The sequence below is a fragment of the Coptis chinensis genome, chromosome 8 (assembly GCF_015680905.1).
Source record: "Coptis chinensis isolate HL-2020 chromosome 8, ASM1568090v1, whole genome shotgun sequence".
NCBI classification, from domain to species: domain Eukaryota; kingdom Viridiplantae; phylum Streptophyta; class Magnoliopsida; order Ranunculales; family Ranunculaceae; genus Coptis; species Coptis chinensis.
This window is the reverse complement of record NC_141463.1, coordinates 88346637-88418725: the sequence shown is the minus strand read 5'-3', so window position 1 is coordinate 88418725 and position 72089 is coordinate 88346637. Positions and strand designations below refer to the sequence as shown.

Sequence of the window (72089 nt, the reverse complement as noted above, 5' to 3'; positions counted from 1 at the left end):
ATCCTACAGCCAAATGATCCAGAAAAAGCCTCGATGTTAGGATTTGGTGGATCAATTACTTATAGTTAGGATCTTTGGACAGCTACTTAAGTGGGATCACACCATAGTGCAACCGTCGCCCATACCCAGGCTAGGCGCCTTTCCATCATACCCTTCCTCGGGCCACGCCCAGGGGTATCACATATGTGTTATTACTGATCATGCATTATGTTGATATATGAACAGTGATTGTTCATACCCCAAATAAGTATAAACAATGAGTGTTCACAGCTCATATTAAGGTTTGAACAACCCAAATAGGTATGTATGAACAATAATTGTTCATAACTTATGTTGAGGTATAAACAGTGATTGTTTATATTATATACATCGGGTTGTTTCGGTTGGACCAGGCCGTTTATTATTTCGTGTCAAGAGTATACTTGACTTTTCATCTACCCGAGTTGTTCTTAATTTCGTGTCAAGGGTATACTTGACCTTTCATCTATCCGGTCGTTGTGAGTGATTACAAAAAAAGTTGGTTCATAGAGTTACTTTTTCCCTCGATATGTTCTGGAGAGTCACTCTTTGTATTAAAAATGTCTTGTCATGATTTTGATAAGGGTGAAAAGGTTGGTACCTGATAAGCACCCAAAAGTATAGTTTAAACCCCTTAATAGTATTATATTTAGGCCAATTATGTTTATAATAAATAAGAATTAGTATTGTTTACGTGTTTTTGTGTATTTCAAGTCTTGAAGCTGTTTATGTACTTAAAGATGCCATTTTGCGTGGAAAACGAGTCAAGATGATTGCTAGAAAAGTTCTATGTTTAAAGCCCAAGAATCAAGAAGAAAAATCATTTTCAAGCCCAATCAAAGCTGGAAAGTTAAAGTCAATTCAGGTAGAAAAAGAACATAAAAGTCAACAGAACTTCAAATTGGCGTATCTTTGGACTTAGGCCTACTTTATGTCAAGACGACCAGATCGTAATAAGCTTTCCAATGAACCCAGCTTTGCCCCAATCAAAGCTATAAAAGTAGATGAAACGAGCATTAAAGTAATTTCCAACAGAATTGGCCCTTTTAGACTTAACCATTTCAGAGGCCCAAATTCCCCCTTTTTGGCCCATGCATGAAAATGTAACCCTAACCCTCTCATATATAAAGAGGGTTAAGGCTAAAAAAAACTTTGCTACTCCCCTCTTTAGTTTAGTTGTAATTTAGGGTTCTCTCTATCTCCCTCTTTAGTTTAGTTAGGTTTAGGTTTAGTTAGAATAATTTAGTTTGTAGCCACCATTAATTCCCATCAATAAAAAGCTTAGTTCTTTAATTTTAATTATTGTTTTTTCAATTATGTCTCTATTTAATTGTTTAGTTAGTATGATTCCAATGATACAAAGTTAAACCTCCATTAGAGGAGGTTTATGAAACCATGTGAGGATGATTAACCACTAGTTTAGTATTATTTGCAATAAGAACGTCAAGTTCTTTGTTATGAGTGTCTAGAGATAGAGCTCATAACAGAGAACAAGAGTTTAGAGCCACCACCAAAGAGATTTGTGGTGGAGCTGAACTCTCATGCTAGTGAAACCTCGATCCGAGAGGACTTGGTGTTCACTAGGGATTAAAACAAGCGATTCGATACTAACTAATAGTCAATCGAATTATGTGGCGGATTAAACCCCTTCTAATATCTTTCCTCATAATTTAATTCACTGTTTATCTACTATTTTCACATCATATTACTCTCACTAGTAAAAGCACAAGTCCAATCTAAATTTGCATTCAAGTAGTGTACGTACGGCTAGAGTGCTACGAACACGACTACTCCTCCCTCTATCACATGATTTAGAGAGTTTCATATCTTGATAAGTATTGTTTCTAGATCTTCATATCAAATGTTCATCTATCTATCATAATTATTTACCATATCAATGGCGCCACTTGCCATCTAGTTCGTTTACATTATGCATGTTTAGGCAGAAAACTGTTTTTACTATTTAAGAAAAAACACTGTAATTCACTGTTCGCAATTTCTCCAAATTTTTCTGCTACTGTTCTAGAGCATACGAGTTGTGTACCAATTTATGTATATCGTTGGTGTGTAATCCAATATACATAACATCTCTCTGTATGCATCATTGGAGTTTGATCCAGTGTATACATGTACACCGTTGGAGTGTGATCCAGTGTGCATACCACACATCGTTGGTGTTTTATCCTATGTGATGGTAGAGAGCTTGTATACAACATTAGTGTGTGAACCAGTGTATACTTGCATATTGTTGGTGTGTGAGCCAGTGTGCATGCCTCACATTGTAGGTGTTTGATCTTATGTGATGGTGGACATAGTGTAGGTCGTTGATGATATGAATCAGCCTATACATTTTATATATTCATTTTCGAACATGTGGTGTTCGTGAGACACTGAGAGAAATGTTGATATATTTTTAAACACCAAGATGGTGGATGAAACATATGAGTTTTTAAACGAATAGTTTTGACAGGGAAGATCGTTGAAAAGGAAATTATTATATGTATATTTATTGTTAAATGCCTTGGATTAGTTGGGAAATACTAAGAGTGGAACTAACTGCCTCGGTGTGAGAGGAACTACCGTGCCTTCTTAGTATGATTTAACTCGAAGAATATGAGTTTTGCTAAATTGAGAAATAATGAGTTTACTTAAGTGTTGGCAATTGAAGAAACTAATTACGTTTATTCTTCTGAGTTGTGTATGCTAGCGTATACACGTATTTATTGGGTTCTATACGTATATGGACACACTTTCAAAGTATGTGATTTGCATATTAGTATGCCTATCTATATGATATTGTATATGTGTATTCCTTTTAAGGTGTGTATACTTGCGTATACACGTATGTCTCATTTCTGATATTGGTTTACTATGATCATTGGGTGCAAGCTGTAAATGATGTGTTTAATTTAATCTCCCTGCTGACATGCTCTACATTATTACTTAAAGTTTAGTTGTTGGGATATAATATGTTAACTTTATACTCTATAAAGATTTATTGTTTGACGTATTGTTTGTTTGGTTAATTTACACTCTACCTTGAATCTCGGGACGAGGTCCTTTTAAGGTGTGTATATTATAACACCTCGTGTTTTTCTTTTACTTTTCCTAGTACCATAATAATAATAATAGATAAAACAAAAATAGGATAGATATTAGTTAAGGATAGGAAACCCCGTAGGTAAAAAGATAAATCTTCATCCTTGTTTTCGGGGGGTTTTCAAAACAAAAAGGAGTTCACACGTAGAGTTTATTTTTTTTCACAGAGAAGAAAAAATATAAAGAGTTTTTCAAATAGAGGAGAGGAGAGGAGAGATTTCTTGTTGGAGATTTACTGATAGCTGATATCAGCGGATAGCAGGAGCGTATCACGAGTGAGTAGATGTTTTATGGATTTTCATAAAAAATTTCTTTTTACTGTTGATTTCACGATGCTGACAATGGTCTGTGCTCATACTGTGTTTTGTTTCAGTTTTAGTACTGTATTCAATTTAATGTTAAGTGTGTGTATATCTCGTTTATGGATTGAAGAGTAAACTTTGTCTCCAGAAAACCTGCCCCGATCCATTGAAACAAAACGAGTAAATAAATTGATTAATGGTTACTGTAAATGTCGTGGTCGAAATAGGTAATTATATGTGCATTTTTTTATTTGAATTGATTGTGATTGTTTGGTTTATGGGTGATGTCGGGTGTAGAATCGGTGGTTGGGTGAACTGTGATGGTTGAATGTTGGTTTGGTTGTGTAATGGAGGTTGGCAGAGGGGTTGTTGAAGCTTTGAAACAGGTTGTTAATGGCGGCGCAAGGAAATCACCCAGTAGATTATGTGAACTTTTGTTGATTTGGTTTTTGATTGCTGCTTGAATGATGATTGATGTCTGGGGAGTAAAGGTTTGATGGTTGGGTTGATGTATATGGTTTGGGGTGCTATTGGGAGCTTTGGAAGGGCATTAATGGCGGTCAAGATCTAGATTTGGGAGTGATCTCGACAGTGGATAAAAGGGAGTGGCGTGTGTATTAAAGATGGTTGGTTTTTTATGGGGAGTCAAACCGATGTGATGAGGAAGGGAGGAGAGGTGGTTGGAAATCGAGCTGATGTGGTGGAGGCGATGACTGCGATTTGGATCCAGTGCTCCCCATCTCACCAGTGAAATTATATTTCGGTTGGGTTTGGGGCTTGGGCCTTAGATTGTTTTGTTTGGGCCAATTCATTTCTTTAGTTCTTTGGGCCGGTTTCAGTTTATTTCTTTGGCCCGGTTTTCATTTTTGTGGGCTGGTTTTATAAATCCAAGTGGGTCAGGTTATAAATCTATGGGCTTAAGTTTAGATTGGGCTTGGGAAAGGCTAAAGGCTTTGGGCCTTAGTCTTTGGGTTTTGGTTAGAGGGAGTTTAGGACTGGTTGACTTTGACTGTTGACTAGGGTTGACTTTGACCAGTTGACCAAGTTTGACCTTTGACTTGGCTAAGATTAGGTCTATTATAATAGGTCTAGGGCTATTAGCGTGTTTGGCTTTAGGTTAAGACTTTATATATATACGTGTGTAGGTGTATTAACTACTATGTGATATTTCAGTCTTTTATGATATACGACGCTATGACACTTAGACATCGATATATTAATAACGCGTAAACAATAATACAAAAAACAAGATACTCCTCCGTTCTCTGAAATAATATATGCAATAAAGTTCAATAATGTGTAAACAAATTTACCACACCCTTTTAGAACTCTCCACGCCTCAAGTTTTGGAAATGAGATTTTATTACTGCAGATGTCATGTGATAAGTGGGCATTTATTAAATGTGTCATAAATAGCACGTTAGCGTTATAACTGGATGGGTATTCATTAACTGTGCCATGAATGACCCGGGCATTCATTTGAATATGGCGGGAATGACCTAAGGTACATAGGTACTAAAGGGTTGGTGTATATGAAAAGTAATCGATTATTAATAAGAGAAATTGATTTGATTGTGTGGGTGTGCTTGGACTTGCATTTGAATACTTATAGGATATCTACATATGTTATTTAGAATTTCTAACTTCCGTTTACAAGAGGGTAGGACTTAATAATATTTTGTGCAGGGACACTGTCCTACCCTTACACAGAAGTGGATATCGGTAAGATTTAATTCAATTACTAAGTTATTAAGGTGAGTTATTATAATGAGTTAATAGAATGGAAGTCTTGCTTGGGAAGAAACTATGCCGGTTGAAATGACGGAACTACCTGTCTTCCAAGCTAAGAATGATGAAGTTATGGGTACATATAAAGTGTGGTTTGGATAATTAAAGTCTGGAAATGTTTTTATGTTGTTAGTCTACTCATACCAGCAAATTCTATTTTGCTGACCTATGTTTGCTTTGTTTTGGCAACGTGGGTGTGTTCTTGGGAACATAGGTGGAAGGAAGTGGAACCACGACATTTGATTTGGATTCTTTCCTGGAGCAGTTCGTTAGTTCTTTCATTAGGTCCAATTCTTTTTGGAAGTATGTAATAACGTAGTTTCATTTTCATATGACATGAGAATACGATGTTGGAGACTTTCTTTCTTAGAATTTGTTTTGATGATTTTTGGACGGAAGATAGTCTTTTAATAAAGTGATGGTTGAGAAATTTTGGGGATATTTTGTTGTTAAGTTGATTCTTTATGATGTGGGTTTTCCCATCGGTTTTGGCATGAGTTGTATCCACCCCGTCATAGCCTGAGTTTTTAGACAATTGAACATTGTGAGGTTTGACATAGTGAGGTTTGAGATATTTATATTTCAAATATTCACTTTGTAATTGTTTAGAAATTCGGGTCGTGACAAACATTGTTCGGTTTTCTCCGGATTGTTAAACCTATATGCAACCATGGTTTCAGATTTTTATCAAAGTATTCAATCCAATCAATATATGGACATAAGAGGATGTAGATATTTTACTTGCTCAATTTTTTGCAAACATGACACCATGTTGCCATGGGTAACCAACTTATGTTAGCCATCTTTGCCCCGCACTATTGACATCAATTAGAGAACAATAATAACATACACAAATGAAAATTTTAATTGGAAGTACGTATTTCCACTTGTTACTTACCACCAGTGCTTTATAGGAAGCTCTACAGTAGGTATGGGCCTCCCTCATAGCTTTGGCACCTTGATCGACAGTACTCTTTACATCAGCTGGTTTAGGAATTCATTTAGGGTCTCATGATCAAAGGCCGAAATATTCCTTTGACACAATCTGTACATAGCAATATCTTGAGTGATTATTGCTTCTACCCCGAGGACATTTAATTTGTGTTTTCAGATGTGAACTTCATGAAGTTCATCAACCAATCATTTAGAAGCCAAAAAATCGTTCCAAAAATTATATAAAAACCATTATCAGCAAATGAGCTGAATAAGTTCATACACCATGTATGTTAGAAATTACTACACTGAGTTGCATGTGAATCGAATAAAGCACATGAAAGTAATCAAATATAGTGCAAATTACAACTGAGAATCTAAAGTTGATTAATTTAATAACAGTGAACAATATTAGAGCACTTTTGAGCATTATCAGCAAATGCAAAAAGTTAAAGCCCTAGATATTGGATGTGGATGATAAGGTTATGGTCAGATCAAAAGTGTGTTCAACAGTTGATTAAAACCAAATGACTACATTGGCATAGACATGTTGCTACTATCGGCATGGAAAAGCCACCTAGTTATAAAAGTAATAAAATGGGCGGCAGAAACTTATAGTAAACCAATTCGCAAGAACAAAAGAAGCTTCACATAAACCTGAAACTAATTCCAAGTGTCTGAATTCTCCTCTAAAACTGGCCTCTTGATATGCTACCACTCCTGTGTATACAAAGAAACTGATATCAATTGGAGTAAAATTTATAGTATAAGAGGGTTTTCTACTTGTTAGTGGTGAGCTTGAGTGATCATGGATTATAGATAAGACATGACCTTCAGGACAAACTTTTATTTAAATTTCAAATTAAAAAAAGTCACAACTGAGAACCCACTAAATGTGGTGCCTCATCTAAATAAAAATAACAATAAAATAAATTAGTGTACACCTCAAGATCAATATTAATGTATAAGAACCATTTTCACCAAAAAAATTCGTAGGCCAATAAACCCTGTATACATAAATGACAAAAATGTCTACCAGCATTCAAAGTTTGATTAACAAAAGAATCCTTTAAAAGATATACATACATCAGCAAAGTTAGCATGTCAGGTATGCATTTGAGCATCTTTGCGTGCTCAGTATCATTCGTTTTTCAATCATAGTCATACATAAAGCTTAGAAAGTATCCAACGAATACAATAGGAGAGTGAAAAGCTCATAAAGTATCCAACGAATACAAAGCTAATTTGATGAACTCCAAGCAACAAAACATGGGATATTCATTTCCAAAAAATAAAACAAAAATATCGATTAAATGTTAGGCATGAAACAATGAATACTCAAAAGTTCATACATCACAGGTACATTTTAAAAACAAAACTAAAACCGAGATTGAAAAGTAGATACCCAAGTTAATTAAGGACGCCGAATCATGTTGGATATGAGAAGACCCCTACCCCTACGAATATGAAATAGATAATAACCTAACAAAAAATAAACACAAAGTAATTAAATAGATCTTACAAAGAGATTGAGTGGTTAAATAGATCAAGGGGAAAATGAAAAATCAAAGAGATTGAGTTATAAGAGAAAAGAGGTAACCTGTTTGATAAAGCAATGAAATTACTCAAATTAGATCACATGTTCAACCCCAAATTACTCCATCCGAAGCTCTAAAGAGAAAATAACCTATATATATATATATATATATATATATATATATATATATATAGAGAGAGAGAGAGAGAGAGAGAGAGAGAGAGAGAGAGAGAGAGAGAGAGAGAGAGAGAGCATTATAGGCACATTTTCAACATACAAATGAATTAAGGTTTTTTGTGGAGATGATCTCCCCACCATGAAGATCATTCTCACATTTTTTTTTTAATATTTGGATATGTCTAACCATGCAAAAATTAGTGTTCATTTTTGAACTTTTCATCTAATGGTCTAAATTTTTTGTGAGCATGTTCTAAGATTAGACTTCTTTGAATGAGTTGAATTTTTGTGAGCATGTTCTCCATGGTGGAGAGATCACTGTAGCAACATTCGAGCCACATTGTAAATGAATCAAAACAAAATCGTGGACTTAAAAGTTGAATTAAATGCTGAATTTTTGTAAATATTCAAGGCCGATCTTAGAAATACATACTTATTTTAACTTAAAATAAGTATGTAAGTAAAACTTTACTTAGAAAATGAATTCAAATGTAATTTTTTGTGGATATGACATATTCACCATAAAGATCATCTCCACAAAATTTCTAACCTAGATAAAAATTGATGTCATTTTTAAGAAGAAATCTAACGGTCCAGAAATGTTGAGTTTTTGTAATCATATTTTATCTAAGTTAGAGGTTTCCAAATGAGCTAAAATTTTGTGGAGATGACCTTAATGGTGAATATATCATATCCACAAAATATTACGTTTGAATTCATTGTCTAGATGAAGTTTTACTTACGTACTTACTTTTAACTTAAAGTAAATATGTACTTCTAAGATCGGCCCTGATTATATAGTATGGTGATATATATATCGGGGTGGCTACATCGACATACTATTCTAACATACTATCTTGACATACCCAGCCAACCGTCAGATCTTGCATAATCTAACGTCCAAATATACTTCTAAAAAACCAAGCAAATAAAAGAAAATAGGCCACAAAAAACGGGGTTAAATATATAATTTTCTTTTAGAAAAAAAGATAAACCCTTTCTTCTTCTTGATTCACATTGTTTTTTCACAAAAAAAACACTCGGTCTTTCTTATTCACGATTTTTTTTTCTCCGCCGAAAACAAGAGAAAGAACGATTAATGTGAAGGAAACCAATCAATTGTTTTTTTTAAACATGAATGATTCAATAATTTTGCAGACGAATATATAAACAATCTATGTTACTAGCAAGAAGACCAACAACCACGTCTCATGATTTTTAACATACCGAACAAAACATCTAAATACTCCCAAATCATGCAACAAACTCTAGGAAGCTTAGTTACAATAAAGGGAGGAAAGACAACTATTAGTCTTTTACATTCACAATAAACCTAAGAAGTCTCCTCTCTCCAGCTACATATTGGAGGTTGAGAGTTCCAGAGCTTGAGCGTGATGGCGGATATGATCATCGATGAATGTCGTAATGAAGTAGTAGGAGTGATCATATCCGGGCTGTACACACAAGAGGAGAGGCACCCCTGCACTTCGGCATGCCTCCTCAAACTTGTGGGGTAGCAGCTGATTCTTTAAGAAACCATCAGCCTCCCCCTGATCAATCAGGATAGTAGCTGAAAGATTGTTGTACTTGGAAATCAAGCAAGTGGCATCATATTCCTCCCAGTCAGATTCATTGCCACCTAAATAGTTTGAGAAAGTCTTCTGACCCCATGGACACTTTATTGGATTAGAAATTGGTGCAAAGGCAGAAACACACTTCTACTTGTCAAGGTTTTTTAGGTATTAGATTGTCAAAGCACCATGGCCACCCATTGAATGACCAGAAATAGATGCACATGATGTATCAAGCTGCACAAAATTCTCAGATAAAACTTTTGGCAATTCCTTAACGACATAGTTATACATGCGCCAGTTCTTCCACTTCTCTTGTGTAGCATTGAGATAAAATCCAGCACCTACTCCAAAGTCCCAGCTGTCTGCCTCTCCTTCCACATTAAGGCTTCTGGGAGATGTATCAGGAGCAACTAGTGCAACACCCTCGCTGGAAGCAACACGCTGGGCTCCAGATTTCTGAATGAAATTCTCGTCTATGTACGTGAGACCTGAGAGCCAATAAAGTACAGGGAACTTGTGGGAAGGAGAAAGGGAAGGAGGGAAGTAAATGGAGAATGTCATGGAGCAACCCAAAACAGGACTATAATGTTTATATCTTTTGTTATAACCTTCAAACATCTTTGAACTACTAATCTCATTTAATTTTTGATCCTCCATCTCTTTCTTTAACTGATCTAAAACAAGAGAAACAATGGTTATCGAAAGTAAAAAAGAAGGAAATGGGAAAAATCAAAATGTTTGTTTTCTCATTTTTTTTTAGTAGTAGTGACTACCAGAAAATATCAGTGCCCTCTCTTGAGTCCTGACGAATATTTTCGGCAGTTATCGCTATGAGTGGCGCTACTTTGTGAAACTGGTTATGAGCCAAAGACGAATATTCAGAAAGCTCCCTTATGAGCCAAAGAAGAATATCATGTGATTTCTTTGTCTGAAGAGTGCCACTAACAACCCAAGTGTTCGCTACAATTAAAGCTTACACTATTGGATTTTGAAATTGGATGACTGTGTCATCTATTATAATAAAACAAAATAGATAGACAAAAGGTGGTGGGGATCTTTTCGAGATCTGAGTTAGATGTGTTTGGGGATTTGCATAGCCTTTATTAATGAGAGGATTTTTTAATACAAATTCAATACATACATTCGTTTAATCAAATTTTCAATTAATTTAAAATTAATGGGCTAATACAAATTCAATACATGCATTGGTTTAATCAAATTTTCAATTAATAAAAAATTAATGGGCTAAAACGTAAGCATTGGAAATTAAACAATCTATTAATACATTGTGTTCAATGCAAACATGCATTGGCTACATTAAAAATGTTTGTATGTAACGCTCTATTAAAAGTTGTTAAGTTATAAAAATAATTGGGCTCCAGACGTGGGATTAAATAAATGCAGTGCTAATTTGACACCCTGTTTTAGGTTACTCCCCCCCTTTGTATTTCTAAAGAGTAAAGAATGTGACTTTCAAGCAATTAATCCCCATAAAAGCATGCATATACGTTCACTCTACGTCCTTAAACCAAATCGTTTCTCTTCCTAATGAAATGGTTACATTAATGCAATATCATAATGGAACTTTATAGTCCAAATTCCCAAACGTCGTCACATACAATTAAACTTTGCAGGTCGGAGGTCTCCTTCTCGTCGCATCGCAGGTATGTCTATTTTGTTTTTCCTTTCTCCTTCATTAAAGTATAATATTTATTGAAGAAATAATGTTTTTAAGCTTATGTAATTGATAAAATATTCAAATGTATCATTAGAGTTTCCCTTGGATTAAATCACATCTTCAGTTTCTAATTTGAGGTCAATCTGTTCTACCACCATAGACGGAATGACAGCTTCAGTTTCCCTCTTTCCTCTATTTACGTGTTTTAATTTTGTAGGGTACATGCATACTAGTTCTTTTGCGAATTACATTATATATACATATGCATTCTTTTAAGAAATGCCAGTTATAAATTTCTAACTTGAGTTTCAATGTTGTGTACATTATTTTCAAATTGGTGTTTGAACGAGTGTTCTTTTTCTGTTTGTCTTCTCTTCTCAGGCCTTTTTGGTTGATAACTCTGGCATCACCAATCACAAATTGTTGCTCTCCCTCCCTTCTCCGTCTCTACATTTGAGGAGGGCAGTGTAATGAGCCATACATACAAACACAGAACCTTGGTTGATAAACTCTTACATCGTGAGTTTATCAACTACCCCAACTTTGTTTTGTAGTGCAGGTTTCACTTAACAGGTTAGTGCTTCTCTCTTAACCAAAAAAACTAATATCTAACTTACTAGAAATTAGAACTTTTTTTGTGTTTGTCTGATATTATTTATCTTTATTGATGTTTGCATCATTTGATTGCATTGTTGTAGAAATCATCTCCTCTTAGGGATCTTTGTTCAAGGAATCAAATGAATAAGTAACAGTGCGTATGACAATACGTGGTAACGAACTTTTTCTTTTCCTTATATGTTTTATGATCAGAATCATCCTAATTGTTTAAGAAATAAAATCCAATAGTTGTGTTAAAACGTCTAGGATTATATATTTCGCATTACGAGCGAGATTGATTATTAAATGGTATGGCATATGCTATTTGTGTTTTTATCCTATGTTTCTCTTTTGATAATAATTTCACAATGAAAAATATGTTGCATTGGCAATATCCAATGGTTCTTTGTAGCAAATGGACTGCTTCAATTATTTTTCCAAGCTAAGACGCCCATTATTTTCGAACATGCATTGATGCATGAATTAAGCATCTATGGAATATAAGTTCACACAAAATAGAATAAAAATAAATAATGTTATGGCTATCATTATACAGAATATTGTTGTCAACTATTTTTTAGTTTCTTTTTAGTGCATTGGTTGGCTTTGCTCATGGTGTAGTGGCGCAAAGAAAGTTTTAACCATGTAATTGTATGTTCCAATATTATACTACAATATTGGATTTTTTTTTCCAATCAATAATTACTTTTTGGTGCACTTATTATGGTGTAATTGTTTTGTAAGAAAAATATATTTGCATTCACTCATCTTTCCCTTTTATTACTGTTGTTGCCAAGAATATAAATGAAATCCAGGTGCGCTTCTTAGTTTTGTCTGGAATTGGATATCCCATTCATTGGTTCAAATAAAAAGAACAACAAAAAAAAAAAAAAAAAAAAAACAAAAACAAAAAGCAAATGAAATTTGCCACCCACTATTGTTAGCTGCTTCATTTGCACAGTGTAGATGATATATGTAATTGAAGTTGCATGCTAGAGGCATTGCTCACATGATGGTTATTGAGTTTGATATGGAAGTTGTAGTAGGTAACTCTGTATAATCTAACGACAAGCTAAGTAGCTATTCAAGTTTTGTTTTGGTTTTAAAATGGTTTTGGGTTTTTTTTTTTAATTTTTAGAATTTATATTCCCAGTGCCCCTTAAATCATATTTCCCTGATAAAGGTAGGAATCGAACCTATTGATAGCTATTCAAGTTTTGTTACAATTTCAATCTATTGTTTTTTGTTTAAGCGGTGAAGGTATTAAAGGTGATTTTTTCAACAAAATGTAGGAACTATGCATGGAGGAGGATAAATTTTGGATACTAGGCCTCCCACGATCAATCAACTGATGAATTAGAGGTTAGCCTTTACTTACTTTATACATATTAATCATAGGTGTGCCCAAAAATAGTATATATGATCAAACAAGCTTCCTGGTGATGTCATCTTTTACGTCATAAGTTTACCATTTGATGATAAGTGCTACATCCATATAAGTATATGCCAAAAAAACAACACCACACCTCTCTCTTCCCCCTCTTTTTGTTATGTGGTTTTTGTTTACCAGCGCATAGGTGGTCTGAGTTTACATGACCGACTATTTGTGGCCCCTATGGTCAGCTCACATGAATATCTTATTAAAATGTTTTCGTAACAGGTCGAATGGTGGGAAGGAGATTTGAACATCTTTACCAGTTTTCGCTTCACTTCGATTTTTTTTTTTTACATTAATTGATAATTTTGATGGCGAACTTCTTCTAAAAATTAATATCAGTTGATAACCTTACACCTTCCATACGAAATGCATGTAGGCGGGGTGACTTTATTTCTAGAAATATCCTTGCACGTACCTTCGTTGAAAGAACTAAATTTTTTGTTGTGATATGGGTATGGTTTTTTTGACATACTCTTAAGCCTTTTGAGTTGCTCAATTATTCATTTTACAAGCCAGATACAACACCCCACCCCACCCATATATATAATAAAAACAATACTAATAATGCATTCAAAAGAATAAAAATAAAATAAAAGCGAGTCTAATGGTTAGTTTTTTTCATCAAAATGTATGCAATTTGAAGGGATGGATTCTTATTACATGTTTTTATTTTATTTTCATCTTTTTCCATCAAAATATACGGGATTCGGTATTTTATTTGTGTGTCTGGATTAAGTAACACCTTAGTTCTTTACATGTTGCTTGAAACTTATATAGTGTCGTATTCAACTTTGGTAATCCATTGGAAGGTTTACCAACTATTTAGAAGTGGCTACGGATCAACCTTTACAATGAAGTGGCCATGTATCAATTGTATTTGTTTGTAATACAATGATAGGATGTCCATCTTTCGTTGTGTCACACAAACCAGTTACAATGTAGCAATCAATTACATTTAATGTGTTGTAATCAACATTCGGAGTCTCTATTAGATTGGCTTTTCCAACTGTATAATATAGCCAATTATTGTGTTCATCCTTGAAGAATTTTGTTACTTCAAAAAAATATTCATATTAACAACATTTAAGCAAGGGTGGTTGAATACATTGTATAAAAGTGGCACACTAAAGAAGCTCCAGTATCAGTGCATGGTATTGGTGAGAAACAAATGAATTTCACTATATTTAATACTATTTGTTTTTCTACCACAAATGCAAAACAAAACTCAAAGATCTCTCTCTCTCCTAATCACTTGGTTGGTATTTTGTCTCTACACAGTGTGCATTTTTTGTTTGGTCATTTGCTGAGAAGTGAATTGTGAATTGTGAATTGTGAATTGGGGTTCATTTGATTTAGTTTGTTTCCTTGAATTCTAAATCCAAGATACATCACCACTTTCAAAGGTAACCTCTGTCCTCTTACTTTCAAGGAAATCTTTGATTTCCTTAAGGTTTCTAAAAACTAATGGAATTGGAATATGCAATTCAAGTTAATGTTATGCTTGAATTATTATTTTATTTCTATGTGTGCAGGAAAGCCATTTAATGCTTAAGATGTTGCAATACTTTCAGGCTTTCTGCAAATATGATGTGTTTGTGTGTGTGATGAATGCCCAAGTAAAGGATGTTGCTATTGAAGATTACTTGAAGGTTTGAAGCCAACAGACGTGCAAGCGACAAGCATTATGGACATGCAGGCCGGTTAAGGGTGAGCTGAAGAACATTAAGCTAGGAAATGGTTGGTGTCAAGCAACCACAAGCTTTTATGGACAGTTGAAACATCAAGTGAAGATGCAAACTATTGCAAGACGTCAAACTGGTGAAATTTGATTCGTCATACCAATGATTCCAATCATTCTCTATTTCCATTTTTCGACTATTATTTCTTATTTTCTTACATTGTTTGTCACATTGGTATTTTTATTTATTCACATATAGATAGATGAACGCCGCTAAACTCCACTAGAATGCTATGTAGATCCCCATTTTATGCTGATTAATTGTGTATTTGTGAGTATTCCATTCTCTGATTATTATCACAAGAATACAGGTTACTCCACCTAAACTACAAAGACAATGTCTTAGTCTTACTAACATCATTGTTTTCTACTAGCTTCAAATCACATTTGATTGTTTCATGTAACCATTGATGAACTCTTTTGAAGTTTTACACAGTGAATTTGGGTTGCTTTTTACTTTGTCCCATCTATTTGTGTTTTGTTTTGCTAAATGTACTAAATTTGTGGCTAAGGTTAAATGGCTAGACCGATGCATTATCACTTTTCCAAATAGTAAATGACTAAAAAAATATTGAAAGGGGAGTCTCGAGATCTTCTCATGCTTTTCTTTTCTTTAGCAGTGCAACTATTTTGCTAACTTCACCGCATTCATAGAATGTTAGTACTCGAGGTCCGATGGGTATGGGGGTGTGGCTCATAATTATTTCGAAAGGTAATTATGTTATCAAATCAGCTACGCAGAAGCACATGTATTTACTAGTGGTACCGATTCAAAATAAAATGTCTACAAATTCCCATGTATGCCACACATGAAAATATTATAGTGTACCAAAATTAATGTAACAAACATGCACCTAATATCAAACTGTGCCGTAGGCACGGGTAATACCTAGTCCTTAAATATGTTAACGAGCTTTTGAAAACAGGAAGAAAACAAATGGTGTTTTGGATGAGGTAAGCACACACAATATATTTTTGTACGTTAGTATAATCCATCTTTCATGAAGTTATCATATCTTCATCTAGAAATATAATATGGTCATCATGTCAGGATTAAACTTTGCTTGTTATAATCATCGAAAATAAAAAATGAATACCAAGCAAAAGTTTAAAAAAAACCCCTTAAATTAGGTTCTTTGCGCACCAGTTCGAGTGAGAGAGAAGTAGAGAACTAGAGCGAACTCTTTTTATCTAGCGAACTCTTTGTGTCTTGCTCTTGCTCTTGGTAGGAAAAAGGAAAGTGGATGAAGAAGAATGTGAAAAGCCACGTAAGTTATTATTTTTGTGAAAAATATGAAATGTCAGTTTTGTCCCTCTTTTTTACTTGTCTGGTTTGTTAATTAGAAACAAAGATCTGGACGTTAGATTATGCAAGATCTGATGGTTGGCTGAGTATGTCAAGATAGTATGTTTGAATAGTATGTCGACGTAGCTGCCCGTATATATATATATATATATATATATATATATATATATATATATATATATATATATATATATATATATATATATATATATATATATCGATCGATCCTTATTTTGTTAGTCACTTTTTGACATTGAATTCTTAAACCCGATCACTTTGATTATTTTTGTATATATATATATATATATATATATACAAAAAATAATCAAAGTGATCGGGTTTAAGAATTCAATGTGAAAAAAGTGACTAACAAAATAAGGATCGATCGAACTATCACATGTTTTAGTCAAGTGCTCTAGCTTTGGAGCGGCGGGGAAGAGGAAAGGGGGATAGCAAAATGATGTTTTAGGTTTGAGGAGAGAATATTAAGATCCGAAGGACTGTCATCTGTTTTAGTAAAGCAGCATACTCCCTAACAACACTACATACTGCCATGTCACAACTTATGAAATGCAATGGTAGCTGTCGGATCGGACCCTATGGGCCCCACACCATCTTTTTTTATTAGATAGATTGATTGGGTATTTGGTTATACCTATCCTTCATTCCCTCCCCACTGGAGCATTTTTTCAACTTAATTCCATTTTTAAATGTAATATTTACAAAAAAAAAAAAAAAAAAAAAAAAAAGGAACAAACAATTCCTCTTCGATCAATGGACGACGTGCAAGACAAAATGAATGACTTCATTAAAAAAAAAAGTCAACAACCCTTTATCCTTTTCCTAAGATTGAGTAATCCCAAGATTAGAGTAACCATTGTTAACGTTGCTGGCCGGTGGTGTTAATTGAGTTGTTGGAATGTGTTTGGTTTAATTATAAGAAGAAAATGGGGAGATATGGGCTATGTTTTCATATGTGCCAACATAATAAGAATGTCTTTGATTAAAACATTTCGTGCTTGAAGAAATTCTCTTGAGAATGATATGAAACACAATCTTGAAGACTAATTCTTGAGCGGGGGAGATGAAGATGAAATTTTGAGCGGAGAAGGAGATGAAACCAAAATTGGTTCTAGCCAGTTTTCTTGGTTTCTTTTGGTCTGGGCTATTTAGAGTGGGTGGTGTACTAGATCGTGTGTAGTGCCCAACACAATTGCAGACCCCAATTTGGGTGGGGGTTTGCCCAACACAAAATGGCATCTGTCAATAACAGGACCCACTAACATTTGATGTCATGCTTCAATTTGGCAATTGCAGGGGAAATGTGAGTTCAAATGCATTATTGGTGGTGCCTATAGTGATTTACTGATGTACCCATTTTGATTTGAATACATGTGATTACTCATGTTTAAGAATTTGAGGAATTTCGACAAATCAAAACTCAAAACCCACAATTTTGATCGTATCTTCTGAGATATTTAGGTAGATTTTGGTAAGGTGTTACCATATGATTCATAGATTTCTTGTTAATTATTCTTTGCATTTAGTTTAATGCATTTGCATCCAATTTCCAGCTAATTGTTCTTCGAGCTCAGTTCAATGCATTTGCATCCAGTTACCGATTTCCTGTTAATCATTTTTTGAGATTAGTTTAATACATTTGCATTTAGTTTCCGATTTCTCGTTTATTATTCGATGAGGTTGCATTTGCATCTATTTTTTGATTTCCCGTTAATTAATGTTTGAGGTTAGTTCAATGAATTTGCATCCAGTTTTCAATTTTTCCGTTAATTATTTCTTGAGGTTAGTTCAATGCATTTGCATCCAATTTAGTTTTGGAAATTAGTTTACTATAGTTGCATCCGGTTTCCGATTTTCTGTTAATTATTTTTAAAGATTAGTTTCACGCATTTGCATCCTGTTTCCAATTTATAGTTATTTTTTTTAGGTTAGTTCAATACAGTTGCATCAAGTTTCCAATTTCCCATTAATTTAAACTATGAGGGTCAGTTCAATGCATTTGCATCCAGTTTCCGATTTCCTGACAATTATTTTTTGGTGTTAGTTCGATGTATTTACATCCAAGTTTTGATTTCCCGTTAATTATTCTTTGATGTTAGTTTAATGCAGTTGTATCAATATTCCGATTGTCCATTAATTAATTTTTAAGATTAGTTTAATGCTTGCATGTGCATCCAATTTTCGATTTCCCATTAAATATTATTTGAGGTTAGTTCGATACATTTGCATCTAGTTTTCTGTTTCTCGTTAATTGTTCTTTGACGTTAGTTTCATGCAGTATTATATATTTTTTTAAATATTTGTCATTATTGGGTTTTTTTTTTTTCCATTTGCTATTATATATTTTGTGATGTTATTTTTTGTATAATTTAATTTTCCATATGTAACTTGTTTTGATTTGGTTTGGTATATAATTTATTTAAGCCCAACGTCCACTTTAACTAAATTAATAGTTATATAATTTATTTAAGCCAACGTCCGTTTTAACTGAATCTCGTTATTCCGTTAAAATTGGAAATTATAAAATTATAAAATTAATTAGAATATGTCGTAATTATTGTGGCCTGTGGTTTTTAAAATCCTTAACTATGACTAAATGTCTAAATCCCACAGTGGATGACACCTCAAATTGATCCAACTTTATTTGTTAGGGACATATATATAGTGCATATAATACAATTTTATTTGTTTTGGGTGTACACTATTACTTATTTTATAATTAGTTTACTTTTTTTCTCTTTTTTCCCAATCACATGTGTGGTTAACAAATGTATAAAGTAAATGTTCAAGCAACTCAATTCATTTTTTCCTTTGTTCTTTCATAGTTTCATTATCATTTTCTAGAAAGAAACTTTGTTATGTTAAATTTCACCTGAGATTAGTGTGGAAACTATTCTTTGTGGCGTAAGGGTTTTAGGAAAATCGTTTTTAGTTGAAAATATTATTTTTTGGAATTTAGTTTTTATTTTTTTTATTTTTTATTTTATTTTTCATAATTAGTTATATTGTTTATGAAAAGTTGGAGACTTTGTGAAACTCTAGATGAGATTGTTTCTTTATTTATATCCTACTTTTTCATAATTAGTAATAGAGTTTAGAAAAAATTGAAGTCTCTGTGAGTGCTCCAAAAAATAGATTGGTGAGGGTATAAATGTAATATATATCTAAGGATTTGGAATTCATTTTTTTTTGTAATTAGTATTAGAGTTTATAAAAAGTTGGAGACTTTGTGAAGCCTTGAAAAATAGAGGCCAAGAGGGAGCTATAATATACTAGCCATACAGCCCAACCAGTGGCCGGGCCTGCTATTTCAAAACCCATTATGTTTGGCCTGTTAATTTTTAGAGTTTTAATTTTGGTTGATGTGCTTAATGCATAAGCCCATTTGTATAGTGAACACGTGGTAACATTTTCACCATTTGTTTTATTCGACAGAATAACAAATCTACCTGCCGATGGCTAGGCTTGCTATACATTTCTTGTTAAATTAGTAATAATTAGTAACAAATAATAACACACCATCATTAACGCCAAGTGTAAACATTTATCTATTTAATTATTTTTATAACGCTCGCCCGTGTCTGGTTCTATACCCATCCATATGCAAACATAATTTTCAATGAAAATAACAATAATAACATAATTCTATAATGTATGGTAACAATAATAACACTTCACTACTAATGATATGGTAAGTATAGTACTCTTGGACTCTAGAGTCTAGATCATTACATATTAATTAGTAGGCCAACACTCTAAGCTTGAAGTGGGTTGCTGACAGCCACTTAACAACTTCGAATTCTCATTCTCAACTGAAGATCCACATTCATACATAGCTTCATTTGCTCACCAGCTTCAAAATTTCCAATTCGCTACGTCAAGAACTTGCAAACCTAAAAAATCCATTAATTGGAAGTCTGAAACTGTCATAGATTTAGATTGTAGAAACTAAGATGTCAGCTAGTGGAGAAATGACCACTAGGAAACAATGGAAAATGACCTACATTTATGTCATTCGCAAGAAAAAGAATATCTTGCATATTGAGTCCCATACTCTCTTATCTACTCCGGTTCAACTCTGGGAGCTCCGGTAGAGAAGCCTTAATACCATCAATATATTATCTTGTGAGATCTATTTTTGGAAGGCCTGGTTCCAGAAAACATCAATAATCAGCCAAGCCTTCTTTCTTCCTCATCGTAACATTTTTCTGAACAATACGTACACCATAATTGATTGAGAAATAAGTAGTCATTAGTATTAAAGATGCGAGAGTAGGTTCATGCAATGTCACTTTACCAAGGAAAAAAAAAAGAAAATAATATTATTCTTCTATTCATATAAAAACTGAGACATATTTAAGTTAAGAGTTCATGAAATCCAATTAAGCTTCTAAACACCCGGCCTTAGTTTAGGCCACTTCTATCAAGGTCCTTCCTAAAGCCTCCGCTGCCATTGCTCAATCACGTTTGTCAATCGCCTGTTTCTCTCTTTCATAAAGTTCCATAAATAGGCGCTATTGTTTCTAAAGAATGTATACACCGGCAAGGCAACTCTATTGAAACTATAGCTGCTCTGAACTTCAACATGGGTGGGCAAGATTAGATTCGTTTGTGCTTTTAACAACTCGACAATATGCGACTCCCCAAAACTTCTTTGATTAAATATCTTGGTTTTGGTATACACTAACAAAATTATCCATTGTACTGGCCTTTAGTGGAGTCTGATGACTATGACACGTACCCGAGCTCTTATATAACTCCTACTAAGCAATAAGACATGATTGGACCTACCTCATTGAAGAATTGATACTTGAATAGATATGCAAATAAAAGTTGCCAAGTCTCTTCCAACCCCTCAATTTAATTTAGTACGTAAAGATCCAACAGTTTTTGGCCATTATATTTCCTTATCCCAGCTTTATTAACATAGTAGACTCAAAATATTTACATGGAAAACATAGATTAAATCCCGAATAGAGATAATTAAATTTTACTTAATAAGGTAGTTTCATAGGGAAATATATTTCACTGATGCAATTTTTTCTATGGCCTTTAGCCTTAGTCACTAACTTCAAACTTCAAGGGCTATCGACCAGACAATAACTAACCACCAAGTAATTTTACAGTACAAAAGCCACCAAGTCCCCTTTGTCTACAATGCTTTGTTTCAAAGTTCTATGGCCATTACATCAATGTTCAGCTTGGCATATTTCAATGTGAACTTAGCGGCCGGTATGAGATTGGCATATATCAAAAGCTCATTGAGCAACCGAGAGGTAGCAGGACAAAAAACTCTATTGATCAGTTAAAAAGAAAAAGAAAATAAAACCATCGACTGGAATAATTTCCCTTCACAATAAACTTCTTGTGGGCATAAACTACATCAAGCTTGATCCTAACCAAAGTTTTTTTTTCGTAAAATAGACATGATCATGTATAACAGAAAGTCATAAAATACAACAACTTGATTGTGAAGATTGCAACATAACTTAAATGAGAAAATACATGCTAATTTAAAATAACAACATGGAGAAGGCGTATAGAGGCCCAACGAATTTGATGTAGTACCTTGTATTTCCTACATGCATCTCCTGCTTCAGAAATACATCAAGTTGCAATTCCTGAAAACTCAATATCATAAAGAAAATTGAAAATTTCAAACACACAACTTGGCACTAAAAATTGCAAAGAAATCCCCAAATCACACTCTCAGAGAACTCAAACCCCGTGAAAATATTTCAGAGAACCATAAAAAATCCCAAAACAAATATATTAAAATAGGGGAAGATAAGAAATGGCTCAAGGTTACTGAATGAACCTTTAAACTGGATGTGAGACTTCTAAAAATAAGAATTGCTAGCAATGTAGACATTCTTTATTGATTTATTTCAAGTAGGTACAATATATGACTAAGCAAAAATGAGAAGTATGTAGTTATTTGAACTGATGACTTATTGCTAAAAGTAATGAAGCACTGAAACCGTCTTCTTAAAGAAAAGAACAAAAGAAGAAACAACAATAATTAGACAAAACAATATTGGATAACCTCAAATGGGGATCGCATAAGTGATTCACAGCTATAAGGAATCACTGAAAGGTTTGTTTTATCCATGTGTAGAGGAGAAATCATTTATAATTGGCCATGAAATTGCGAATAGAACAAACTCATTAACAGGTCGCAGATTCCTTATTAATTGTATAAGATTTTCAATGTAATAGAAATGAAATGAGCTTATATAACAATGTAAGTAACCTGAATCTTTCTAACTAATCAGAAATGATGTAAATTTCATCAAATGTTGATTAGGGAAACCTAATACCAAAATACAAACAAATTCTAGGAATCCGACAAAAGAACGCCAACTAAATCCAATGCAACTCCACCAACTGGCATTTCCTTCAACTCAAACTCAATACCTACAAACACAACAACGAAGTTAATAAAGAAGCCCAAATGGCATGAACTTAATTATTATTATTATTATTAATTACCTTGTTGAGAAGCAGCAAGAGTGAGAACTTTTTTAGCGACAGAAATAACTTCAGGACTAATGCCATCACCCAGAAGCAAAGTAATATTATACTCCCTATTATGTTTCAGTGATGAGCACCGGATTTTAGACCACTTGATTGATTTTGAATTAATATTTGTGTTGACTTTCAGACTCAGTGGATTATTATTAATCGCCTGACGAATACGTTGTGAGGGAGTTTTTTTTTTTTTTTTTTTTTTTTATTGAAGTGGGGTGTTTCACGAAGAGCGAGGTTTTGTTTCTATCAAGAAGAAGAAGAATGCGGTTAGGTTACGCTTAACGAAGGGTTGGGTTCTTTTTTTATTTGATAATTACTAAAATAGCCCATGCGAATAATTGAAATAACGGGCATAGAATTGAAATAACGGACGTAGTTTTATTTTATTTTTTTCCAACACACATGAAAAGACAATTTTGACTTATATTAAATTAGAGAGGACACCAAATTCATAATTATTTTGGTAAGAAAAAAAATAATTAATTTTCAAGTAGGGATTATTTTAAAAACTTTGCTGACCTGGCTCACTATGAGCAATCCGGAGAGAACGGATATTAATGTAGGTAGGATATCTAAGGATTTGCCTATTTGGTGTGACTTTCTGAGTATCCGAAATTTTGGTTGAAATTTCGTGATTTTGAACGAAACTGTTGTCAGTAACTCGATATGCTTATATGCTTGCGAGAAGGAAAAAAAAAAGACTCAATATGCTCGTGCGTATGAGACCGCATTATTATGTATGTATGTAAGCGTAAGTCTAGGGGTGTTCATGGGTCGGTTCTGGGTCGGTTCTTACCGGTTTCGGTTGTGGGTCTATTTTTAGTGGTTCTTATCGGGTTCGGTTCTTTTGGGTTTTTTCTTATATTTTGAAAACCCAGACCCATACCCATTAATTAAGTCGGTTCCGGTTTCAGTTTCGGTTTCTTATCGGGTTATACATTTTTATTGCTAAAATTATTATTTTTAGTTATATAACCGATATAAAAGTTGGTTTATGGTGACTATAACACTTGTCATCGATATTTTTGTCCTCTCATAAGAAGTAATGGTCATAAATTCAATAATAATATTTGAAAGTTATCTAAAAATTTTAAATACATTCTCATACATTATATGTATGTGTATGTTTTAAATCGAATATATGTATATTATACTATACGTAATGCGTCATATATAGAATAAATACCACATATACCACAATTGTTAGTTAGCATTGCACGTATTCGTTATCTAATATATATACATGTAATATATCAAGCACGTACACGTTCATGCATTAGTTAATATAGACAGTGCATAAGTTAATTCATAGTATAGGACTATACGTATAGACGTAGACACGTAAACATTATTATTAATATTTATAATACACATATTTAATATAATATTATAAAATATACATTTAATAACACACATTCACTATTATGCTAAATGTTATATATATTTTAGTATAATTTTACACCTAACAAATATAGACTATATATAATACTATATATAATAATAATGTTTGGGTTTGTTTTTATTTAGTATAATATAATACTAAATTCTATATATCAAAATCAAACTAATCGGTTCTGATTTCGGTTCGGGTACCCATCGGTTTTTATTTACTATTCGGTTCTAACGGTTTCGGTTCTTTATCGGGTCGGTTCTTGAAGACCCACTTTAAATGGGTCTAACATTTTAGGACCCAGACCCGCTATAAATAGTTTCGGTTCGGGTTCGGGTAATTGGGTACCCATGCACACCCCTAATCGTAGACATGCAAAATTTTGCAAATTGAACCAAATGTAGGCTAACCCGTATATTGATCAATACTCCACATTTACATGACAATGTCACGTCCACCAAGGGTACCATATTCTAAAGAAAATAAAAGGAAAATGTAGGTTTCTTTGTCTTGTATTGACGTGGACAGCAGTGACGGGGAAATGTGCTTTTGTACGGCAATGATTTTGTGGGCTCCATGTAGAAAGATCAAAGGTGTGCATAACTGCATATTGTTTGTGGCACCCACTTTGTTGACTACAGCCTAGGCATCAATTAGGGGTGTTCATGGGTCGGTTCTGGTTTAGTTTTTATCCGTTTTGGATTCGGTTCTGGTTTTTTTTTACTCAACATTAATATAGAGAGAGGCGATATAGATATTAAAGCTCTCATTTTATTTTATTTTTATTTATTTAGAAAACCCAAAACCATACCCATTAATTAAGTCGGTTCCGGTTTGGATTTTGGTTCTTTTTCGGATTATACATTATTATTACTAAAATTATGTTTTTAATTCAAGAAATTGGGTTACAAAAAGACCCGAAAGTATTATTTTTGGGTTTTAATACCATTTTGGTTATTGTCATTGCTAAAAGTCGTTATTTTTTAAAATGTTTTCGAATTTGGGGATATGATTCGAGACCGCTAGCGAAACCTTTTTTTCCAAAAAAATTTGTCTTCTCTTTTTACCCTTTAACTGTTTTCATATAAAAAAAAAAATTAACAGTTTCTGTGATTCATATTTTTCACCTGCTTCAATGGGTCAATCACTAATATCCGCAAAACAACCTACCCAAGTTGTGAAAACTGTTGACACTCAATCTGTTCTTAAAAGGTATATTTAACTTTTCAATGCGGACAAACTATTTGTATAAATTACTCTTTTGGGATTTCTTTAATTATGTGTTTCGAGGCTTTCTTTGGGGTTGTATAGTTTCTTGAGTTTGATTCATTGTCACTCATTTCTAGTTGTTTGGTATAAAATTTGGTCAGAATCAGCGCAAAATTTAAGTTTGAGTCTTGATTGTAATTGTGATGTTTTTTGCTATTTGGAACAGGTTGCAATCTGAACTCATGTCTTTAACGGTAATAATGGATTACTTTTTTTGCCCATTTTTAACAATTTTCTTTTGGTACTAGTGGTGATTTAATGATCTTTATTGGATACCATTTTCTTGGTTTATTACAGATGAGTGGCGATCTTGGCATATGGCTTTTCTAGAAGAGGACAACATATTTTGATGGAAAGGAACAATCAATGGCAGCAAAGAAACTGTGTTCGAAGGAACTGAGTACAAGCTCTCGCTAACCTTTCCAACAGATCATCCATTCAAGTCTCCAAAAGTTAAATTTGACACTACCTGTTTTCATCCGAATGTGGACGTTATAAACTTATACATTTTAAAATGCAGATGCACTATGTTATAAACTTATATATTTTAAAATGCAGATGCACCATGTTATAAACTTATATATTTTAAAATGCATACACACCATGCATTTTAAAATGCAGATACAAAATGCATTTGATTATTTATTTTGTGGGTTTGATTAACTACTATTAAATGAAACGGGTTGGTTTAGGATTTAATGTTTAGAAATTTAGGATATAGGGGTTAGTGTCTTAAGGTTTAGGGTTTAGGCTTAGGGTCTAGTTTATAGGGGTTAGGGTTTAGTGTCTTAAGGTTTAGGGTTTAGGCTTAGGGTCTAGTTTATAAAGATTTTGGGTTTAGTGTCTAGTGGTTTGGGGTTTAGACTTAACGACTAGTGTCAAATGCCTCCACAAAATATTGGAGGCATAATATTTTTAGTTTTTTCATTACCGAAAAGCTAGTGTGCGCAGGGTGTACTCAGTGTATAGCATCTGGGCCACTCATATAGGCACAAGTACTGGTGTATTGCAACAAAGAAGTACTGTTCAAGGGCCCTCATTCCTGCGCACTCATACACTCTGATGCACCCTAGATGCCCTCTTTTCATTATATGCATTTTTAAATATAAAGGCAGGTAGTTATAAGTGAAATTTTTGAGTGAAATTCAAAATTTTGTTTTGCATCCCACTACATTACTGGGTAGATAGTCGGTTATGCTTGTTTCCAAGTGAGGATATTTTCGTTTATTTCTGGTAAAGTTGGGTAACCGGTGGTCAGTTTCATATTCTGGTCAAATTGGGGTATTAAATTCTAAATTTTTTTAAGAGGAGGCTTAGGACTACTAAATATTTATAACTAACTCCTCTAGACTAATTTTCTAGTTTTTAGTTATATAACCGATATAAAAATTGGTTTTTAGTGCGATAATAACACTTGTAATAGTCTTTGATTCAATAATCTTTGAAAGTTTTATAAAAATTTTAAATACATCTAGGGCTGGTCATCGAGCTACCCGAGTCGAGTTTTGCTATACTTGAGCTTGACTCGCATATGCAGAACCTCAACTCGAACTCGCATTCGAGCTTAATATTGAAGCTCAAGCTTGACTCGTCTAGTTATACTAATAGCTCGAGCTCGACTCGACTCGTTTTACAATTCGAGCTCGAGCTCAGGTTCGAACTCGAGTTTAGTTATGTTCGTTTGAACTTGAACTCGAGCTCAAACTCGAAAAAAAATGTATATAAAAAATTAAAACTAGTATAAATTGTAAATTATAGTTAGGTATAAAGTATAAAATGACATATAAATTATAAATTATATACTACGTATGGGCTTATAAAACGAGTAGCTTGCGAGCTACTCGAGCTCGAGCTCGACTCGAGTAACTCGCGAGCTACTCGAACTTGAACTACTCGCTATCTTGAATGAGCTTTAAATTAAGCTCAAGATCGACTCATACTTTTGTGCGGACGAGTTTGAGTCAAGCCTTCGACGAGCCGAGCTCGAGTTACTCACGAACAGCTCGACTCGATGACCAGCCCTAAATACATCTCATAAATTGTACGTGCGCGTGTATTAACTTGCATTCCAAATCGAATACGTGTACATTATATTATATGTACATAGTTACGTCCTATATAAATATATATCACACACTAAATTTTAACAGGCATGTAGAATAAGTACATGTACTACAATTGTTAGCATTACATACATATAAATATTTTCGTGTACACGTTTATTAATTAATGTATAGTGTATTAATTAATTAATAATATACGTGTGTATAGTCGTTGACATTATTATTATTATTAATATTTATAATATACATGTTCAATGTAATGGTACAAAACATACATTTAATAACATACATTTATTAGTATGTTGTCCTTATATATTTAGTAGACTTTTACACCTAAAAAAAACTATATATTATAATATTTGGGTTTGCATTTATTTAGTGTAATATAATACTAAACTTTATATATCAAAATCATAATAATCGGTTCCGATACCCACTGGTTTTTTACTATTTGGTTCTAACGGGTTCGGTTTTTTATCGGTTAGGTTCTTAAAAACCCATTTTTAATGGGTCTAATATTTTAAGACTCAGAACCGCTATAAACAGTTCCGGTTCCAATTCGGTTCTGGGTAATCGAATACCATGCACACCCCAGGACACCATGGATATCATTTTACATTTTTACCCAAATAATCTGATTTCGGGATATTTGTTCTTATCAAATTTGCTTAACATTTTTCAGTAGCTTTCAATTTTTAGACCGTCATTTACGTGAAATCTTCAATAAATAATGATCAAGTTCTAGTACAGCCAGTGTTCGTGATTCCGAACAAAACCTCGGAATTCAGAATATAGAGTCGAAATACTGATTATTCCGAAATTAATCGAAATTCCGAATAAAATAGGGGTCGAAATTTGATGAATTTCGGTTTTTGGATTTGTTAGAATTCCGAGAATTCCGAAATCCCGAACTATGATTACAGCATGAATGGAATTCTTGGGAATGATGATGTAATAATGGGAAGTGGAATAAACTTTTGTTCAATATTCGCGTGGTCCTTTTGGTCTCGTGTACATGTATGCGGTATGCCTGCCAATACACGATATAATATTAAAGGGTTATTTAGGTTTTGGTCCTCCTAAATAATAGGTATTTGGGGTTTGATCCGCATTAATCAGTTTATTAGCTTTTGGTCCTCCTAAATCCTCTTGACCGATGAGTCAACCAAAGTCCACCAAGTTGATCGTCTGTATTTTCATAATACCCATCATACCCTTGGGTGTGCGAGGCACGTGGGTCAAGCTCGAGTCAAATGTTGGTCAAGTTGATCTTATTCAGGACTCAACTTCACCACAATCTGACGGCAACTGATGAGACACGTGTATCATCAGAATCTCGAAGATATGTTAGGAAGAAAAGCGGGAAACTTACTAAAATCCCTCCACTCTCTCTCTCTCTCTCTCAAACGTAAAGGAGCTTGATTGGCTTGCTTGGTTAGGTATGACATGATTTAATCAGTGAATGCATGCTTTTATGAACTTTTTTGAACGTTGTTTTGTATGCTTGCATATTTTGATTCTTTATTAATATTAGAATTAAAAATTAGGGTTTTAAACAGTAAAAAATTAGGTAGGTTTGATTGTTTATTGCTATTGCATGTTATTGAATAAAAAAATAGGGTTTTTGGATGTTGACCATGTACTTAGATAATCTACATAGTAATTGTTTATTTTAAATTAGGGATTTTGTGTTTGACATTTCGATTTCATAATTAATTGTTTACACGATTTGGTACATTATTTGATGGTAATGTTTACATGATTTATTGTGTTCGACATTTCGATTTCAATTTCATGTTATTTTATTAGTGATGTGGTTTGGCAAAAGGAAGTTTGTTGTTCATTTGGGTGGTTTATAGAAGGATGTTACACCTGGTTTGATATGTTTGGCTGACTACTCTGCTGGATTGAGGAGAATATTAACTCTAGAAGGTGATGAGTTGAATTGGATAGATTTTATCAAGGAAGTTCAAATGTTTATGCCTAGGAAGAAGGTGTTATCTGTCCAGTGTATCTTAGCAGGGCATTTGTGTGTACTTGGGACTAACCAACAACTTATGTTGATGTGGGAGAACATTATAGTAGAAAGTGATTATAGATTCCATTTGTTTGTTTCTTATGACCACCAGATAGTGCAGGGGACCACTGATAATTGGGAGAAAGACTCTTGGATCATGGGTATAGTGCCCACACCTGACTCCAATCCAATGCCCACTCCTCAGTCCAATCCAATGCCCACACCACAGTCCAATCCAATGCCCACATTTCAGTCCAATCCAATACCCACACCTCAGTCCAATCCAATGCACTCACCTCAGTCCAATCCAATGCTCACACCACAGTCCAATCCAATGCCCACATTTCAGTTCAATCCAATGTCCTCACCTGACTCCAATCTAATGCACTCACCTGACTCAAGTCCAGTTAACATTTTTGACTTGACTAAGCCAATTAATGAGTCAACTCTAGATGATTATGTAGACTTAACCAAAGAGATTCCTAAAAAGCCAAAGAGAAAGAGAAAGCCTTATAAGAAGAAATGGTGTAATGTGAAAGACTTTGAAAGTCAAAGTGAAGATGAATATATTGTGGAGCTGATAACCTTTAAATGAGTAGTTTACCTACGAAATGAACTACGAATCCAAAACGTAAGTAAACTAAACTTTAACTTTTACGTGTCTATTATCAAATCTTCTACTCTCAATGCGAATTGCACTAAATGGAGTACGGTTCGCTCCACTCCTAGTTCCCTAGCATGGATTGTTTTCTAAGTCTAACTAGTCGCCTTAAGTCAATGAGAGCTTTTACGAAGGGTGTTATACTACGATGAAACTAAAATGAGTCTACGTTGAATTTAACTACTTAATACTATGGAAATATGCTTGTTTTGAATCTAGATAAAGGATTAGGGGGATTGAATCCACCTCGAATCCAACTTAATAACCTAGTATAGATTCTTGTATCTCGATTCTCACGTTCTTCTGCAAAGAAATTCGAGTTCTAATCCCTAGTGTTCATGGCATTTCTACCGAGTACTAACTAGCATGTGAAGTCGCCCACCCATTCTCATGGCTTAAACACGACTTTCTAGAGTGGAATAGATTCTACAACCAATTCTATACTAACCACTAAGTTTTCATCAAGGCTTCCTCAACCCCTCTAATGGAGGATTTAGCCTTGATTCATCAAACTAACAATTCCCATTAAATCTAAACTAAACATAATGAAAAGATTCTAACTTTATGCGATTTCACTAAACAATAATCGAATCTAATTAATAACTATGAAATGATAACAAACAATAATGGAATTTAGATCTATAAATCGAAATTGACAAAATAACTATTTTTATTATCTAATCAATCAAGAACAATAATTTGAGAGTTTAATCTAAAACAAGAATTGAAATGAAATTAAACTTAATTAATCTAATGAAAACTAGATCTAGAATTAAGGTTTAATGGAGGCTAACTAATCTAATTTTTTTCTAACCTAACTATCTACCCTATCTACCATTAACAATGAACTAAGCTTTTGTTTTTATACATTCAGATCCAAAAATCGTGCATGGGCTTGGAGCCATGTTTTGGGCCAGAGAATCAGGCCCAAAACCCAATTCTTTCAAATTCAAAAGGCCTCTTCAGCTGCAGTTGACTTCCACAGACTTTTCGTCCACTTCTGCTCCTCTGATTGGGTCAAGGCTTGGACCATTGCAAAGCTCCTTCCGAGCCGGTCGTTTTGACATAAGGTAGGCCTCAATCCGAGGTCCGAGTCCAAAGATATGGCTTTCGAAGTTCTCACGACTTTTTTGCTCCTTTATCTCGCTAAAAGTGGTACATTTCTCGCACATAATGGACTTTGAAGCCCTGAAATGCATAAAAACGCGTAAATCGATGTTAACTCTTACTTATTATTCACATAATTGGTCTAACAAAGATGATTATTAAGGGGTTAAAACTACAGCTTTGGGCTCTTATCAAACCACCCCCAAACAAAGATTTTGCTTGTCCTCAAGCAAATATGAGAAATTAGAATAAGTGACCAAAAATGGAGTTCTAACTACTCTCGTTTCGCTGAGTGCGATTGCATTGACCATATGCAACAAGGCCTTAAACCACTAGGAATTCCCTAGTGGACGAGTTATAGCCTCGTGAGAGTTTTCCAAAGGAGGTACTCACAAACTTCATCTATACTACAAATCGACTAAGAAAATAAAACTATTGTTTCCTTTATTCATGCTCAACTATCTATACATCTCTCTAGCAATTACATAAGAATAACCAAATAAAATCCTAAGTTAATATATGCATAATAATCAATCATCTACAATAAACATATATACAATGAGTAGTACTATCAAATGTTTAGCAGGTTTGTTTCTGAGAACTCGGAATAGCGTCCTTAAATAGGTTCTCACAATAATAGTCAAGAAACAACACTCTGATTTTTGCACTCAAGTTTCGCTACTCCAGTGTACAGTGGGCACACTTTACCTTACAATCTCAATGACAACAAGGAAGCCGGGGTCGATCAAATACATCTCGCCACTTTACTATCACACTAACCTATTCCTAATTGAGCTAGAGGTCTTTATTAGGTGTTACGGGGATTAGGAGATGGTTTAAGAAGGAAGGAAATGGATATTCAAAAGGACAAGTCCGAGATAATAGAGTCTTCAGATTATGTAACTTAGAAAACCTTGTTATTTTCTTTTGCTTCTATACTTTGTTTCCATCCCAAGCCATTTTTTTTCTTTTTCTTTTCTTTGGCTTTTGACTCCTTTTTATTCTTTTTTTTTTTTGAGTTTTTATTTTATTTCTATTTTTCTTTTCTTTGGATGGAAACTTCTTTTTTTTTTTTTATTTTTTTTTCAAGTAACAATTTTTGTTTTACACGTGTTTTTTTCTTCTTTTCTTTCTTCATTTCTATTCTCGGACTTATTCTAAATTGGGTAGGTTGATTTATTCTTTTTTTTTTTTTTTTTGTTTTTGTTTTTTTGTTTTTGTTTTGGGTAAAGGAATTGTGGTGTATGGAAGGCTAAAGAAAAAGGCTCGAGTGGCGACTAATTAGCGAAAAATAATTCTTAGGTTTGAATTTACGGCTATATCGATCCAAAGAGAAATGCCTAAATTCTCGCTTAGGATATGGCATAGTGATCAAGCAAGTGGACGTGTGATTTCTCTATCCGGATTTTACTTCTCCCTTTGTGTCATTTCTCAAATGTTTCACTCATCATATAAGGCTTTAGGCTATATTCTCACAGGATTTGTAGAATAAGTACTCTAGCCTAGATTTTAAAACTTACTGCTAACAATCATAGATACTCATGTAATATATTTATAGATAGATGCAAAGATTATTACCTACGTATTAACCTAAGTTTCTAACAATTATTCTGATGCAACAGCTATGTGAGACTTCTAGATTGTTAAAAACATGGAGAAAGAACAATACCAATATTCCTAAGTGTATAGCATACTTTTTATTTATATTTTTGAGTTTTTGAAATTTTAACTAGAAAACAAGTGCATATTATACATATCTATATCCTAACAGATGACTTAATTACACGTGTTTCTATGCCCCCCCCAAACAAAAAGCATGCTTTGTCCTCAAAGCATTTAAATAGAGAGGGTAGGAAAAATACCATTGAAGCGCGTGAAATTCAGGAACATCTGTAAAACAAGGTTAGAACGTACTAATATAGGAAATAAAAAATTGACGCAACTCTATAAGAGTTCCACCCATTATGGGGTTAACAGAATGAAATTGCTTGGGACATAAGCAGACACTAACAGAAACTAAAACTTACCTCCACTCCCGGACATGCATATTATCTACCCAATAGCATCATGGGTCTTGTATTTCAGCGGGCATGGCAAGTCCAAGAACAATTGCTAGCAAGACCCATAAGCGGTTCCTAGCCTACGTGTGTGATCACCTCGCGAAACCAAGCACCATAAGTAGTGCTTGGGAACAAATCTTTGAAAGACTGTTCTGGTATTATTATAGGAGATGTCATCTCACAATTACGCTCTGGAATAGCTATGAATGATCTGGAAACTACCCGTAGAAAACTGGAATTTTTCTGGTCCACGGAAGTCAGGGCGCGGGCGCGCTCGTATAGGGCGCGAGTCGCGCTCTGAAATTTTTAGAATTCCAGTGTTTTAGCGCGGGTCGCGCTCAACTTGGGCGCGGGCGCGCTCTGAGCAAAATTCAGAACAAAAATATACAGAGCGAAAAGCGCCTCTGTAGAAACGCTTGAAGTCCGGAGTTCTTGAAAATTGAAAAATGAGACGAAACGTGGGAGTGAAAGGTGAGTGATGGAAGTTAGGTGTAGTGTGGGTTGTGAGTGTAGAATGAATGAAGTTTATATAAAATCATGCTGGAATAGATAACACCACCCCCAAACAGTTTGGGAAGGTGGGATCAACATTAACTAATCACGCACAATGAAAATAACGACATTATATTCATATTGTCATTCAAACAACATTTCACTACAAAAGTCAAAATTAACTACGGAATTTAACAACGTAACATCCTATCTACTAAAAATAATAAAAGACAACATCAAAACAACAAACAAGTAGAAATCTAGCTACTCTTCAAGGGAGCGAGGTGGGGGTAAGAATAGGAATTTGAGTGATCAAGAATGGAAAAACCAAACACCCCACCCCCAAACAAATTTTTGAAAACAGGTTTGTAAAAATTTGTTTTAAAACGGGGGTCTTTTAAAGTCAGATTCCCGAGACTTGCTAGATTACTATTTTTCTATATCTTTAAACTTTTTTTTCTTTTTATGAATTAGGTTTAATATAAAGGAAAACAATAAGCGATAAAGACATAATTCACACCATAGAGAAACATGACTCAAAAACCGAGAAAACATGCAAGAGTGGAAAACGTGAATTATGTGAAACGTGGACTTAGGATCCGGTACTTACAGCCACACACTCCATAGGGAGGGCCCGGTTACCTGAATGGTGCACTCAATAATATATTGAAATGAAAGGAAGTGCACCAAACACAGAAATTGAGTCGTTTATAGTCGATACTGAGACTTTATCTAAACATATGTATGAATATGCAGTTTATCATATATCAACAACCTAAATAGTTGTGGATCGCTCCATAAATAAATATCACAGAAAAAATATCCAAACACAATCAAGCACCAAGATTTCCTACGGCCTGACCTAGTGGAATGAAAGCCGGTCGAATAGACCTATAACATAACCGAGCATGCACCTTATGTTTCATCTTTGAACGAGAGGGTGTCCTAGTGAATAAGTGTGGCAAAGTGAATGGTTGTGGAAGATATGGTGGATTGGGATAAGTTTTAAAGGGAAAGCATGGAAAAAATGAGGATGTGGGTTTAGCACAAAACTCATTCATGGTGTAGTTAGGGACTGTCTCAAGTCTAAAAATGAAGGTGTCTAGTGGTTTATCCTTGGGAAGTATTTGTTTAATAGGTGGATTTAAAAAATCATGAAGCACAGGAGAAACTAAATGATCGAGTGCAAACTCGAGGTTCCTTTGAAAAGGTGGAGGGTGGGGAATATTGGTGATGGAAGGTGAATGATTCTCAGCTAGCGCTCTCAAGTCCATATCATCAGAAATCTTGATATATGCAAGACATTCCTCAATAGGTGGGTCAAAAGGATCACTGGGATAAAGATTGAAAAATTCATCTTCCGTCATAGCATCAAGGGATGAATGGTTGTTGGCAAGGGGGGACTCGCGAAGTGGTAAAGAAGCGTGCAAAAAGAGTTGCGAGAATTCTTCTTCTATTTCGCCTACTACCGTGGAGTCATTGTTAAAGTCGAATTTCGAAGGAAAGGAATTTGTTAATCTGTTTCTCTGAAACATGTTTTTTTAAGTAATCTTGAGCTAAGCTCCGATCATGCTAACCTCTCCATTTGTAGATGAATCGATACCGTGGTCCTAGTTTTGAAAACATTTACCTCAACGAGGAAAGATGGCCAAAGGACAAGGACATCGAACCATCGCGGCAGTTTATGAGCGTTGGCGTAGCCAAGAAGGGGGCCCTAAAAATGATAGGTACAGAGTCGTTAGTGAGTTTCGCGGTTCAGGACAACGAAGTCGGCCGGGTAGTAAAAATTTTGGACTTTAACCAAAGACGCTTCTCAACCACACCCTTAGGATACTTAATAGACCGGGTCGACCTAATTGCAACGCCATTTTAGTAGGTTGCATCTCCTCTAGACCTATTTGTTTATAAAAATAAAATGGGAGTAAGTTAACACTAGCCCCCGTGTCTAATAATACGGTCGTCGTGGTGAGAATCTCCTAAGGTGCATTATCAGATAAAGAGACCGGGGGTCCTTGTACTTAACAATTCCATTATTTTCGGATAAGCGTTGGGAATTGTTCCTTAAAAAGGCGTTTTTGGTATATTGGTCTTACGCCTAGTAGTACACAACTCCTTAAGAAACTTAGCATGGTGTGGTAGCTTTTAATAGCTTCTTCGAGAAAAGGAAGGTTTATAGTTAGATTTTTGAAAACGCGTTCCTAATCTCCTCATAATTTGTATCCCTAGTTAACATGGCTAATTTTTGGGGAAACGGTGTTTTCTCTCTATAATTAGCATATGGATCAACAGGATGTTTAACCTTGGCTTTTGTTTCTTAGGTTGTGGTTTAACCGGTACCTCTACAGTTGTAGGTTCTTCGCCTTCTATTTCGCATCTAGTTCAATATCCGGTGTAGGGGAATGAGTATGGGGTAACTATAGGCATAGTTACTTTGTTATCAACCACTCTTCCGAGCGGAGAGTGGTGATGGCATTTAGCTCACCCACGCTTGTAGTTTCCGTACTAGTATTACCGTTTACCTCAAAGGCCGTGGTTTGTTGCTCTAGGGTTGGGTATCGGCCCGAAACACGCCTTTTGGTTGGGCTTTCTCTTGGGCTAACTTGTTGGTTTAAATTATTAACAGATTGTAGAATGTGTTGGTTAGATTGAGCCATGGTTTGGAAAAGTTGTTGGCTCACTTGTATGAAGGTGTCAAGACGATCCGGTTGTGTGGGTGTAATAGTCACGGGTGGTGTGGACTGAACTATGTCGCGTTGATTATTTATAGGCGGATTGTGATAGTTATTATTTACCTTAACGATACCTCTATTAGCATTATAATTATTATAACTATATTGACCTTGTGCTTGACCTTGTCGAGGTTGTGCTTGGTTGTTATAATTATTATAATTACCCGACCGCCCTTGTCTCGTGTAGCTTGGTTTAACCGTGTGGTGGCCTAACATATTGATTATTGTACCACCCGGAGGTGTGACTTGTTGGTTATTTCTCCAACCGGTCGATTTTGTCTCCAAAGGGCGTTAGGTTCACTATTAATAGAACAAGAATGTTCATAGGCTATAGGACCGGAGCCGGATGCTCGTGACTCAAATTCTAAACTACATGGATTTGAATTTACATTCATGACGGGATAGGCTTTTGTTGTGCAGAAATGGCCTCAACCTTTTTAGTTAGAGATTCGATTAAATTTTTAAGTTCTAGATCGGGTTTAACCTCAAACATACCGGGTAGCCTTTAATCGTGGAAGAAGAACTAGCGGAGCGGAGTAATCGTCCACTACCCCCAGTTGTTATTTTTCGCTTTAGTTTGATCCTCTAAAAATTTGTAAGCCTCATTGGCTCCTTTACTTAGGAAACTACCCCATTCATTATGTCAAGGACTTCTTTATGGTGGTGTAGAAGTCCTTTTTGAAAAGGCAATGAACTAACGGTCTTTAGCTAAGTTATGGTGTGTGGACACTCTATAAGCGGTCGGGTGAAAGCGATTCCAAGCCTCGAAAAATGATTCATGAGGATTTTGTCGGAAAAATGAATCTTGGAAAGCATCTCATCCGCCTTTAGGGGGTAAAAATGTTCCATAAACAACAACAAGTTTGGCCCACGAAGTCCATTGCATTAGGCTTTTGACAGCTTAACCAAGACGCCGCCTTATCGGCTAAGGTGAAGGGAAATACCCTCGGTTTAATCCGTTCCACTCAACGGTAGGATGATGGAATGTTGTAAGGACTTGTTCAATCCTACGTGTTGGTAAGGTTTTTCATGGTCTAGACCATGGAAAACGGTAACAATTAAATATGTTTGGGGAATTCGAAAATCCCCGTTGGTCCGCTAGAACGATGCAAGATTTAGGGCTATCGCCAAAGCTTTATAAAAGTCGAGAGAGAGAGTCTCTCTTTCTTCACCATAATATCGGGTGTAGTGTGTGAAATTCTAGATAGGCGTGTTGTATTTATTTCACTAAAAACAAGCCCGATTATACTAGAATTAAAACTCCTCCGACGAGAAGATCAGGAGTGGAAGAAAGGAATACCGATAAGCGTCCTTGCTTCGCTTTATGAATAGCGTCTTGTTTACGCTGCGTGTTCGTGTAAATAAGAGATTAGAACACCAAAAACTTGACAACTCGAAGTTCAAATCAAACCGTGGAAATCCCGGAATTTCGTGAGAAGGCGCGCTGGCGCTTATCTTAGCGCTGGGCCAAGGCAAAGTCGAAGCTCCGAAAAGATAAGCTGGTCGCTCTCTTTGAAGCGTGGCTGCCTTCGATGTATAAGCGAAGTCCAAGAAGATAGCGGGTCGCTTTCTTTTGAAGCTGGCCATAATTTCTCGTGAATTTTTCCAAAACTGAAAAACGGCAACCACAAAGATGAATCAAACAAGGGTGGGTGGGTTTAATGGGACTTAAAAATAACTACTTCTACAAAGAAAACAATGCTAAAGTGCAACTAAGATGGCGCCGGCATTTGATAACCTTTAAATGAATAGTTTACCTACGAAATGAACTACGAATCCAAAACGTAAGTAAACTAAACTTTAACTTTTACGTGTCTATTATCAAATCTTCTACTCTCAATGCGAATTGCACTAAATGGAGTCTGAAGTTCGCTTCACTCCTAGTTCCCTAGCATGGATTGTTTTCTAAGTCTAACTAGTCGCTCTTAAGTCAATGAGAGCTTTAACGAAGGGTGTTATACTACGATGAAACTAAAATGAGTCTACGTTGAATTTAACTACTTAATACTATGGAAATATGCTTGTTTTGAATCTAGATAAAGGATTAGGGGGAATTGAATCCACCTCGAATCCAACTTAATAACCTAGTATAGATTCTTGTATCTCGATTCTCACGCTCTTACGGCAAGAAATTCGAAGTTCTAATCCCTAGTGTTCATGGCATTTCTACCGAGTACTAACTAGCATGTGAAGTCGTCCACCCATTCTCATGGCGAAACACGACTTTCTAGAGTGGAATAGATTCTACAACCAATTCTATACTAACCACTAAGTTTTCATCAAGGCTTCCTCAACCCCTCTAATGGAGGATTTAGCCTTGATTCATCAAACTAACAATTCCCATTAAATCTAAACTAAACATAATGAAAAGATTCTAACTTTATGCGATTTCACTAAACAATAATCGAAATCTAATTAATAACTATGAAATGATAACAAACAATAATGGAATTTAGATCTATAAATCGAAATTGACAAAATAACTATTTTTATTATCTAATCAATCAAGAACAATAATTTGAGAGTTTAATCTAAAACAAGAATTGAAATGAAATTAAACTTAATTAATCTAATGAAAACTAGATCTAGAATTAAGGTTTAATGGAGGCTAACTAATCTAATTTTTTTCTAACCTAACTATCTACCCTATCTACCATTAACAATGAACTAAGCTTTTGTTTTTATACATTCAGATCCAAAAATCGTGCATGGGCTTGGAGCCATGTTTTGGGCCAGAGAATCAGGCCCAAAACCCAATTCTTTCAGTCCAAAAAGGCCTCTTCAGCTGCAGTTGACTTCCACAGACTTTTCGTCCACTTCTGCTCCTCTGATTGGGTCAAGGCTTGGACCATTGCAAAGCTCCTTCCGAGCCGGTCGTTTTGACATAAGGTAGGCCTCAATCCGAGGTCTGAGTCCAAAGATATGGCTTTCGGAAGTTCTGCTGACTTTTGCTCCTTTATCTCGCTAAAAGTGGTACATTTCTCACATAATGGACTTTGAAGCCTGAAATGCATAAAAACGCGTAATCAGTGTTAACTCTTACTTATTATTCACATAATTGGTCTAACAGTATGATTATTAAGGGGTTAAAACTACAGTTTTGGGCTCTTATCAGGAGCCAACCATGGATCCACATTTGGAATCAACTGGTGAAGTATATGTTATTGATATTGATGATGAAACAATTCATGTTGAAGAAGAGATTGAGTTTCAAGGTCAAAGTGAAGATACACATTATATAGGAGCAAATGATGTTGATGTTGATAAAGTAATTGATGTTGATAGAGAAATAACATTTGAACATGATATAGTGGATAATGATGGTGGCTGCAATATATTTCATAATGATGCCATGGATGATGCCACTGATGATGAGCATGATAGATGTTTTGATATGAGTAATGGTGTTGGGCCCTATATGACTCAGGAAACATGTTATGTGAGTAAGAAAGAATCTGATGAAGAAGATGAGGACTGGGATTATGATGAGGAAGAAACTAGTGATGATGATATTTCAAAACTTGAACTAGTGTCAGAGGGTGAGATGGATGTAGATATTCAGATAGATGAGTTTGTGAAATCTACTGGAAACTTGTATGAAGTTGAAGATAGTGAGAGGATTGAAGATCCAGCATTAGGTACAACAAACTTCAGCCTTACAAAAGATATGACCTGGAGAACTATTTTGGAGTGTAGGAAGTTTATGAAAGACATGGCAATTGCTCAGAAGTTTAGTTTCAAACAGAAGAAGAATGATAAGACAAGATATAAGTTGGTTTGTAAGGACCCTGAATGCAAGTGGTTTGTGAACTGCAGTAGAAAAGTTGATGGGCATACATTGAAGCTAAAGTTATTTAATCCCACTCATACCTGTGAAGGTGATAAGAATAACAAGAATGTGCAAGCCAAAGCTCCTTGGGTTGCAAATGAACTAGAAGACTTTGCTAGGGCTCATCCAACTTTTGCACCAGTAGACTTGCATAATGAGATCTATAATGAGTATGGTGTACTTATATCTTACTGGACTGCTTGGAGAACTAGAGTTTTGTTGCTAGAGAGAATCAATGGTAATTATGAAGAGAGCTACATGGTGGTGTCAGAATTGAAGAATCAAATTTTGAAAAGGATCGGAATCCAGGAAGCATTGTCAAATGGTATAAGGATTCAGTAGATGAGTTTGTGGGTTTCTTTGTTACATTCAAGCAATCATTGGATGGGTTTGTGAATGGGTGTAGGCCAATCATTGGACTTGATGGTTGTTTCCTTAAAGGCAAGTATGGAGGATGTTGTCTTAGTGCTATTGGACTTGATGCTATGAATGGTATTTTCCTTCTTGCTATCTTCATTTGTAGGGGTGAGGATAAATACACTTGGCATAAGATGTTGGAGTTGTTGAAGCCTCACTTGAACAAGCCATCCATCGGGCGGTGACATTCATATCTGACAGGCCGAAGGGTCTCATTGAGGCAGTAAGCAATAACTTCCCATATGCTCACCACAGGTAAAATTAACTTGTTTATTTTGAATTACATTTGTAAATTATACTTATTATCTTTTAACATGTTATACCCTATTTTTTACAGGTTTTGCTTTAAACATATGTACAAGAACTTTAAAAGTGTTTTTAAGGGTGATTACTTGGAGAGTCTATGTTGGGGGGCAGCTAAAGCTTACATGATAAGTACACATGAAATCTGTATGGAAACACTAGAGCATGATGAGAAGAATGCCAAAATATGGTTAGAGAAGCAACCTAAGAGGACATGGGCTAGGGCATATTTTGATCTAACATCAAAGTGTGATGCTGTCACTAGTAATTTTAGTGAATCCTTTAATGCTTGGATCCTAAAGATAAGAGACAAGCTTCTATTTCAGTTTGTGGATAAGTACACTCTCATTGTTATGGCACTTATGCATGATAGAAGAGAACTAGGTTTGGAATTAACTGATGGTGATTTGGTATCAGCTGTAACAGATGTAATTAAAAGGTTGGAAAAGAAGTACCATAAGTATAAGGTTTCAGGGGTTGGACCAAATCAATTCTTGTCAACCAATACCAAAAATGGTAAAGGTTTATTGTGGACTTAAATCTTTTAACTTGTGAATGCATTGTGTGGCAGATGACAGGGATACCTTGTGTCCATGCTATATCTGTCATAAGGCCAAGAAGGCCTAATAGGGAGAGTTGGGCCAAGTGAGTTGTTACTTTGTTGCTTAATTTATTGTGACTTATAAATTTTACTTTCCTGTCACTTATTGATTTTTATTTTTTTTCACTTAATTTGTAGATATTGCAGTCACTACTACACTGTGGAGTCATTTGGAGCAACCTACGCAGGTTATATCTATCCAGTAGCCAACCAAGATGATTGGGACAAGGTCAATTCCTTTTACCCTTATATATATATTAATTTGATTCCAATTTCTTTCTCATTTAATTTGATTCCAATGTCTTCTTTGTGATCAGATTAAACCTACAAATGTTGTATTACCTCCCAATAACAAAAATCCTGGAAGACCAAAGAAACAAAGAATAAGAGGAAGAGATGAAGAAAAATCAAGTGGCAAAAGGAAATGCAGGAGATGTGGTCAGGTAGGACATAACACAAGGACTTGTAAGCAAGAAGTAGGGGAAACAAGCTCAGCACCACCAAATAACATAGGTAACCATTTTGTTTGTATTCAATAATGCTGTGTTTTGACTAGCTAGAGCACATTGACTGACTGAAGCACATACATTGGCTGTTGTTTGCATTCAATAATGCTGCACTTTCCAAGTACAATTTTGTTTGTATTGTAAATGTGTTTTCAACTCAATTATTAAATATTTTGACTGTGATTCAGTCATGCTTTAAATGGTACAACACCCCTACTAATTTCTTATCTGCATGTTTTTGCTATAAAAGCAACACATCTCTGCACTCATCTCCCACACAACAGACATATCTTTGCACTCATCTCTTTTTTACACTTATTTCTTCAGTCAAATTAAATGGGGAGGGGTATTAGATATCCTAGACATATTTGGAGTTTAGTGCGAAAGGGATATAATAATTTTTCTAAAAAAGAAAGGGAGGTTGTCATGGCCTATTTTGATCAACATAGTAATGCAAGTTATGCTGAATGTATAGAATATTTGCAAGAATGGAGGTATCTTACAGGAAGGGGTGTTGGAGGTTCTTCAACTCATGCTGGGGAGGAAAGTGATGATTCCATTGTGGACTTAACTGGGGAGGTTTCTGACAATTCAATTGAAGTACAAACTGGGGAGGGAAGTAACAGTTTAACTCAAGCACAAACTAGAGAGGTAGTGCAAGCACTAATGTGTACTGATAGCTTTAAGGCTTTGCAGATTTCTCTGAATAATAAGACAAAGGATAACAAAAAGAAAAATAAGAATATATAAGAAAACTTTTGTGTTTGTTGCTATTTTTATGTTTATGTGTTTGTCATTTGTCTTTGTTTAGGGTCTATGCTTCTGTTTTTGTCTTTGTTTATGGTCTTTGTCTATTAATAAAAATGTTGGCTTTATTATGTTTCAACTAACTTGTTTATAAATTTTTATATTTGTTTTGCTTTGCTTTGTCTTCCCTACTATTATATATATTGGGTGGCTCTGCCAAAGAAATGGAGCAAGATAGCCATGGTCAGCAGCAAGGGCATCAACCTCAGTAGCAAGGGCAACAACAAGGGCATCAACCTCAACAGCATCAAAGGCATCAACCTCAGCAGCAGCAACAAGGGCATCAACCTCAGCAGCAGCAAAACCATGTGAATGATGCAGATCAACACCAAGTGCCACGAGCTAGAAGAGGAGGAAGAGCAACAAGGGGAGCAATATGAGGACGCACCCCAAGGGGAGAAAGGAACAATAATGGGTTTCAATATTGGCTTGGATTTGGTGCTAATGATGGTGTTGATACACCAAGTACCCCAACAATTTCAGCAGTTGCACCTTGCTTAAGTCAGTCTTTAACTCAGACCCAGTGAATACATTGGTGCTATGGTTTTTTTTTGTTATTTTGTGGATAGTCATGTTTTTTGGGGAGCCATTTTGGATGACAATGCTATAGTTTAGGAGTGCTAGTTTGTAATGACATTATGTAATGACAGTGCTAATATAGTTGTTATGACAAGTGCTATGTAATGCAGTTCTACTTACCAAATTATTATTTCTTCATACAATACTTGATAAACATAGCACTAATCAGGCACATCTCGCACAACTGTCAGAACAACAATTTCTCTCATCTCACACTATTCTCACCACTCTTCTCACTCTTCTCACAAATAGTTGAAAGATGGCAGCCCTTGCATAAGCCACAACCTTCATAGACTGGTTGTCTACTTTTTTGTCAAAGTATAACCAAGTCACAGCACTACAACCTTCTCTAGAACACTCGAGGTACTTGGATTGTAAAGTACCTTATTCCATATGACCTAGAACGACTCTCATAAATCCACAACACCAAGTATGAGGGCAGTGAATACCAAGATATTGACATCTTGAAGCATAGTGACCCTCTTCATAGCATAATTGGCAAACCTGCAATAGAATATACAAACACCGCATAATTTAAATTAAGGGTTTAGTCCCACTGTAATTACTTTCGTTTCAGACTTGGTCCTTCTAAATAATATTTAATTAGGTTTTGGCCCTTTCGCCATTACAGACAAAATTAAACTTAAACCAGTTACCTTTGGCGCAGCAACAATTACAAGATGACAACTTCCACCCATTATACTCTTCTCTTTCTTTATCTTCTTTCTTTCAAATTTCTATTTTGTATAGCCAGCCAGCAACAACACCAATATTTATAGGGTATGTACCAATAGTTTTGACCATTGGGGTTTTGAACTACCAACGGATATATCACACTAACCGTTGATTTGAAGTGTGGAGATCTTGACACATGTCCTGAATAAGATCAACTTGACCAACATTTGACTCTTAACCCACGCGCCTCGCACACCCAAGGGTATGATGGGTATTATGAAAATACAGACGGTCAACTTGGTGGACTTTGGTTGACTCACCGGTCAAGAGGATTTAGGAGGACCAAAAGCTAGTAAACCGATTAGTGCGGACCAAACCCCAAATACCTATTTAGGAGGACCAAAACCTAAATAACCCAATATTAAATGGTCGATATTTTTACCATCAGCATTTTGAAATTTGGCATGACTTTGTAAATAAGTAAACAGAGGGAAACGGAGTAAAAAAAAGTCGTGGTGGGCTGTTTTATTGGTTCATTAGCAGCTGTAAAAGTAGGACGCAAAAAAACAAAAAAAAATTGTGTCGTAGAGAAACAGAGAGAGGACACGTGGTGGTTTTCTATTTGTGCATTGCCACTCAAAAAGAAGCGAGGGAAATTTTTTCGGTATTAAGTAGTGAAACAGAGAGAGAAGAGTGTGTGTTGGTTGTGCAAGAAGCCAAGAATCATCCATCTTTCACCTCATTTCATCATCATCTCCTTTCCCTTTACTAGTACTTCACCCTTCTTCGTCATCAATGGCTCCACAAGTGACTCAACAAATGGAAATAAGGTGAGTGAGTTTGTGAAAATAATATGTGGGTTTTCTTGTTCATAGGTTTTTTTTTTTTATTTTTATTAATGGTGACATTTTATTGTTTTTAGGAGATTGAAAAACCAGGTGGAATCATTGACTAGAGCTGTAGCTGCACAGAGACAGAGTGACCGTAATATTCAACATGTGAGCATGAAGTAAGCAGAGCTAGTTATCAGTTTGAGTTTATTAGTAATATTTATTTTCAGTTTTTGTTTGAATATATATTGGGTTTTGATGAGCTTTTTGTTTGTAGGATGTTGAAAATGAACAAGACTCTCAAGTCATTTACAAGAGCTCTTGGTGCTAAACGAAAAAGAGAGTTTCAACTTCTGAGGATGAAGTGAGTTTTGTTTGATTATTATTGATTGGGTTTCTTTTACAAATGTCTTTGTTATAAATGTAAAACTTCTGAGATTATTGCTTGTGTTTGGCGTGGTTTTGGTCGTATTGTGGTTTTTTTTGTCTTTTTCCTTGGTGGTTGTTTTTAAAGGGTTGCATTGATGATGATGTAATTTAATTTAGATATCAATGGAAATAAATGATATTTGGTATTAGAGGTGGATGAAAGGGTTTGTATGTTGTTGTGATCGATAGGCATCGTTTAGTGGTTTTGCAGTGTTTTTTATTTAGGATTTGCAGAGTGGGACATGGATGGTTGATGATGTAATTATTTAGGTTTTCACTGGATGATTAGTATGTCACTCCAATATGTTCTTATGAGAGTTGTGTCATGGTTTGTAACATCTGGTCTTTTAAATTTGGTATTTGCAGGCGGGATTTGGAAGAATTTGTATCTGCAAAAGTTGAATCCCAAAGGACTAGTTTTGAAGCTGAAATTCGACAAGCCGTTTTGCTTTTTAAGGTTGGAAAACTCTGATTTCTTCGATGCAAGTGGTAGATTTGACAAATATTTTGACCACAATACACTAATGTTCTCTTCGGTACTGACGTGGTAGATGTGACACTTATTTTTATAAACCCACTTGGCTTGGGAAGACGCTTAATATTATATGGTGTTTGGACGGGTCACTGTAGGAAGATAAGCTCTCTGTTGGAAATCAGCATTAAACTGAGACTAGAATGTGCAGTTTGTTTTCGCTAATGCACCATCGTAAAATTTCCAACCAGTGCCTTGAACTCTAGGATCGGAGGGACCTTAGCAGACCATAAAATTTGGACAAGTTAGAAGTTCGTGCTTTAATTTGTTAAGTGGCTTCATGAGCTGAAGCAACAAAGAACATCCCATTAGGAAAAGCAAGCCATACTCTTGTGTCCTTTGCACTAGAATCATGTCGAGCATGAAGCTTACTTTTTAAATCCCTTTTTTTTTTTTTGATATTGGGACCCATGAGAATCAGGGGTTCCTATTTATTCCTTACTTAACAGAAGTTGGTCCAAAAACCCATTACAGACTTCCTGCTCAGAGGAGAGATTTCTAGTCCATGCCCATTTGGCTAGTTTGTGAGCTGACTCATTACATATTCTAGGAGTAAATCTAAATAACACAGAGTTTAAACTCCTAATTTACTAGATATATTTAAACACATTGGTTGCCAAGACCATAAAGAAACTGCATCAAGATTCTCACATGCTTGTATAACCCTCTTTGCATCTCCTTCAAAGATGACCTCCTTCCAATGTTGTTGAACTGCAAACTCTACTGCCAGTTCTGCTGCCAAGGCTTCAGCTTCCCCAGGTGTGGAGGCTCTGACCTTGCTGACTTTTCCTTTGAGATATTCACCATCACTGTTCCTGCCAATCACAGCTATATTAGCATAAGAACTTCTTTTCTGAAAACTGGCATCAAAGTTAATCTTACACCATCCAGGAGGTGGCATAATCCAATGTTGTTCAGGTGGAAGGAGGGTATTTTCCACTACATCTTGTCCTTCATGCTCTAAGACAACAGGGTCAAAAGCTTTATACCAATCACTACAACTTCTATATGCATATTTCAACACAGCTTGTTGACTAGGCCTGACATTATTAAACCTCGTGTTGTTCCTCGCTTGCCAAATGGCATCCATAAGAGCGCAAAAAAGAGTAGATTGGCAAAATGACTCAACATCAGGTGATTCTTCCATTCTGAAACATAACAGTAACCATTCTAAAGCTTCAAAATCCTCTGCATCAGTTCTTATACAGAAGTTGGAGAGAAACCATACACCTCTTGTCCAGGGACAGAGGAAAAAAAAGATGGTAAAGATCCTCTAAAACATTGTTGCAGAAACAACATATGGGGTCAATGTTCAAATGATGTCTAATTAAGACATCACATGTTGGAAGGATATTTTGTGAAGCTTTCCAGATAAAAGTTTGGACTCTTGCAGGGATATTGAGCTTCCAAATAAGGGGGAATAGAGAGTGATTAGGGGAGCTAGAGGATGCATTGTTTGATTCCATAGAGACACTGCTGTATGGTATGCAAACTTTACAGAAAACTCCCCTTTCCTTGTGGGATGCCATATCAGTTTGTCTGGAATGTTTGGTCTGGCTTTAATGGAGGTTATGGCATAGAAAAGGGGCATGGGTAAAAAACTTAAGAGGTTTTCATTCCATCTACCTTCAGATAAAAGGGCATCTTGAACTGTTACTATGCTGAGGTTTGGATTGTCCACCAAACACTTTAAAGGTTTGTATTCTCCCATAAAAGGCACCCATGGATCTTTCCAGAAATTAATCTGACAGCCATCTCCTACTTGCCATAACATACCTCTTGCCACTATATTTTTAGCCTTTGAAATGCTTCTGAACATAAAGGAGGCTTCTGAAGGTTTTCCTGCATCATCTAACATAGGGTTAAGAAAACTTCCATATTTGGCCCTCATTATAGTTTTCCATAAAGCTATAATGACTCAAAGTGCTGTCAAGATTTGAAATAGTAAAAGTATTTTGCTTGTTAATGTCTGGAACTAGGAATCAACAACTGCAAGGTAGTTTTTTTTATAACTATCACTCCATGGTAGCTTTCAAGCTTTTTAAAATAGGAGTATATTTTGCCTATTAAGTTTTGGAGCTCAAATTTCAAAGTACATGTATGTTATGTGGCAGCTCTTCGGGACAAAAGCAACGTCGATGAGATGGAAGATCTAGAGAAGAAAAAGGAGAAAGTTGTGGAACGAGTTGATGCATGTCACAACTCCATTGCCTCTAGTATCTTAGGAGCAACGGAGGCATTAACTATTTTTGTTACTTTCTATGCTTTTCTTTTTCCCAAGGGTCTGACCCTATGCATTGAGTGGGACAATTTTATTGCCCTACTATGTTTGATTTGCATTAAGGTTGGATTGTGGCTCAAAATCACGGTTCAAAATGTAAATCGAGATTTTGAAAGGCTTGGTGACTTGGAGGAGGAAGATGGGAAACTTGATGAAGCTTCCGAAAAGATCATTATAAAAATTGGAGAGCAAGTTCCTCCAAGGGTAGCATCTTTTAAAGCTAAACTACGCACCCCCCTGAGGTCTAAACCAAACAAATGGTTCTTGTATGCGTTCTTTCTCATCCCCTATATTGGGTTCTTGGTCATGGGAATTTGCAACAGCTGGATAGGGAAAAAAGAGTGTAAGTAGTACCTCAAAAGTTTACACCATTGTTGTTTGCACTTTTTTGTTTTATGAGGCTTATTTGCACTTTTTTCTTTTTCTTTTAATAGGTAAGAAAACCACCCAGGATTGCCTCTCGTTGATCCGTATGTGGGGTTCATTGCAATAGCAATCCAGTATTCAGCTCTCCTTAGTTTTCCCTGCAAACCCATGCCATGGATGAAGTCAGGTTCTTGAATAGTCAACGGAGTAGTCCACAACTCCATATGCCCTTTAGATTGGTTGTAAGCTCTGGGGATAGCGTGATAGCAAGTGAAGAAAGTTGTTTAGTTGAGCACCAGTGCAAATGAAGAAATTTTAGCAGTACGGCATAGATTGTTTATGTTGATAATTTTAAGTTTTTACAAGGCTACATGCCAGCATCTGTTTATTTTTAGAACCTAAATTAGTTGAAATGTTATTGGATTAGGGTCACCCCAAGTTCAATCAGAACATGAAATAGTGTATTAAAGACCATCAAAAGATGACATACCAATATCGCCACAATCTCACTTATGAAGTTATGAACCGAAAACATTCCCTCCCTACTTAATAAATATAAATAGGTCAACAATCATTCTTTACATGTTACGAAGCAAAAGTAAAAATGCCCTAATAATTCTCCGAAATGCTGCTTAGGGGGGCTTTTTAGTGAACAATGTCGTCAGTACGCAAAGTAGCAAGACTATCTCTATGCTCGACAAAGTAGAATATATTGCCTTCGTCTTGCGGCTTTCGCATTTTTAATTTCCTCAAGGAATTTGACTGTAGATTGAGACGAATTAAAGTCCAATTCCATACCAATAACAATTCATCGTTGTCAATATCAGGTGCACTTCTAATATACTGTAGCTCGGGCCTGCGACATGGGAGTATAAGTTCAAGATTTAGAACATGTGTTTTTGTCCAAACCTCTTCTGCATAGTCTTGAAGGACCCAAAAATCCATACCACGATAGGATGAAGTGTCAAAAAAACATAAACACTCTTCCTTCTTCAACAGGTGCACGTAAGAATTATCTGCTCGCTTACCATATTTGTCTCCCGGGCACGACATTGTATGGAGAGTCTCAGTGTCCATATCAAATGATATTATGGATTCAGCACACAGCAGAAAGCGACTATTTGCACGCTTGTACCGTTCGTTATCAACCAACCAGTGCAACGTACTCTTCAAGATTACCGGGGCATCAAACCATGGAGGGTGAGATAATGTGGTAGTCTTTCTGGTGTGTCTTAGCAAACCATATGTCATTAGGTGAAAGCCGGAGTCTACGTGACGCCAAAAAAGTACTATGTATTCCCTTGTCTTTGGGTCGAAGAAAAATCCGCATGTCGAAACTGAATCGGGTTTGTTCACAATAATCTGTTCTTGTGTTATTGGGTTCCATATAATAACAATAACATGGTTAGAAAACAGAAGCAACCCATTGCATGAACCAATAAGAGTAAGCTGGGTGTAACCCGTACAGGAGTGACTGACGCGCATGTTTTTTGGAATTCTCTCCTTAGTTTTATCATCAATGAAATACAGTGGAACTTCATCCTCATAGATACCATTTCGACAGCTGTAACTTTTACGCCAGGGATCGCGCTGGATCACAACTACTGAAGTTGCTCGTTTGAGGTGTATACTGACAAAAGTTGGTGATGAAGTCAATGTACGAATCATACGACAGCTATGGCAACACTGGAAGATCAACTGAGCGGGAAGTCTACTAAATATGTCGATGATAATATCATATGGGAGATCAACTGCCTCGGTTTGAGTAAACAAGCTCAATATACGCCCCCAAATAAAAGGAGCCCATCTCATGCAAGGTACACTTATACCCATAATATCTGTGATGAAAACTAGTTAGGTATAACAGCAAAAAACTCGGATAATTTGTAAAAATATCTAGAAAAAGATAATAATATATGTTCTAATGAATTTGTATTTAGAAAGGACTTGCAGGCTGCAGCACAATTTGTAGCGCTCTTGTCCTCTCACGTATAATTTACTATATTTCAATCAAATATTAGTTTCCTCTGAATAAATACTAACAATCATAATAGTAATAGTTAAAGGACGAGTTATGATACAAAGTATATGATAGCATGTAATTTAGTAACTAAAACATGGCATATGATCCCAACTGTACTTCGACCTAAAAATTCCTCAATTACAGTCACCATGACTGTCTCTGTTGATGCATGCACTCTAGCAGTATTTGAAATAGTGGTTCTTGAAACTCTACCTTAATAGTCAAAGATTGAATACTTTCAAGAAATTCAAATTCTTTGTAAGCATATAAGGGACTCACATAACTAGAAATCCCTTTTCATCGGACATCAATTTTTCTTCTCCTAATTATTCAAATTATCATCTAAGAATAATAATAATAAAAAAAAACAGTGTTAGGCACTTAGGCATTAACAACATCCATACATGTTTGTTACCAAAGAAGTCTCTTCATCATGTGATATATCTACCGGAAATGTCGAGCTAAATAGCACCCCTTATCTTCTAACACTATAGAAAGTAGAAATGAAGGTGTACACGAGTTTCACAGATTCAATCATGACCCGATACGTCCTATATATCAGCATCTCGAACAGGGCTGTAAATTTTCATCTCTACTTACACACCACCTGGGTGCCAGTAGCATTTATGCACTATACATGAGTGGATACCTCTCACACACTGTGAGCTGATGCGCTTACACACTGTGAGCTTAAGCAATTGGAAGACACTGTAACTGTTTTCTAGCCATATGAAAAATAGACAAGCCACTTCAAGGGGAGCTCGACCATATATAAACAGAAATTGATGCAGACAGCAACAAAAAACTGAGATAGACAGCTTGTTTCTGCTTCAGCTTCAATGACCATGGCTGTTGGCGAATGCAAAAGAGATTTTTGAAACAGGTGGATATAAAAATGACACACCTTAAAAATAGCATTTTTCTAAATGTCCCAACAAAAACATACTGTCTTTTTCACAATGTGATCTCTCGAGCCTCCCATGATAACATTCTTATCTGTGTTTTCCTTTTTTATTTAAAACCTTGCATCCCAAAAAATAAAAACAAAGCACTTTCTTTAAGTACTCTAGTTTTGAACCTTGCTCCAAACCTAATAAAATCTCTTTTGCAACCAAAAAGGACAAAATCTCTTCGGTTCTGTTTGGCGAAGAATGTTCAATGTATTTTATGAGTAGGTTTTATGACTTTATCTTATTCAGATACTTATAATATATAAAAGAAAATATTACTGTTTATGACCCGAGAGCTATGATTTATTCCGAATCTTAGCATGTTATGTTATGACTAAGATTCAATCTACGTCTCTACGAGTCCACATCATCAATTGGGATGCCCTCAGTAGTCATATTTATATATCACAGATTAAGCCAAGCCAATCTGGGAGTTTTACAGATGAGCAACGGGAGGTATATGTGGGCATGTGGCAACCTAATTGAGAACTAGCATCCTATTAAGATGCATACATTAGTTCAAAGAAAACGATGACATTGTTGGTAAGACTTAAAAAAAATTTAACTGGATTGATTCCTTGTGATACTGAGCCCCACTTCGTTCAACCATACTACAGGAAACATATTGTACTATACCGAACCCAATAGTCCAATAGTCCAACTCAATCCTAAAAGCCATTTTGTTACATATTTAACATCAACATCAACTCATTAATTATTTTGGTCAGTGTAGTTGTCCTAGATGCAAGGGTGCAGTATGAGCAACCTGAAGGTGTCTTTACACCACAGAACAGATTGATGGAAATTGTTGTCACTGGATTCACCTTAACTAACAACAATAACTCCAGTATTATATATATACAGGAACAAATTGAAGCAAACCCAGATCAAAACTCAACAGCAACAGCCAAAGCAAATTTTCACAATGAAAGTGGTCTAATCTAAAGCACAAAACATACCTGGTCTTATTCTTCTGCTGATTTCCATCTTCTCCGGTATTGCATAGATGAGAGTACGGTTTCTCCACAGGAAGACGTGGCACAGTGTCTGGTTAGATATGTTGTACTTTCTAAAGTTCCCCACCCTCACGTGTAATGATGTCAGGCCTGACAACGAACGCACTTTTTGATCTAATTAAGATTCTCTGTGTACTCGAGTTCGTGCACAACACAAACCGGACTCAGCGTGGGCTGGGCCGGATTGAGAAATAGTCATGGGCTAAAGTTACATTTATACGGACCAGCACTGAGCTGACCCGAATTCTTCAAAATATTTGTTTGGTCGTTGACTCATTGCTAGTTGCAACTTTCGACCTTCGGTCACTGCTTGCGTTGCGTGGTTGCCATTCCTGAAAGCTGAAACCGGCCAAAAGGTTGACCAAATTTCTTACGAAAAAACCCTCGAGTTATCTTATGCAATCATCCTAAAAGACGTGTAGTTCTAACTATTCACTTGTGGAGTTAAATTCCGTTACATGCCCAGCCAAGTCCAAACATAAATAATGTACCGAAAAGCTAGTGTGCGCAGGCTGCATGGGTGTGCTGGCGCTTAAGAGACACTCATTAGACAGGAGTGAGGGTGTATTGCACCAAAACGTACAGCCATCAATGTCTCTTAAGCCAGCCATCAATATCTCTTAAGCCAGCGCACCATACACCACCACCCTGCGCACACTAGATGCCATCAATGTCTCTTAATGTAACGTGTCAATCTTACACAATAGTTTTCGTACCTTATGTACAATCCTATATAAACGTCTAGCTATGTTTCTTAACAAAACTCAGTTCTAAACACCATCCAACTTGCTCATGGCTGAACCCAGTTCCAACCAATCTACAGCTACCTCTGAATGGCCGTGTCGCCATCGTTACTGGTGCCTCACGAGGCATTGGTCGTGCCATAGCTCTCCACCTTGCATCCATCGGTGCAAAATTAGTAATCAATTACGCCTCTAGTCCAACTAAAATAATTTGTCTATTTATTATTATTATTAAATGTTTTTTAATTTTTATTTTTTTATGTGTGATATGTAGATTGTAGTGGGTGGGAGGAATAAGTATCTTATAAATGGGCGGCTTGCGCAGCCGAAGCAAGTGCAGAATTTATTTCATTCGGTGCAGCTTAATGTGAACAATCCACATTTTCTTACAATGCAAGGGAGGATAACTAAGGTTTTGAATATGAAACCACCTGAAATTTTGTCAATGCTTGAAGAGGCAGCTGGGACTAGAATGTACGAGACGAAAAAGGAGGATGCGTTGAAGACACTTGAGAAGAAGCAGAGTAAGGTTGATGAAATTGATAAGCTTCTTGATCAGGAGATTCTACCTGCTTTGGAGAAACTGAGGAGAGAGAAGATGCAGTATATGAAGTGGGCTAATGGGAACACGGAGTTGGACAGACTTAAAAGGTTTTGTGTTGCTTTTGAGTTTGTCGAGGCGGAGAAGAAAAGAGACAATTCTTTAAATGGAGTGGAACAAGTCAAGGCTAAGATTGCTGAGATAGATAATGACGCAGCAAGGATGCAGGGAGAGATTCAGGATTTGGAAACAAAGATAACTGTTTTGACAATTGAAAAAGATAAGATGGCGGGTGGCGAGGTGAAAACACTATCGGAGAAAGTAGATTCTCTTGCTCGTGATCTTGTAAAAGAAACATCTGTACTGACAAATCAGGAAGATTCATTGAAGACTGAACAAAAGAAAGCTGAAAAGGCAAGGCTGTTCTTATTATTTGTTTCCATGTTGATTTAATTTGGTGTTCTGTAATGCTGTTTTCCTTATGTACTTTTTAGCCAGTAGTAGGGGATACAGATTTGATAATTACAATTTTCTGTGCTCATACCTGCTGTATTTACAGGCTGCTAAAAATATTAAAGACATTGAAACATCTATTGAAGAGAGGAATGCTGCTGTTCAAAAATCTGAGGATGGAGCAGCTGATCTGAAAAAGAGAATCGACGATCTCTCCAAGAGTTTAGAAGAGTATGAAAAACAATACCTGGTGAGTCTTTTCAATATGTTGCTACAATGTAAGTTATATTATCTTTCATATCTTGCATGTACAATGGTGCAATACTATGATGGAACTACCTTCGGAGGAAATGACGTTAATAATGTTTACTACTGAAAGGGTATCTTAGCTGGTAAGAGCAGCGGGGATGATGAGAAGTTCCTTGAAGATCAACTTGGTGATGCAAAAGCTGCAGTTGGGAGTGCTGAAACTGAACTGAAGCAGCTTAAAATAAAAATAAGCCACTGTGAAAAGGAGTTATCAGAGAAAAAGAAACAGTTGATGTCAAAGCGTGAAGAAGCCGTGTCGGTTGAGAACGAGCTTAATATTAGAAGAAAGGCTGTGGAGGATGTTAAAGTTTCCCTAACATCTGTTCCTTATGAAGAGGGTCAGCTGGAAGCTCTTCAAAAGGTTAATTTCTTTCTTACTAAATATGCTCCAATCACACAAATTTTATGGAAACATTTGTTAATATGTATTTGGAGTAGGTCATCTGAACTTAGCTCTTTGTAATCTATCTCAGGATTGTGAAGCAGAGTCAAAGGTGGTGGAGAAGTTGACGGATGAAGTTCCTTCTCTTTCTGGAGAGTTGCGAAATGTAAAGTTCAGATACCGAGATCCTGTTGACAATTTTGATAGGTCAAAAGTGAAGGGTGTGGTGGCAAAACTCATCAAAGTAAAGGATAGTTCCACAACAACAGCTTTGGAGGTTTGTCTTGCGGATGATCCTAGTCTTCTTTTTCGTCTGCCATTTCGTCTTTCTAGTTTCACCAAAAGATTTGATTGCGACACTTGTTTGCCTCACCCCTAAATTCTTGGCAGGTTACTGCCGGAGGCAAGTTATATGACGTTGTTGTAGACTCGGAACTTACTGGAAAGCAACTTCTCAGAAGTGGAGAACTTGAGAGAAGAGTGACATTAATACCATTGAACAAAATCCAATCTCATACCGTTCCACCAAGAGTTCAACAAGCTGCTGACAGATTGGTAAGTGTTATTTCATCTCCTGTTTTTCACTATATAATCTTGCCTTCTTGCTGAAATCTATGCCTGTTTTCAGGTTGGTGATGGTAATGCAGAACTGGCACTTTCTTTGGTTGGTTATGAGGAAGATGTGAAGGTAGCTTGCACTTTATTTGGTTTTCAATTATCGATTCAACTCGCTTCTGATTTTTATTTTTAATTAGTTGATAAAAAATAGGTAAAGATTACATCATTCAGCCAGTAACTAAGGAGAAAGGCCTACAACCCCTTACATCCATAGTCATGTAATTTTAAAGTTTGGATAATAAAAAAGCGTCAGCCCTACCCCATACCATCCCCTTTAAAGACAAATCCTGCCTATCTAAGGCCTACCCCATCCATATAGTGCTTGTCATCTAAACCCACTAATGCTCGCTTCGATGATTCAAAACTTATTAATTGAAAAACAAAAAGGCTCTATTTTGTTATGGCTCAACCCTCTTTTGGCATAACTAGTGACTATAGAGTGGAACTATGTGTCATTATGATTTACATGGTGGGGCGATCATCTTCAACTAGGATTATAATTTGGCTCATCTGTAATGGACACCAGGAAGATGGTTTTTACTTTTTAGAACTCAAACTAGTTTGTCACTGATCCCTCCCACTTATTCTTCTTTGATTCTTTATGTATATATGCATGATATGCGATATTAGTTGTTTTCTGTATGAGATAATGTTTGTCTCCTAGTAAATCTTCTGAATGCTTATGTTCATCCTTGATTTCCTACATTGTGCACTGTGAAGTGTAGGTGGTCTAATGAAGATAATTATGCACACTTATAATAATTTCTTTTCTGACTAGAAGCAATTCATTTTGCAGGAGGCAATGAAGTGTGTATTCGGTTCAACCTTTATTTGCAGAAGCACCGACGCTGCAAAAGAGGTATACTTTGGTATAAATGAATGTTTATTTTGAGATTCATTCACACGCGACTTATTATTTATTTCTTTTCCTTTTTCTATAATTGTTCCTTAGATGGATCTGGGATAATGTTTTTGGATTATCTGGATTGCAATATTTTCTTTTTCTGTAAAATCTTCCAAGGAAATTTGTTTTGGGTCCATAATTAGGTTCTCTTTTTTCTTTTTAGATTTTGGTTTGATAGATTGCTAAAGCTGCTTCTTGACAGCTATCAGGGAAGCCACTATTCATTCCAAACAAAATTAGAAGCCTTTTTGTGTTGTTATAATTTGTGTTGAATGATTTGAATCACAATAATAGGTTTCTAGTGGCTTGATTTGAAAGACGTAATCCAGCTTAGGAATTTTCCCTAGTGATGCGTATTTGGAATCTGTGACCTCTAGTTTACATGAAACTATGGGATGGTTTGTTGACTGAAATAAATTTTGAATGGTGTCAATGTGTCCTTAAAACTTAGAATTAGCCAATTATCACAGCCATTAATTTGTTTTGAGTACTCATAACTTATGTTTCAACTGTTTTTTGTTGTTATGAAATTTGGTATGGTTTTTATTCTTTTTAACATGGACACTTCATATGCTTGATATTAAACTTTGAGAGCATCCAACTCATCCAATTGGTGATGAGCGGAGAGGCCTTATAACTTACCTACTGTACACTGTATTGCAAAGCTTTAAACATCCCATGTAGGTGTATGCTAAACACCCCGTGTCTCCCTCATATGTGGCATTACTTGGGACAACACACTTGGGGATGCGGAATAAACGGGCTTTTTGGGCCAAACACAATAGCCTGGTCTGATACCATCTTAACCTTTGTGAGCATCCAACTCAAAACCGATTGGTGAAGAGTGGAGCAGGAACTTATATACTATATTGCAAAGTTTTAAACATCCGAAGTGGGATACTAAACATCTCAACACTTGAAAAGTTCCATTTAGACAAACTGACGCCTGTATTAGATACACGGACAACCCTTATTTAAACAATTTCTGGATAGATATGTATGCATTACTTAATCTATTTATATACGCACCAAATTGCTCTTTGGATGCAATGTCGGGCAACGATGCAAATACTCATGTCAAGGTCACTTGGTTACCAGTATTACATTGTTTCCTGTTAGTATATTTTAGGCAGATAATAATTACACTAGAGATAAATCCCAACCCATGGTTCAAGTAGAATAAATGCTTATGTTTGAGATATACATCTCATAGCTATATGGATTGTGGACTTGTCGAAGTTAGTCCAAAATTGAATTTTGAAGATTAAAGTTCTTGAGAGTGTGAGGGGGAGCACAAGAAAGTTTTCATGCTCATCATGTTTTTTTTTTGTTTATATCATACTATTATTTTTACTTTGGGTAAAGAGTAAACAAATTATTTTCTCATCAACAGCCTTGTATGTGATATCATCATGGTTACCATCTTGGAGAAGGTTAGGAAATGATTAACTTGCACTACTGTATTATCTAATTATCATTCTGTTAAACTATGCACAGGTTGCTTTTAGTAGGGAAGTCCGTACACCAAGTGTAACTCTTGAAGGTGATAAATTTCAGCCTAGTGGTCTCCTCACTGGTGGTAGTCGCAAGTAAGCCTTATTAGCACTTATTATCTGTATAAGTCATGTTATTATCTGGTTTTATTTTTGTGATACATTCTTACAGTTTGGTAAGAAGTTTTTATTGCTTTACTCTTTTGATTTGAGCACTTCTGTCCATAGAGGTGGCGGAGAATTGTTAAGGAAACTCCATGTGTTGTCAGAGTCTGAATCTAAGCTTTCCGTCCACGAATCAAGATTACGAGAAATTAAAAACAAGGTAGAGATATTTTCTCAAATCCCTCCTTACATATTTGAACCCAAGAAATGAGTCTCTCATACTTCTCACCAATTCATACACCTTTTATTTGTACATCTTAGCATTAGTCTATTTGTTGCAACCATCTTTTGATAACTGATAAGGTTGATTTGCTACTTGTAATACATTTTCTATTTTTCCTTGGCTTTTTATATATTTGCAGTTCATGAATGATGAAGGGACATTTCACAAGGGGGCTTCTAGGATGTAAACCCAACTACTTTCCTATATAAAGATATGTGAGAGAAGGCCGAAACTAATGAAGGCCGTATACTCTTTTCTCTAGACTTTCTTCTTCATCTTGTATTCAATAGCAATAAGAAATTTATGGTGATGTAGATATAACCCCTATTACTAGTAGCAATTAGACATGACACCCAGACTGAAACATTATCATCTTGGATAAGGCTGTTGGGACAGTGCAAAATAGCCTTATCGGAGTGTAATTACTCAAAAGACCCCCTTCGCAAGACCAGGGCTAGGACACATGTCACCATCTTAAGAAATGCATTTAACAATCATGGAAGTTGGGGTCAACCTTATATTCTTACCTACACTGGGGGATTTGTCTAATCATTTTTATCCATGACTCTTCAAACATTAGATACTCAAACTCCATTCAAAATCTGCGGCATTGTTCATTTCACACTAAGAGTAAAAGCTTTAGTTGACTAATTTCCTCATTTTTTTAGTATAATCAGTGTTTCTTCAAATCAACAAGTTCAAAACTCTAATTTTTATGAATTACTTCAGATCTTGCGATTTCAGTTCAAATCCAAGTCAAAATGGTTCTCAGAATGGGTGTGAGTTCGAGTTCAGAAGTTCAACCTAGATTTCACTGTTATTGTTTTAATTTGAGTTTTAATTTGAAATTCGACTGTAAATTTAAAGGTTTGAGTTTGTTTTTTAATGATTTGGCAGTGGTGGTGTTTGTTTGGAGGAGGCGGTGGTTGAATATAGGCAGAAGATAAACAACAACTGTCGCTTCACTTAATCTTGATGACCCAGGTTTCTAATGGTGACACGTGTCAAATGTGGGAAACAAGCAAATACAAGTTAAAATTAGAAATAACCCCTTACTGATATAAGTATATAATCAGACATATCCTCCCACTGTTGGACAAGATGAAGTCTGGGTTTTTAACGGATTAGATACATATCTCTACACTATATGATAGCCGGGTATTTAGGAACCCCTCTCTACTGTCGAGTAGGCAATTTGTAATCTCCATAGTTGCTCAATTTCAAAACACCTCCCTCACAAAAATTAGAACAAACCTCCTATTTATTAATAATTTAGAAAAACCTCCCTAATATTATTTAAATTATATAATTATCTCCAATTTCCCTCGCTAATATTAGAATAAGCTCTCTTTTATTAATAATTTAGAAAAACCTTTCTAATGTCACTTAAATAACATAATTATTCCCTATAAAAAAAAAATAGATGAGTCTTTCCTACATAATTACAATTACCAATTACAATTATAATCCAAAAATCATGTTAACTATCGAACTCGAGGGACAGGTTTCAAGACTTTAATACTTTAGAAAAAAAAAAAAAAAAAAAACCAATGCGGCAGCATGGTTTGCATACTTGTCATTATATGGTGACATGTCCTAGTGTACACGCCGATAAGGGTATGAGACATTTCATCTGCCTTGACCTGGAAGATGACGGTTAAGGTGAGTTGACTTGGATGGCCAATCTGAAAGGCCTTGTCTAAGGTTTTTTTGAAAACGAGGGGTCATGTCTAGTTGCTACTAGTAAGGGAGTTATCTCTACATAACCCTATAATTTATTGGTATGTACTTAACTAAGTAACATGAACACTTCATACGCTTAAACAAATCACGCACATACGATTTCAAACTAGGGTTTCTCCTATACCCAAGAAAATAATCTATTAACATAGTTACAACTCCATGATTTACCACTTTCATAGTTATCTATTTGTAAGGTGGCGCTTTAAGGTCTTGAGCCCCGTAATTCGTTGTCTAAATAGAGAACAGTAATAGCCTTTTAGATATTTAGTTGTGTCCTGGTGTCCTACTTCATATAGGTGGCTGTGTCGGACACTCTGTACCCTTTCGGACACCAACAGGCGTGTCAATGTTTTAGGAATGAAACAATAGATACTAGGTGGAGGCAATCCTAGCGGTTTTGGCACTCATTCACATATCTTCCTCATGTTTTTAATGGGTAGGATTCTCTTAAGATAGGAGAAAGCTTATGGATGCTTTATTATATTACTTTTGATGTATGAATTTAATTGGTTTACATTTTATGAATGAGTTTAGGGGAAAATCCAGTTTTTAGTTAAATAATATTTGATAAGTAATAACGGTAAAAACATTGAGAACATCGCTAAAATACGGGTTTCAATTATGAATTTATACTAGAGCTATCATTTTTAAAAGCATATTGAACACAGTGAAATTTATTAATTAAGTCATATGTGAGGTATCTTAGGCTTGATTCTTGCTTGTAGCCATTTTTATCTGTTTGCATCACCTATCTTGACGTAATAATTTTAACTCTATTTCATAATTTTATGTGTATCTTTTTGTCTTACTTCTATATACTGTGCATAGAGAAAGGAAATTTAACGATACTGGAATATTAGAGTTAGATCTTTAATAGTAAATTCCTATCATTAACACACTCCCTCTGTATATTTTGCTTAACTTCTATTACTACCAGATGCATGATCTTCTGTGGGAGGCTCTTTAACAAAATGCAAAAAAAAAGGATTAGTCCTCTTCAATTTTGTTTTCCATAATATGCTTCTTTTGTGGGTCAACTTTGCAGATTACTCAACTCCTTCCTGTTCAAAGGAACTTTATGGAGCTCAAATCACAGCTGGAACTCAAGTCTTATGATCTCTCGCTGTTCCAGAGCAGGGCTGAGCAAAATGAGCATCATAAGTTTCTACTGACTTTTTAAACTTTCGTAGCATATCGACTTTTTAAACCTTCCAGTACATTGATACTTGGAGTTCTCATTCTCTAGTCTATTGATTTTAATTTGGATGCTATGCTCTAATGTTTGTTACTTTCCCTGTTTAATGTAGCTAGGGGAGCTGGTTAAAAAGATCGAGCAGGACCTTAAAAATGCAAAACAGGATGAAAAAGAAAAGCAGCATTTTTATCAAAATTGTATTTCTACTGTGAAATTGCTTGAAAAATCTGTCAAAGAGCATGGTAATACCCGAGAGGGCAGGCTAACAGATCTGGACAATAAAATTAAGAAAACAAGAGCGCACATGCAATCATCTTTAACAGAACTCAAGGTCAGTGTTTCCTTTCTATGTAAATTGTGTTTTCCTTGGTTTGTTAAATCCGAGTCAGACCTTTCTCTACTCCTTCAACTCATTTTTTGGCCTCCGTTTTGAGAGGAACTGGGTGTTTTTGGTGGGATTATAAGTGATGTTTTTTTTGTTATAGTAAGCTCTGACCCACATGATGTCAAAAATAGTGATAAGATTATTTCCTGCTGTTGGAGAAGTTAAAGAGAAGCAACCTTTTTAACCGTCTGATCCAATTTGTTTTCTCCTTCCATTACCTGTCCATCCTAATATAGGGACATGAAAATAAAAGGGACAGGCTTTTTATGGAAAAGGAAGCTATCATTCAAGAACATGCTTCCATGGAAAATCAGTTGTCTTCATTTGAAACACAGATTAATGCTCTCAAAGCCGAAGTGGATGAACTTAAAGTCAAGGTAGACTTTGACGTTTCCAACAGTACATGGAAGTGGTTGGAACTTTAACCTTTTTCTGTATTCTTGTGCAGGTTAGTAACTTAAAGAATGATCATGATCAAGCTGAATCTGAATTCAGATTGATCCGTTCAAAGATAAAAGAATGTGATTCTGAAATAAACATCATTTTCAAGGAGCAACAGAAGCTTCAGCGTAAAATAGGCGAAGAAAATCTTGAGAAGAAAAAAATGGAAAATGAGGTTCTGTTGTAATTATTTTGTCTATTATTTTTAGGTTTAGAAATAAAAATGGATGCGTTTAAATTTTTTCTCTAACTTCCCTAGATTATTTTCTTTTTGTTGCATTTTACAGGTAAAATGGATGGAGATGGAACAGAAAGACTGTTCTTTTAAGGTAGATAAGCTACTTGAGAAGCATACCTGGATCGCAAGTGAGAAACAATTGTTTGGAAAAAGTGGAACTGATTATGATTTCTCATCCTGCAACCCTCATGAGGCAAGGGGAAAACTGGAAATTTTGCAAGCTGAGCAATCAGAGTATGTGTGTTCATTACTTTGACTGTGTTTCAGCTTTTTATGAAGAGTTAGCTTTTCTATTTCCATGTATTCAATGAATAATAGGCATTGGGGTTTTGTTTGAAAGACAAGTCAAAACTCAGGAAGGTGATTGAAGAGCTAGATGAGAAAAAAAAGGAAACACTACACGTTACATGGGTCAAAGTTAACAAGTAAGTTATGTCTGCACTCTTTGCTTTCAATTTGTTTAATTTCTCTTGGTGTGAGTATTATTATTGTATTATATATTGCTATTTGTTTTGTTAAGCTTGATCTACTTACAATTTTATTTGTGCTCCTATGTAGTGATTTTGGGTCTATCTTCTCTACCCTATTACCGGGTACAATGGCAAAGCTAGAGCAGCCTGAAGGATGTAGCTTCTTAGATGGTCTTGAGGTCCGTGTTGCATTTGGTAGCGTGTGGAAGCAATCTTTGTCAGAACTTAGTGGAGGGCAGTGATCTCTTCTTGCACTTTCTCTTATCTTGGCTTTGCTTCTCTTTAAACCAGCACCACTTTATATTCTTGATGAGGTATGAAGTGTATAGACATTTGTGTTACACTAGCCTTTGAAAGCATTCCTGGAACTTTAAATGAATGATATCCTTTGACAATGTTATTCTAAATTTAGTGGTAATTGTCTGGCTGCCTGACCTAATTGTTAGGGTTTGGGCCTTTATATATTGTCTGTAACAATACAGACTTGAATTTGAGAGCTCTGTGTCACACTTCGATGCGGTTGACCTTTTGCAGTTTCCCTCTTTTCTGTCTTGACCTGGAAATTTTGATGATTGCATCTTAGACTTGTTCTGTTGTGCACACTTGCCTCTTTGGTATATTACTCCTGTACAAAGCGTTCAATGGAAGCTTTATGAGTACATCTAACAAGTTAGATTTGTTTTCCTATGGATGCCACTTTTAGAATGAATACATTCTCAACATCAGCGAACATGTTTTTAACCGTCCTTCAGCTCTTGAATAATACATTCTTGACATACAAAAGCTCGCCAACTTCCTGTGTGTTTAGGATGTAGGATATAGCAACTTTTAAATGCTTCCTGTGTCCTTCAGTTCACTGGAGTAGGTTTCACAAACCACATCCATGGTGTAGACAATGCTATTTTGAACAGAGGTATTTCAGTTATGTATATTTTTTCCGGAATGTTTGACAATAAGGGTGAATACGGTTATGGATGAACTGGCATCAAGTTTGCAACCATAGCTTTTCTCTTAATTTTGATTGTGCTATTATGCACAGAACTGGCATCAAATTTGTATTGCAATTGAATATGTTTAATTTTTTTTGTCTTAAGTTCCTTGTCTTGCCTGGTTCTTTTTCGCAGGTAGATGCAGCTCTTGATCTAAGCCATACACAAAACATTGGAAGGATGATCAAAAGTCACTTTCCACATTCTCAGGTTCGACAATTATGTCTGTTGAATGTGAAGCTGGATTCTTAGGTTTCTGAATCATATTTACGGAGTCTGGTTGAGTTTCTTAGAGGGCAGATGCCCTGTTTTCAAAATATTTAAAGCCTATAAGTACAATAATTGCTTTCTTTAGATGCGTGATTGAAATATTTAAAATGTAAGAAGAGTTTGGCCTTCTTACTCCTGGGTTTGCTGCACAGATTTAGCATGCCCAGTAGTATGCAAATGGTGTATGGATATTATTTCAGCCAATAGCAAGAACCCTAGGATTACTGTATCCATCGATTTCTCTGTTAAAGTTTGGAGCATCCAACTCAAAACCAATTGGTGACGAATGGAGAGGCCCATGAATTTTTAAACCGTATTCCAAGGCTTCTCACATCCCATGTGGGACTAAACTAAAAATCTGGACATGCCCTCTCATGTGTCCGACTTCATATAGGTCGCCGTTTCGGACTCTCCGTACTTGTTTGACTGTGTCAATGTGACTTGGTATACGGATGTCGTAGACCGTTGTATACTAATACTTTGATATTTAACTATACAACCTGGTGTTTATGAGAGTATTATTAGAGATGAAGTATCATGTGATAGTCTTGCCTCATGTTCTGTTTTCTGGTGGTGCAGTTTATTGTGGTCTCTCTCAAGGAAGGGATGTTTAATAATGCCAATGTTCTTTTCCGGACCAAATTTGTAGACGGCGTGTCTACTGTCCAAAGAAGTGTTGCTTCTAAGTAGGATTGGTGATGACTTGTTTTCTGGAAGTTCAAACTACTTACTTGAGCCAAAGTTTAGTTTGATGAAAATTTTCAAATAGGAAGTTTGTAAATACTTACCAAGTAACTAGTGATCTAACACAGCACAGTTGGTCCAACCAGCATAATCATGTATTTGCTTCCAGTAATCATTAGTTCTATGTATGTATACGGGCTGAACAAAAGCTGCCTTTGAATACATAAGACTACAGTCTTACCATGTTGCATGACTAGGCTGAGTGTGATAGACAGTCATTATGATGCACACTACACATTCCGAATCTTAATGATTTAGAGAAAATTGGCTTTTATCAACCGTAGCCGTTTATTATTATTCACTGTTATACTGGGAACAAGAACATATTATGAAGAAATGTATGAATTGGTGAACCTGTAGTTATCTTTGATGTGAATAATGTCTGTTCAAGTATGCTTGTGATGAATTGGTGTTATGTCTGCGGTTAGGAGTTCCTGGGTTGCTATTTTAGCATTATCGGCCCAAGTGTTTCTTCGGAAGTAGACTGTTCAGAGTTCCGGTTCTTTTGGTCTGCCAGTGTTTCTTACTGCTGTTGATGTGTGCAATGCTATCAGGCAAGTTTACGTATAGAGGATTTATTTTTTTGCTTTTTTTTTTGGCGTGGTAAAGTTCTGGTTAAAATTTTGCTGGAAAAATTCAGAAGATATGTAGTATGGGAAATTTCGAACCAACAGATGAATGGTTAGAATGGCATCTGTGTACCAAATTCACTTCAAAGTGGTGCCTTACAATGCCCCGTTTGGTAATCCACTTAGAACACTTTATCATTTATGCCATGATGGAGGGTTTAGAACTCTCTTTTTCTACCAGTGTACTCTATGAACCTAAGGTTAGTAGGTTAAAGATATGGTAACTGTGAATTTCATTTTGTGCCTGCTAAAGGTCTCTAGTGTATAAGATCTTAATTAAAGTTTCTGGTTGTTAGAAAGGCATACCTTTGAAAGAAGTTTCTCATTATTTCTGAAACGTGGGTTAGTTAGAGTCTACCTTCCCCCTTTTAAACATTATATAATCCAGAAAAGATTTATTTACTGTCAATGTTGTCTGGCTGAGATTGTAGAAAAAAATGTATCATTTGTTGAATGACCTCAATGAGTTGTTCCTGAAGTCTGTAAAATAATTACATGATGCCTTTCAATGAGATCAAAGAATCCTTTCTCTGGTTGGATTTGTACTTTTGTCTGCCTTGAATATAAGGACTAAAGAGTGTGATTAAGGGTTATGAATTTTTAATTCGCTTTTCTGGTTGACCATAAAAATTAGTTGTTTATTCACTTAAAAATTTCAATTGGCCAATTAATAAACTGGCAAACCTACCAGTTGATTTTAAATTGAAAACAGCCTACATGAAAAATCGAACTGAAAGGAAAAATAATATGGATACTACCACTCATTGTACCACAGGTTGTTCTGCTATGGAAGCAACAGTATTCGCAGCATTCTACCTACATCCGTATCACCCTCTCTCCTTATCAGAAAAAGAAAAAAAGAGAAAAATAAATCATGGTGTGAGCTTTAATTTGGATGACACCCGAGACATATCTTGCACCTTTCTCCATTCTTTTCCAGTTCTACACTTGTATATTATACCACAACTAAACGGATCATGGTTTATTTTGCTGATGCTTCGTCATACCACAGCAATTAGTTGCCTGCTTATTGTGGAGACTCCTCACGATGAGTCTAGTTAGTAAAACATTTCTAGCGTTGTACAAAGAGGATTTTCAAATAGGGAGTCTATTAGAAGAAGTTGTTCTTCACGTCATAGTGTAGAGCGCGCCTGTACATAGCACAATTAGAGCGCACCCGCGCCTAGTGCATAACAATTGTCCAGTAGATATAGCGAGCTCGCCCTCAACCAGAGCGTGCCCGCGCCTCGAGTCAATTATGTGCACCGCTTGTCTTTGTTCATATATTTAGAAACTTGTAATCTCTATAAAAACAATTGTAATCTCCTTAGGAATTAATCAAGTAAATATTTTCAAATCTGTCTCTAATTTATCATGGTATCAGCCTAATTTCGATCCAAATTCTAACCCTAACCACTCTAAGCTTCCGCCTCCTCTCAATTCTCAATGGTCGACGCCTCAAACACCAATAATGAGTCTCCTCCAGGTTCTGATGATCCTTTCTTTGTCCACCACTCAGATAGCCCCACGGCTATTCTCGTATCTCCTCTGTTATCCGGTGACAATTATCCGACTTGATTACGGTCTATCTCTAGAGCCCTTCGAGCAAAGAATAAGTTTGGTTTTGTAGATGACTCTGTCACACCTCCTAGCACTCCTAAAGAAAAATCCAAGTGGTCGCAATGTGATGACCTCGTTGCTTCATGGATTCTCAATTCTGTTTCTCCAGTTATTAGTGGAAGCATCCTCTATGCCGACTTTGAATCTGAAATCTGGAAAGATCTAGGTGATCGTTTTTCACAAACTAATGCACCCAAGGTTTTTCAAATGAAAGATTCCGTCACCCTTCTCAAGCAAGACAATCGTCCGGTATCTGTTTATTTCACTTTGCTTAAATCTTTCTGGGATGAATTAAGTTATTTGTCTACTATGCCTGTTTGTACTTGTGGTCATGCATCTATTTTTGCTAAAGAGGTTGAAGACGATTGTTCTATGAAATTCATGCAAGACCTAGATGCTCGTTTTCAATCCATCCGCAGTCAAATTCTCTTAATGTATCATTTCCCTCGTATGTCCAAGATTTATTATTTAATCCGACAGGAGGAGAAACAACAAGAGATTCATGCACTCTCTCTTCCTTCTGCTCCAGACGCTGCTGCCCTGAGTACTCACTTTCAAAAGACCAACTGGGCTTCTTCTTCGAAATCAAGCCTGTCTAAACCTCCATGATATAACAATGGTTAAGCCTCGAAAGAGCACGCCTCGATCTGAGGGCAACGAGCGGCCATCCATTCTGCAACCATCAGAACCGAAGTTGGACATTATATTGGTACATGTTACAAACTGCATGGTTATCCACCCAAGCCTGCTCAAGCCAATTCAGTTGCTCCAGGCTCCACTTCTCCTGTTTTCTCCACAGAACAATACAACCAACTTCTCAGTTTGCTTAATTCAGCTAGACCACTTCACAGGCAAATCTGACAGGTATATCTCTCTCGTGTTTTTCTAAATCCATATGGATCATTGACTCTGGTGCTACCAATCATGTCTGTTCATCATTACATCTGTTTTCTCATTATCATACTTGTTTAACATATTCTATTATTAAACTTCCGGATGGAACAGACTATTTAATTACTCATGTTGGTAGTGTTATTCTCTCTCCTCTATTGCGTCTTGACAATGTTCTGTTTGTTCCCACATTTCATTTTAACTTGCTTTTCATTAGTGAACTAGTCAAATCTCACCCTATCTCTGTCACGTTCACTAATGATTCTTGCCTTTTTTAGGACCAGTTATCGAAGAAGAAGATTGGATTGGGACGGCTTAATGGGGGACTCTACCATCTCCAACTAGCTTCCGTTTGCTCATCCCACAACTCCACCACCAATAATTTATGGCATTATTGCTTAGGACATCTCTCTTCCACGCCTTTGCATATTTTAGCTAAGCAATTTTCTTTCATTTCTAGTTCCAATAATGCTACTTGCAATGTATGTCCGCAAGCTAAGCAAACACGTTTATCTTTTTCTCATAATTCAATAAAAACTATTAGACCTTTCCAAATGATTTATTGTGACATTTGGGGTCCTTTTAATTTACCATCCTATTCCAATGCTCATTTTTTCTTAATAACTATTGTCGATGATTTTAGTCGTGCTACATGGATTTATCTTATGACTATCAAATCTGAAACTGTCATGCATTTACAATCTTTTTTTTTTGCCATGGTTCATACTCAATTTCACTCTACAATACATTCACTCATATTTTTCCATAGCAACTGATAGTTAGTAAATTGATTCTTAATTATCTATAGATGAATATAAACAACTAATGATCAACTACCTTATCAATATTATTCCTACTCTCAATTCATTATGCAATATAAAGAGTCATGATTCGTTCGACTCTTAAACTACCAAGACTAAATAGAATCCAATTAATCAAACACAAAGAGACAATGGTGAGAGTAATATTATGTTGAGAATTTATACTACGAGATAATACTATCAATTGATCTTATACTAATATTAACTAAAGTAATTATTTATAGGTGAATCAAATATGGAGAAAACTAGAGAGAGATTGAAATCAACTTTTAATTTCTTAACATGCTAGAATAGATTTGTATAGAAAACCCTAGTCTAGATATTTTCACACAAGGTTAAAATATAAAGACTAGACCTTTAATGATCCTTAATTACTTTATACTATCTCTAGTCATAAACTAATTAGCATAAGAGAAAGCTTGTTCCCATTCTCATGGCAAACTCATTATTCTCTAGTTTATGTTAAACTCTTCTTATATCTAAGTCAAGAAAAACCTAAACTTAAATCCCTAAACAACAAATTTATACTAACAAATCAAGTCCTCTTAAAGCTTCATTCAAACTCCCTCTAATGAGAGTTTAGCTTTGATTCATAGGACTATCATGAACATAATAATAAATAGAATACGATATCATGAAGAACTACTTTATTAAAGATACCTAAATTGAATAAACTAAAGCTTTTATTAAAAGGTTCTAATGGAGACTACCAACTAAACTAATTAACTAAACCTAACTTAAACTAAAGAGGAAGAGAGAGAGAACCCTAATTTAAAACTAAACTAAAGAGGAGAGTAGCCAAGTTTTGTTTAGCCTTAAACTCTTTATATAGGAGAGGGTTAGGTTTACAATTTCGTGCATGGGCTTTAGAGCCATGTTTTGGGCCATGAAATCAAGCCCAAAACCTAATTACATATGTCCAAAAAGGGTTTCTCTGCACGAAATTACTTCAACACCCCTTTCATATATTTTTACTGCTTTGATTGGGTCAAGGCTTGGACCATTAGAAATCTTTTTCCGAGCCAGTTGTTTTGACATATAATAGGTCCAATTCCAAGGTCTGAGTCCAAAGATACGGCCTGCGGAAGTTCTATTGACTTTTCTGCTCTTTTTCTACCCGCGTTGACTTTGACTTTTCAGCTTTGACTAGACTTTAAAAAGACTTTTTCTTCTTGAAACTTGGGCTTTAACCATAGAACTTCTTAGCAACCAATCTTTTCTCTTTTATCTTGCAAAAGTGACATATTTCTTCACATATTTGACTCCAAGACCTGAAATACACAAAAGCACGTAAATAATATTAACTCTTATTTATTATACACATAATTGGTCTAAATGTAATATTATTAAGGGGTTAAAACTACAGTTTTGGACTCTTATCAGCAACATTGATGACCATTTTCATGAAATCCAAGTCCTTCGATCCGACAATGGATCCGAATTTATATCCCATAACATGCAATAATTTTTTTCAAAACATGGGGTTATCCACCAACATAGTTGCGTTGCTACTCCCCAACAAAACGCTGTTGTTGAAAGAAAATATCGTCACTTATTCAACGTTGCATGAGCGTTACATTTTCAAGCTCATCTCCTATTATCCTTCTGTGGTGAATGCATTCTCACCGCAGGCTATCTCATTAACAAAATTCCTAGCATCTTGTTAAATGACAAATCACCTCACGAGCTTTTATTTACAACACCTCCCACTCTTGTCTGTCTTCGTGTTTTTGGTTGTTTATGTTTTGTTCACAACACTTCCATTAAAAATAAGTTTGATCACCGCGGGAAACCTAGCATCTTCACTGGTTATCCTTATGCTCAGAAAGTCTATCGTATTTATGATTTATCTTCCAAGAAAATTTATACTTCCCGTGATGTGATTTTCCATGAAAATGTCTTCCCCTATCAAAATTTATCTTCCCCACCATCCTATTTGCCAATTTATCCTTTACCCATCCCCGACAATGAGATATTCGACCTTCAATCATCTCATGTAACTCCAGTAGACGGAGCACGCCCGCGCCCTCAGCCACCACAAATCGAGCGCGCTCGCGTCCTCAACCACCACAAATCGAGCTCGCCTGCGCCTTCCCTACTGACACTCTTCCAACTCAGATAGCCCTGACACCTGCAATTTTGGAACTCCCTCAGCCACCACAACCTAACCCTCTTACCTCACCTCGATCTACTAAAGTACGAAACCCCCCACCACTTCTCATCAAAGATTATCACTGTCCTACTCTCACCAAGGCACCTACAGTCCCTCGTTCGGCCAACCTCATCCACTCGGACTCTAAGGTAACACGGTCTTCCACTCCATATCCTATGACTTTCTATGTTTCTGACACTAACTTTTCTACTTGTCATAAAGTTTTTTTGTCTAAAGTGTCTTCTTCAGTTGTTCCTACATCTTTTTCTCAAGCTGTCAAAATTCCAGAATGGAGAGCTGCTATGGCTACTGAAATTGCAACTTTGGAACAAAATAACACATGGACTCTTATTCCGTCATCCTCTCATCATAAGCCTATTGGTTGTAAATGGGTTTTCAAGATTAAATATCATTCAGATGGTTCTATTAAATGTTACAAAGCTCGTCTTGTTGCCAAGGGTTACAATCAGATTGAAGGCCAAGACTATCATGACACTTTTGCACCCGTTGCCAAATTAGTCATTGTTCGATTACTTCTCTCCATTGTTGCTATCACACATTGGACTCTTCATCAGCTGGATGTCCACAATGCCTTTCTCCAAGGCGATTTGGATGAAACTGTTTATATGACCTTACCTCCTGGATTCGCCAAACAGGGGGAGCACAGGATATGTCGCCTCAATAAGTCCTTATATGGCATCAAGCAGGCTTCTCGGCAATGGTTTGCCAAACTCTCTACCACTTTTATCACTGCCGGCTTCACTCAGTCTAAGTCTGATTATTCTCTATTCACTAATATTTGTGGTTCTGATTCTATATTTGTCATTGTGTATGTGGATGACATCACTACAACAGAAGGGGTTTTCAGCAACGCACCCTTTTGCAACACCAAAAAATTGTTGCTAAAAGGTCACCAATTGCAACGCCGTATGGGGCTGCTAAAAGTTTGGTGTGCTATTGTATAGGTTGTGCATGAATTTATCTATTGCGGCGCCTCTTTT

General features: G+C 35.7%; 3 protein-coding genes and 2 pseudogenes across 4 annotated transcripts; 2 read left to right on the top strand and 3 right to left on the bottom strand.

The window, feature by feature from the left end:
- Window positions 1-9067: 9067 nt before the first annotated feature.
- On the bottom strand, window positions 9068-10109 carry LOC147483989 (S-formylglutathione hydrolase pseudogene; annotated as a pseudogene).
- A 36498-nt stretch (window positions 10110-46607) lies between these two features.
- LOC147483988 (uncharacterized) lies at window positions 46608-47180 on the bottom strand. The gene has a single exon (XM_086579692.1). It carries the CDS (start codon window positions 47178-47180, stop codon window positions 46608-46610), a length of 573 nt encoding a protein of 190 aa, XP_086435818.1.
- A 1939-nt stretch (window positions 47181-49119) lies between these two features.
- Window positions 49120-52787, bottom strand: LOC147483987 (F-box protein At3g07870-like). Its single transcript, XM_086575666.1, has 2 exons — window positions 52613-52787; window positions 49120-50518 (listed from the first exon to the last, which is right to left on the bottom strand). The coding sequence occupies exons 1-2, from the start codon at window positions 52638-52640 to the stop codon at window positions 49326-49328; spliced, it is 1221 nt and encodes a 406-aa protein (XP_086431792.1). The 5' UTR covers window positions 52641-52787; the 3' UTR covers window positions 49120-49325.
- A 398-nt stretch (window positions 52788-53185) lies between these two features.
- Window positions 53186-65345, top strand: LOC147483986 (structural maintenance of chromosomes protein 2-1-like; annotated as a pseudogene). Its single transcript, XR_015205540.1, has 19 exons — window positions 53186-53248; window positions 53415-53588; window positions 53687-54367; window positions 54513-54656; window positions 54786-55076; window positions 55189-55374; window positions 55488-55652; window positions 55726-55785; window positions 56512-56574; window positions 58117-58208; window positions 58341-58437; window positions 61289-61429; window positions 61551-61769; window positions 62060-62200; window positions 62272-62439; window positions 62552-62927; window positions 63061-63286; window positions 64097-64171; window positions 64811-65345. The product of XR_015205540.1 is annotated as a structural maintenance of chromosomes protein 2-1-like (transcript).
- Window positions 65346-65353: 8 nt separating this feature from the next.
- Window positions 65354-67833, top strand: LOC147483985 (uncharacterized). Its single transcript, XM_086579691.1, has 3 exons — window positions 65354-65365; window positions 65459-65529; window positions 67200-67833. The coding sequence occupies exons 1-3, from the start codon at window positions 65354-65356 to the stop codon at window positions 67831-67833; spliced, it is 717 nt and encodes a 238-aa protein (XP_086435817.1).
- The last annotated feature ends 4256 nt before the right edge of the window (window positions 67834-72089 follow it).

Excerpts from the sequence above, each read along its gene's own strand:
- LOC147483988 (XM_086579692.1), bottom strand. The coding sequence starts at position 47,180 with ATGGAAGAATCACCTGATGTTGAGTCATTTTGCCAATCTACTCTTTTT.
- LOC147483987 (XM_086575666.1), bottom strand. The coding sequence starts at position 52,640 with ATGGAAATCAGCAGAAGAATAAGACCAG. Across the intron at positions 50,519-52,612 it reads CAGCAGAAGAATAAGACCAG|ATATTATGGGTATAAGTGTA; the intron begins GTATGTTTTGTG and ends TTTTCATCACAG.
- LOC147483985 (XM_086579691.1), top strand. Across the intron at positions 65,530-67,199 it reads GATGTGTGCAATGCTATCAG|AGCCCTTCGAGCAAAGAATA; the intron begins GCAAGTTTACGT and ends GTCTATCTCTAG.